This window comes from Dipodomys spectabilis, unplaced genomic scaffold, assembly GCF_019054845.1.
Source record: "Dipodomys spectabilis isolate Male_0828 unplaced genomic scaffold, ASM1905484v1 ptg000230l, whole genome shotgun sequence".
NCBI lineage: Eukaryota > Metazoa > Chordata > Mammalia > Rodentia > Heteromyidae > Dipodomys > Dipodomys spectabilis.
This window is the reverse complement of record NW_024870907.1, coordinates 4,425,032-4,495,958: the sequence shown is the minus strand read 5'-3', so window position 1 is coordinate 4,495,958 and position 70,927 is coordinate 4,425,032.

Below are 70,927 nucleotides of genomic sequence, written 5' to 3'. Positions count from 1 at the left end.
CCTAGAGCAGCCTAGAGCAGCTAGAGCAGCTAGAGCAGCAAGAGCAGCCTAGAGCAGCTAGAGCAGCTAGAGCAGCCTAGAGCAGCTAGAGCAGCTAGAGCAGCTAGAGCAGCTAGAGCAGCTAGAGCAGCTAGAGCAACTAGAGCAGCTAGAACAGCCTAGAGCAGCCTAGAGCAGCTAGAGCAGCTAGAGCAGCTAGAGCAGCTAGAGCAGCTAGAGCAGCCTAGAGCAGCTAGAGTAGCCTAGAGCAGCAAGAGCAGCCTAGAGCAGCTAGAGCAGCTAGAGCAGCTAGAGTAGCCTAGAGCAGCTAGAACAGCCTAGAGCAGCTAGAGCAACTAGAGCAGCTAGAACAGCCTAGAGCAGCCTAGAGCAGCTAGAGCAGCTAGAGCAGCTAGAGCAGCTAGAGCAGCAAGAGCAGCCTAGAGCAGCTAGAACAGCTAGAGTAGCCTAGAGCAGCCTAGAGCAGCAAGAGCAGCCTAGAGCAGCCTAGAGCAGCCTAGAACAGCTAGAGCAGCCTAGAGCAGCCTAGAGCGAGCAGGTTTGAGGTTCTGCCAGCCTTACAGGACTGTCAGGAGTCGCTCTGTCTCGCACTTTCCCAAAATCCTGAATTCCAAAGCTTCTCTTTATTTGACCTGACTCACTCTGTGCAAACAATCCAGTGCACAAAGGATTTTGGGGGGAAAACATCAGCAGCCATGATTAGGTTCTGGAGCTGGTGGGATCAGAGGCACCAGTTGGAGCTAAAGACAGATTTTCTGGAGCCATGGACATGGAGAGGTGGGGCTGAGGCGTCTACTCCGATAGCTGGAAATCCCCAGCTTACTCCTGGTGTGCGCAGTGCTGAGCTGGCTCCCAGAAGGACTTGACCACTCACCTCTGGCCAACCTTGAGGTGCTGTACAAGCTATAAACTAGCTGCTGAGGCCTTGAGGCTGAGCCAAACAGACTCACCACAAAGCATGCTCCAGGGTGGGCGGCTGTGGGCTCCAGGGCCCCAGGGAAGCTCTGGCCAGTCAGTAGCTGACCAGTAACCTGATAAAGCAGAGACTTCAGTGCTCTCCAGGGAAGGCAGAGAAAAAGTCCTAGAAAGCCAAATGGCAGCAGCAGCCATGGCCATTGATCTCAGTGATCAGTTTGATTGGATCAGGAGATTACTTAGGCAGGCCTGGTGGTTTCCAGACACACTTAGTTGTGAGGACTCGGCCTAACCAATGGACCAAGCCCTCAGTGGATTCACAGCGTGAGTGACTGGTGGCTCTGCCCTTCATCCTCGCTCTTTGGGAGACCGAGATTGAGAAAAACCACAGCTCCACACCAGCTCAGGCAGAAAAGTCCTTGGCACTCCATCTCAGCAGGAGAGGCTGGGCCTGGCGGTTCACACCTTCTGTCTCAGCTACCAGAGGAAGCTAAAAAGAGGATCATGCATCTAAACTAATATGTATCTAAATGATCTCCCAGAGATGAAAACGAGACTTCTTTTGTCCTTTGTTGGAATTTTTGTTTACTGTACTTTGTCTTGTTTGTAAGTTTATCTGTTTGGGGGAGGGCGAAGGAGGGACACAGAAATGGTGAACAAATGCAGCAGTGACACTCACTAGACGGACGTGAGGGAAAACGGAGAAATCGAGGGAAGGGGTGACACTGTTCAAAAGGAAACGTACTCAAACGTGTTCATTACCTGACTTACGCAGCTGTGACCCTCTGTACACCACCTTTACAATAACAATTTCTAAAAAGAGGATATAGAGTTCAGTTTGCTCACCTAGGTAGGATGTGAGGCTCTATCTCAAAATAACCAGTGCAAAAAAAAAAAAAGAGGACTAGAGTTATAGCTTAGCAGTTCAGCACCTGCCTAGCAAGCACCTGGCTTTGAGCTCAAACACTGGTACCACCAGAAAAGACCAAGAAAATGTGATCAATGTAGAGAGACCCATCACCACCAAAGTAGGTCTGCTGCTTCGGTGGTGACCGGTCTCTACGTTGAGGACCTGATCACGCGGCTCTGAAGTTTGAAGTGGCTCCGGGGGGACTAGAAACACTGGGAGAGGCAGGCTCGCAAAGCCCCAGAGTGTTCTAGGCAGGGAGAAAGGGTGGTAGGGAGAGTGGGGAAGACCGCAAGGCCAGCAGGAGTGCTGACAGAGAAAACCAGACCCACACCATGGGCAGGAGGCTGGCCTGCACAGTGCTGTGCCACAGCCTGGCAAACAACTCAGCCACATTCTGCCCATGTCCTGAGACTCTGAATGAGGCTAAGTTCAACAGTGATAGAATAATTTGGCAGAGGAAATTTTGAGGCAGAATAGCATTCAGGCTGCGCTGGTGCCACTGGCTGCTTTTAGCCAGGTTTAAAGTGAGAATTGGGAGCAAAAACTGGGAAAGAAAGACATGAGAGAGGAGCATGTTCACTTGCCTACAAGGTCTGCTCTCTGAAGAGGTCAGCAACTATCATTATAAAGACACAAGCTAGCCAGTGGCAGTGGCTCTGTCCGCAATCCTAGCTGGGACCAGAGGATGGCAGATCTAAGCCAGCAATGGCACTAAGTCTATGAGATTCCAACTTCAATCATCAAGCAAAATGGCAGACTGGAGGTGTGGCTCAAGCGGTAGAGCACCAGCCCTGAGCCAGAGAGCCAAGCAAGAGCATAAATCTCTGAGTTCAAGCTACAACACACACACACACACACACACACACACACACACACACACACACACACACAGAGCCATCTACCTTTCACTGAGACCATAGGAAATACATCTTGAAATACATCTTGAGAGCACGCAGTCATCGGTCAGACCCCACCTAGGGCCAGCTCGAGAATATAAGATTTTAACTCATTTAAGATTTCTCTTGGAACCAGCAGGCCCTGGGGACTCCCTCCCACGCCATTCTGCTGGGAACTGCTTCCCCAAGCTCAGCCACCAAGCGTGCGGTCCGCAGCCATCCTGGTCCAAGGCCTCTGCATTGTCCACGCGGTGCTGACCTTGCAGTCCTGCAAACAAGAACCTCATAGGCCGCTCGGGGTCCAAGGGAAGCCTGGGAAGCCAGGCACCACGGGCAGCAGCAGGATCCCAGCGGGCAGCACCTGAGGAGGAGTGAGGGAATGATGGTGCCCGAGAGGACATCTCGAGGGGGTGATGGTGGAGACTTCAGGATGTTGGAGATGCAAGAACGTGGGAGGCCTGCTGGGGAAAGCCCTGGGGAACAGAGAGGGACCGCGTGGGCTGCAAATGGACACAGTGGGACACAGGGACAGGAGGCCAGACGGCCGAGAGCCAGGAGCAAGGCTGCCCGAGCCTGTCAGAGCTCACATCCGTCACCGCACCTGGTACCCAAGACGCTGGACGCGGACCTGTGGAGCTCAGTGCTGCCCCTGGGCCTCTTTCCCCTCCTTTCTGCCCCCCCCCTTCAGGGTGGGGAATGAGTGCTCTGCACTACTGCATCTTGGGAATACGTGACTCACCAACCGCCAGCCAAGGGTGGCCTCCGGCACAATACAGAGTCTGGACTCGGCCATCTGAGTACTGTGGGCAGCGCTAAGGCCTGGGAGACGCTTGGAAATCCACTAAATGTATCTTCATGATGAGCCGTGGGTCTGAGAGAGGAACGCCACGGTTCATACACACAGTGTCCCCACGGGGTTCTGTGCTGCATGCTTGGCCCTCCTCAATGTTTGGTGATCTGTGAAGGCAGTTCTGAAGGGGGCGGGGGGTGGTGCTGCTCCCTGAGTCCTGCCTGCCACGCGGTGAGCACCTCTGCCACACGTCACCACCACCGCGAACCTGCCTCTCCGCAGGTCCAGAAACCACAGAGCCCCCACCATGGATGGAGCCCACACAAATCCTTCTCTTGCTGTGTTTATGTCAGGTGCTGTGTCACAGTGACCAGAAGGGCAATTATGTAAAAATACACGGGATCTTTTATATGACTGAGAAAAGTCTAGTTCTCCATGGGAAAGCACTATGAAATGAAAGAAAGCAAGTGAGGCAAAGAAGGAAAGCAGGGAACAGGGAGGGAGGGAGGGAGGGCAGGAGGGAAGGAAGGAGGGAGGAAGGGAGGGAGGGCAGGAGGGAGCAGGGGTCTGTACATATGGGAAATTGATGAACAAAAGCTGCCCCAGTGCCCAGCCATTGGCTTGCTAGACCGAGGCTTTAAATCAGCTCCAATAAAGAGGCTCAAAGCACTGAAGGAAATCATGTCTCAGAAAATTAAAGGACAGCCCAAGAATCATATCTCATCAAATAGAGAACATCAATCAGGAGAGGCAAGGAATAAAGAAACAGAAATAGAAATCCTGGGGTTGAAAACACTATAACCAAAATGAAAACATCACGTCTTACGAGTCTGACATCAAAATTAGAATACTTTATTCAATAATTCTCCAAATATCATATCTTCTTTGGCAGCTGATTACACACCAGCATTATCAAACATAACTCTAAACTCTGTGGGGCTGAGCTCTCCTCCTGCACCCTTCACAGCCCTGGGAAATTGGAAAAACATGACCCCCCCCCCAAAAAAAGGCACCCTATATTTTAAGAAAAGTAGTATTTTGACAGCGCATGATATTTGATGATCTGGCACCTGCTGTTTGAGACACCTTTATCTAAAGTGGTCGTAATTACAGGTGCCACAGAAATGGCTCTGATGGTAAACATGCAGACCCCAGCCTAATGCTGTCACAGATATTGGGGCTGAATAGCCTGGACTCCCCCTGAGCTGTGTGCTGTCTTCCTGTGAGTACTGGAGGAGCCATGTCCTCTGCTCACAGGCTGCTGTGACCCTCTCTGCCTGACAGCGGAGGCCAGGCAGTGTGCAGAGCTGTGGGAAGAACTGGGAGCCATGAAGACAGACCTGCCCACCGGAGCCACTGTCCCCAGGCACGTCCTTCTGTGTCCGCAGCCCCTCTCCACGCGTGAGCAGCGTGGCGGGGTTCCACAGCACAAAGCGAGGAGGATGTGTCCGTGTGACCCTCTGTACCTGCTCGTCACTGTCCACAGGTTCATGTGTGGCTGCAATGCCATCCCCGGGCCCCCGCGGAGAAAGGCTTCCTCCCGCACCCCAGTCTGCAGAGCCATGTGGGGCCATGGCTCCCAGGTTTCTGTCCCATGCTCCAGGCCAGCTCACCGCCGCCGCAGCCGCCGCCGGAGGCCTGCCCACAGCCATGAGCCACGGCTCACGGTGGTTCACCCACCACACTCACGGTTCCTACTCTTGGCTCCCTTCAGGGAATAAAAGCAAATGCTTGGACCAGCCCATGAGCTTGGAGGCGGCTGGGCACCGGCAGGAGCGCAGCCTTCTCTGGAAGGGTTCTTCTCTGTGCAATCGTCAAACAGACTCTGTCTTTCAAAGCTCAGGACAGAGTAGACTGTGGGCGGGACTAATGACAGCGCATGCATGCATGTGGCAGGATGTGGCCTCACGGGGCAGGGGGCAGAGGGCAGAGTAGCACCAGCCACGTTCTGTTCTGGAGCTGGCTGGTGTCACACCGAGGGGCTCTGGGAGCCGTGCTGCAGATGGCTTCTGCTTCCGTGATGCCTTCCGTCTGCCCATCTGCAGTGATGCCGCCACACACGCCCAGGCTCTGCCTCTGTGACCCTTTCCATCTGCAGTGATCCCGCCACACACGCCCTGGTTCTTCATGTCAGTGTGGCGCTGGGGACCCGGGTCCAGGTTCCGATCATCCGCGGCTCCCCACAGCAAAGCAGAGCTGTTCATAGCTTTCCATCCACGTTGGGAGCCTGTGGGGCCTCCACTCTCGGCCCCTGTGACTCAGCTGGGATGAGGCCGGCACCACCAGCAGGTTTCACCTGCTCCTGAGTGTAGGATGGATTGACTCGGCCCTCGGCACCTCAGGGAGATGCACCGGGAGATCTGCGTACGCCGTACATGGGTCCTGATCCCCAGGGACCGACCTGCTTCGCTCTGCAGTCCAGAGAACGGCTTGCTCCAAGGACAGCTGCGGTCAGCCCAACCTGCAAACGAGCTAGCCCTGCGTGAGCTGGGGAGGCCTCGTTCCCGCATCGCACGTAAGAGACATAACCTGGCTTCAGTGATTTGGCTTCTAGAAAGAGACCGGGCCATGACAAAAGTCTTGAATTTTCCTGGTACCTGAGCGCCGCTGAGCCCGGGAGGACAAGGGGCGGGGAGAATACAGCAGGGCCTGAGGCTGCTCCCACTCGGAGCTCAGGAACAACGTCGCGCGAGGAGGCTCTTCCCGTGAGCGTGTGAATGGGTGAGTCTGCGATTCTCATGGGACTCTCGCCTCCAGTGACCACAGGTGTCCTGCGCAAGGCCTTCCCCACCGCCCCGTGACAAATGTGGACAGATGTGGAGTGCTGGCCCCTCTCCCCCAAGCCGAGGCCAGCCAGCACTGCCCGCTTGGCTGAGGGTGTGCAGTCTGGAGAAAATACAAATTTACAAGCAGGTAAGAGGAGGGAGGTCATTCTTTCTTGGCAGAAAGCAAGAAAAAACATGATTTGGAAAGAAAACAATACATTCTGGAAATCTCTAGAAGCCGTTCCGTGTCAGAGAAGCCCCGCCGCACGGGCACCAGCCAGTGAGGTTCTGTGGACATCAAGGTGTGTCCTGAAACCAGGCAGTGCCGTGCCGATGGCACACAAACACCCCCACAGAACAGTGGATGTCCCAGCGCTCCAAGGCCATGAGGCCATACTGGACACTGCCGCTGCCTGTCGGCCTGAGCAGGCCCACCCACCCGCGGGACGGCCGCCACCTGGGATGCTGCTCGTAAATCTCAGCCCTTCACATAACGACATTTAGTATTGGAAGTCAGATTAGTAGAATATAATGAATTTGCCACTTTAATGTTGATTAATAATCAGTCCTATTAAGGCAATAGGGATGAGACTTTAGAGCAAAGAGGAAATTAATTGTTGAATTAATGGCATGAATCCTTGATGGAGGGCCTGCTTGCCGCCTTCTCCTCAGGCCTCTGGGAAGACTGGCAGTGTGTCCTGTGTGGGCTCACAGGGGCCTCAATCCTGGGGTGTTGGGGTGTGCTCCAGAGAGGCCTGAGTGCGAGCACCACACAGGCTCTGTCCCCAAGACTCTCACCTCAGTGACACAGTGTCCTGCAGTGGACCTGCCCGCAGGGGTCACGTGTGGTCACCGGGGATGTGTCCTGCAGTGGACCAGCCCACAGGGGTCACGTATGGTCATGGAGGGATGGTGTCCTGCAGTGGACCTGCCTGCAGGGGTCACGTGTGGTCAGGGGGACATGTCCTGCAGTGGACCAGCCCACAGGGGTCACGTGTGGTCACAGGGGACGTGTCCTGGAGTGGACCTGCCCACAGGGGTCACGTGTGGTCACCGGAGATGGTGTCCTGCAGTGGACCAGCCCACAGGGGTCACGTGTGGTCACAGGGGACGTGTCCTGCAGTGGACCTGCCCACAGGGGTCACGTGTAGTCATGAAGGATGGTGTCCTGCAGTGGACCTGCCCACAGAGGTCACATGTGGTCACGGGGGATGGTGTCCTGCAGTGGACCTGCCCACAGAGGTCACGTGTGGTCACAGGGGGACGTATCCTGCAGTGGACCTGCCCACAGGGGTCACGTGTGGTCAGGGTGGACGTGTCCTGCAGTGGACCTGCCCACAGGGGTCACGTGTGGTCACCGGGGATGTGTCCTGCAGTGGACCTGCCCACAGGGGTCATGTGTGGTCACAGGGGACGTGTCCTGCAGTGGACCAGCCCACAGGGGTCACATGTGGTCATGGGGGACATGTCCTGCAGTGGACCTGCCCACAGGAGTCACGTGTGATCACAGGGGACGTGTCCTAGAGTGGACCTGCCCTCAGGGGTCACGTGTGGTCACCGGGGATGTGTCCTGCAGTGGACCTGCCCGCAGGGGTCACGTGTGGTCACCGGGGATGTGTCCTGCAGTGGACCTGCCCGCAGGGGTCACGTGTGGTCACCGGGGATGTGTCCTGCAGTGGACCAGCCCACAGGGGTCACGTGTAGTCGTGAAGGATGGTGTCCTGCAGTGGACCTGCCCGCAGGGGTCACGTGTGGTCACCGGGGATGTGTCCTGCAGTGGACCAGCCCACAGGGGTCACGTATGGTCATGGAGGGATGGTGTCCTGCAGTGGACCTGCCTGCAGGGGTCACGTGTGGTCAGGGGGGACATGTCCTGCAGTGGACCAGCCCACAGGGGTCACGTGTGGTCACAGGGGACGTGTCCTGGAGTGGACCTGCCCACAGGGGTCACGTGTGGTCACCGGAGATGGTGTCCTGCAGTGGACCAGCCCACAGGGGTCACGTGTGGTCACAGGGGACGTGTCCTGCAGTGGACCTGCCCACAGGGGTCACGTGTAGTCATGAAGGATGGTGTCCTGCAGTGGACCTGCCCACAGAGGTCACATGTGGTCACGGGGGATGGTGTCCTGCAGTGGACCTGCCCACAGAGGTCACGTGTGGTCACAGGGGGACGTATCCTGCAGTGGACCTGCCCACAGGGGTCACGTGTGGTCAGGGTGGACGTGTCCTGCAGTGGACCAGCCCACAGGGGTCACGTGTGGCCATGGAGGGATGGTGTCCTGCAGTGGACCTGCCCGCAGGGGTCACGTGTGGTCAGGGGGGACATGTCCTGCAGTGGACCAGCCCACAGGGGTCACGTGTGGTCACAGGGGACGTGTCCTGGAGTGGACCTGCCCACAGGGGTCACGTGTGGTCACCGGAGATGGTGTCTTGCAGTGGACCTGCCCACAGGGGTCACATGTAGTCATGAAGGATGGTGTCCTGCAGTGGACCTGCCCACAGAGGTCACATGTGGTCACGGGGGATGGTGTCCTGCAGTGGACCTGCCCACAGAGGTCACGTGTGGTCACAGGGGGACGTGTCCTGCAGTGGACCTGCCCACAGGGGTCACGTGTGGTCACAGGGGACGTGTCCTAGAGTGGACCAGCTCACAGGGGTCACGTGTAGTCATGAAGGATGGTGTCCTGCAGTGGACCTGCCCACAGAGGTCACGTGTAGTCACAGGGGATGTGTCCTGCAGTGGACCAGCCCACAGGGGTCACATGTGGTCATGAAGGATGGTGTCCTGCAGTGGACCTGCCCGCAGGGGTCATGTGTGGTCACAGGGGATGGTGTCCTGCAGTGGACCTGCCCACAGGGGTCACGTGTGGTCACAGGGGACGTGTCCTAGAGTGGACCAGCCCACAGGGGTCACGTGTAGTCATGAAGGATGGTGTCCTGCAGTGGACCTGCCCACAGGGGTCACGTGTGGTACTGGGGGATGTGTCCTGCAGTGGACCTGCCCACAGGGGTCACATGTGGTCAGGGGGGATGTGTCCTGCAGTGGACCTGCCCACAGAGGTCACGTGTGGTCACAGGGGACGTGTCCTGCAGTGGACCTGCCCACAGAGGTCACGTGTGGTCACCAGGGATGGTGTCCTGCAGTGGACCTGCCCACAGGGGTCATGTGTGGTCACGGCAGACTCCACTGTATGAGGACGGGTGTGCTGGAAAGAGACTTGCCAGGGATCTGTCTGCCACCTGAAGACACAGTGCTAAAGATGAGTCATGGAGCCAGGCCGAGCCCTTACCTCGGCACCTGCTGTTCGCACCACCCAGGCGTTGGTTACACAGACTTAGCTGACCGTGACAATCGTCAAGACCCTGGGAAGCCTCTTGGTTCCAAACGCTCCGGGGTTGGGTTGCCTCTGCAGAGCTTCCTCCTCCCCAGCTCCCAAAGCAGAGCCAGCAGGGCCTGGGGGGAGGAGAGAGGCCCGTGGATGTTTGTTCCACAGGGAGGAGGGGAAGAAGCAGGCAGCTCTGAGCCCTTGATTACCTGGGTCTCCAAGGCCAGACCACCCCAAGCCAGCAAAGCCCCAAGCGGGGTAGGACGGGCCCTGGGTCTGGCTCTCTGGGGACGGTCAGGAGCTGGGGCAGGGAGCACTGTGGGACCAGCCTGGCCTGCCTCTAGTGCTGGACTCGGACACACATGATTGACAGGCTCTCCTCACACTGAGGAAAACAACCCGGGAAGGAGGTTAAGCATTTCAGAGCGGAAAGAACAAGGAACAGTGGCTGTGCCTACAAAGCCTGTGGATCAGGACACCTTCCTGTTTATTTCCACAGTGGAAGGTGCCCTGAAGAGACTCCGTGCCGGGTTTCTGCATGTGTGACCTTGGAGGTGTGAGCTCCCGTGGGGTGGCTCATGCGGGCTGGGGCCCGTGTGAAGTCCTGGGCACTCCAGCAGCCAGGCCTCGGGGGTCTGAGCTCCTGTGAGGTCACGTGCACCCCACAGGACCATCCGTGCATCCTGAGACGCGCAGACACAGCTCCTGCCGGCAGCCCGACGCAGACCCCAGCCATTGCCACTGCTGACGGGGATGAACGCTACCGCGTGCAATCAGAGTTGCCAGCTCTGCCAGCTCTGAAGCTGCCCTTCACATCCCACTGGTCACCTAACAGCCTCAGCGCTCGGGCCTCCGCGGGGCTTCGTGCTAATTACCCAGCTCAGCGTCCAGTATAAACAGCCAGTGGCGGGCAGCGGGGCGGGCAAGGGACTCCACGCGGGTGCCTGGGACTAATATATTGAAACACCAGTCTAATCAGAAAGCCAATTAGTCAGCCCGAGGAAGTGCAGCCACCAAAGTAAACACGTTCACCCTGATTTACTGGTGAAATGCCCCGACAGCCGCTCCAGTTGCTACTCTTGGGCCAACAGCTTCGGCTGCTGATTGCAGGGCCCCTGAAGAGACTCAGTCTGGCCCCAAGTCTCAGCACACACCCCGCCAGGGCCTGGCAACCTCAGCACTGCCTCGCCCCCCCTCACCAAGGCCTAGGGTCCAGGTATGGCTCAGTGGGCTGCTGGAGGCTGAGGTCAGCGCTCTTGTCTGATTGTTCCTCTGGGCAAGGACTGGCCTCACAGCTCCCTCAGGTTCTGGAGCGTTCCACGTCCTTGTGGCTGAAGGCCTAAGGCTGCTGGCACTATGGCGGCAGCACCCTGTGCATGGTGCTTGCCACTCAATCACAGTCTAAGCATGGAAAAGCAAGATGGCACCCAGCCAGCAGCGTGCAAAGACACACCTTCTCCACATCTGGGAAGCAGGAGGCCACAGATCCATTCACATCTGAGGGGAGGGGCAGAGGCAAGTCACAGGCTGTGAGGCCCTGAGAGTGTCTGTCATCTGTCACAGCACAGCCACAGGCAGCCACACACAGACAGTCACGGGCAGCCACACAGACAACCACGGGCAGCCACGGGCAGCCACGGACAGACAGCCACGGACGGCCACACATGGGCAGCCACGGACAGCCACACACAGACAGCCACACAGACAGCCACGGGCAGCCACACATGGGTAGCCATGGACAGACAGCCACAGACAGCCATGGACAGCCACACAGATAGCCACGGGCAGCCATGGGCAGCCACGGGCAGACAGCCACGGACAGCCACACATGGGCAGCCACGGACAGACAGTCACGGGCAGCCACGGGCAGCCACACAGGCAGCCACGGGCAGCCACGGGCAGGCACAGACAGACAGCCACAGACAGCCACACATGGGCGGCCACAGACAGACAGCCACAGACAGCTACACATGGACAGCCACACACGGACAGCCACAGATGGGCAGCCACACACAGACAGCCACGGACAGCCATATACAGACAGCCATGGACAGCCACACACAGACAGCCACGAGCAGCCATACACAGACATCCATGGACAGCCACACACAGACAGCCATAGGAAACCACACATGGGCAGCCACACACAGACAGCCACGGACATCCACACACAGACAGAGGGACACAGCTGTGTCCAGAAAAATGTTTATTTTTACAACCAGGCTGCAGATGGATCTGATCTCCGGCTGCGGCTTGGTGAGTCTTGATTTAAATCCTACTGTGAAGAATAAAAGTATAGATTCTGCAAACAAGCTCATCTTATTTTTAACAAAACGTGGTTCAACTATTGTGTGATCATCTGAGTAGATAAAGAAGGAGTCAAATGTAAGTTCTGTCCTTAACAAGTCACATGAAAAGCCGGCCCGACCTCGCCCGAAGGTCCGCAGAGGGCAGATGCACGCTCAGGCCACAGGGTCCCTGTGGGTGGATGCCCCGGCCTTGGTGCTCCACGCCGGCCCCCTGCCCACCAGGCCGCTGGGCGACTTGAGTTTCTCCCCCGGACCCATGGTGTCCCAGTCAGTTCCACAGAGGCCGGCCACTCATTCTAAGTCTGCTGCGCCCACGCGCAGTCCCCTGCCTGAGGGGCACACCAACCAAGGAAGGGCAAGGCCTGGAGGAGCCAGAATTTGGAGGGATAGGCCCTTCAGGATAAGCATTCATCTATGTAAGCTTTTGTTTTCCTGAGAAACCCAGCTGGAGGAGGCAGGATTCAGATGAAGGAGATTTGGTATCCTAGTCTGCTGGCTGGCGGAACAAATTAGCATAAACCTGGAGGCTGAGAGACTACAGGAGTGCGCCTGGGAGCTCTGAGGCCAGACCCAAAGCTGCCAGCACCGCCCATGGCAAGTGTGAAGCTCCCAGGCTCCCGGCTTGGAGGTGGAAGGCGCCTCCGCTGAATCCACGGGGGGGGGGGGGGGGGGGGGGGAGGAGGGAGGGGTTGGGGGTTTAGGGAGGGGGGCAGGGGCTCCTCTTTCCCCGGCTCCTCCCTCTGCCTTTCTTCCTTTTTTTGAGGTCTATTTATTTGAAGAGTGAAAAAATACCTCCCCCACACTCTCTCAAATGCTGTGTGAGACCCTCTGTCTACCCTCGAGAGGACAGACAGCTCCAGCGTTTCCATCCGTGCGTCCCTGCCGCTCCAAGCTCCCGGCCAGCTCTCCGAGCGCATCCTCACTCTCCCCTGCTCCAGTTCCTCTCCGCCTTCTCCGCACCGTGTCAACAGGTTCCGCTGGTGTCTGCGGAGGTGTTTTATAAGGCCCTCTCCCGTGCCCCTCCCTCCTGCCGGCCTTCCATTCCTCTCATTTATGTCTTTAACTGTGGCACACATCCCATTGGCGGTGGTTCCGGGATGGCCCTGCCACCCCCCACGGCCCCCCAGGGGTGAGGGCCACCGAGGCTGCACGGAGGCTGCAAACAGCCCCGGCGCAGGGCGGGCACCGCAGGAAATGCTGTTTGTTGACGCAGCCAGAGAAAACTGGTACACAGAAAAAGCAGCCTCAAAAACAGGACAAGTCACACCGTGTCAGGCTCCGCGTTGAATCAAGACCAGGGATGGCCCCCAGAGCGGGCCTGCCACGTCAGGAACTCTCCACTCCCGCTCTGGTGCAGCCGCAGAGCCCTGGTGTTGTTGGCTGGAGCCACATTGGCAAGGCCCAAGAATTCCACCGCGGGGCAGATGGAGCTCCGGGGGCCTCCATGCGCTCGGGACATCTGGGTGAAAGAACGGACCTCCCGCTGGCACACCGGGCGCCCTGGTGCCGGCCGGCGTGGGCCGCTGGGGGAGGGCTGAGGCCTGCTGAGACGGAAGCCAGCCGCCATCACCAGGGGATGAGGCCAGGCCCAGCCGCCCGGCCAGGCACCTCCGTCCCCGCCCGCCTTCACACGGAGCCCCCAAAAAGGCTGGCGCTTGTTCACGTCCTCCCAGCGCCGCGCCCCTATTCATCTCTGACTTGTCAAAACGTTCACGCAGCTAGCAAAGCCTTTCACCGCCTGTCAAATATGTAACCGCGCGCGCATCCCACTGTGTAGTTAATGGCTCCTCAACCTCTTTCCTTCCCTGAGGACTTTTTTTATTTAACTTCTGAAATAATAGGTGGAATTTGAATCCTTTCAAGTGACACAATTTATTTTTTCCTCTAATTATGCCGGGAAAAGTGAAACAGCTTGTAAAAACACGGGGGAGGAGAAGGTGGTCCGGGATCCCAGCGGGGACACACCCCACCGGAGTCCCACGCGGGGCTCTGGGAAACAGGCCAGCGACGGGCCATGGCGGGTCCCGGTGAACGGCCAGGGCAGAGCGATGTCTCCACATGACCGCGGAGTGAGGAGAGGGGGGAGGGGGAGGAGGGGAGGAAGATGGGGAGGAGGGAGAAGAGGAGGGGGAGGGGGGAGAAGAGGAGGGGGAAGGGGGAGAAGAGGAGGGGGAGGGGGGAGAAGAGGAGGGGGAGGAGGGAGAAGAGGAGGGGGAGGAGGGGGAAGAGGGAGAAAGGAGGGGGAGGAGGGAGAAGAGGAGGAGGAGGGGGGAGAAAAGGAGGGGGAGGAAGGGGAGAGGGAGGGGGAGGAGGGGGAGGGGGAAGGGGAGGAGGGGGAGAAGGGGGAGGAGGGAGAAAAGAGGGGGAGGAGGGAGAAGAGGAGGGGGAGGAGGAGAAGAGGAGGGGGAGGAGGGAGAAGAGGAGGAGGGGAGAAAGGAGGGGGAGGAAGGGGAGGGGGAGGGGGAGGAGGGGGAGGGAGGAGAAGGGGGAGGAGGGGGAGGAGGAGGGGGAGAAGGGGGAGGAGGGGGAGGAGGAGGGAGAGGAAGGAGAGGAGGAGGAGGCGGGGGAGGAGGAGGAGGGGGAGGGGGAGAAGGAGGGGGGAGGGGGAAGATGGCCGCAGCAACGACAGCGATGTCACCCCCCCAGCCATGGGTGCTCAGAACCACAGGACTCCAGGAAGGTGTGAGCTAACCACATCATGGCAGAACACTTTCGGCTGGCTTGGCGTGTTCTCCTTGGGTCAAGCCTCCCCCCACCGTGCCCGGGCTTGGTGCCCGCCCCCGCGCTCACACGCCTGGAGGAACTGTGGGCAGGGAACCCCGTGTCCGCCTGTCCTGCTAAGGCAGGGTTGCCATGGAAACCCACCAGCGCCACGGAGAACTCCCCAGGGCTCAATGTTAAGCTGGGAATCACAGCGGCGAATGCCCAAGAAGAAACACCTGCTGTTTAAAAAGAGCTTCGGGATCTGCGATGCAATCTGTCAGCCGCTGCACAGACTCGGGAAGAGCCCAGACAGGGAGCGGGGGGGGGGGGGGGGGCAAGGTAGCCCAGCACCCCACCCCACCCCCACCCCGAGGAGCAAGTGCCGTCGCTCCCCGCTTCCCCCCACCCCACAGAGAACGGCGGCGCTGTCCACACCAGAGCTGAGCAGGTGGCGCGGGGCTTTCCCAGGCCTGCGGCTGCACCCCCACAGCCCCCTCGGCAGATGCTGGGGCATTCTGGGGAAACGGGGCCTGCGTCCCTGCTGCTCACTCCAGAAAAACACGTGGCAAGGCCAGGGCCTGGCTCCTCACGCACAGCCCCCACACACTGTTGCCACACTGTGTGTTTATTCGTCCTCCAAACGCAGTCCCCACCCCCGCGCCCCACGGCCATGGCTGCAGATCGGATTGACCCCTCAAATTCCACGTGTGCCCGGAAGCCAGGCGCATGACTGTGTACTTCAGCATGGACATACAGCTTGCACACAGCTTGCGTGTGAAAATGCTGAGTGAGTTGTGGTTACACCCTTGTGCAGAAGGTGATGACAAGAAAAAGAAGACTTAGGTACCAGAGGATTGGAACCTTCCGTCTCTCTGCACCAGCTTCCTGGGTGCTGGGATCACAGGTGTGGGCCACCAAGCGGGTTTAAATGCGTTAGTGACCTAGTACAGGGTTAAAGGGATGCAAATTGGGAGCAGTCATGTATGCAAATAGCTCATTGTTTGAGGGGGATGAAGCTCCCAGCAATTAGATCTCCAGGACTCTCCCATCTGTGCCTGAGGCAGATACTGCCTCTTCTTGAGTGGACTTTCACTGTATACGACTGCAGGCGTGTGGTGGGGCACCTGACCGTGACAAAGCTGGGCCTGGATCGGGCTCCTTCCACCTGCACGTGACACGGCGCCCAGGGTCAGCCTTTACCACCCACCCCTCCCCCCAGGCCTCCTCGGATTGCCCCGCCAGGATCCCAAGCCTTCCTGATTTGTGGTCAGAACTGGGCCCCCTGCTCCCACTCCATGCCATTGCCGGCCGGGCGCTGGCGCCCGCGGCTGGCAGAGACCTGCTGAGTGAAGACGCTGCTGGACAAACACAGTCACGCTTCACCCTGGGGGCTCTGTATCCATGCATTCAACAAGCTGAGGATCAAAAGCATACTTAGGTTCCGTGTGGTGGTACTACCTGTAATCTCAGCATTCAGGAGGGCCAGCTTGGGCTACCACATGAGACCCTGTCTCAAAGCATCTTTTTTCTGAAATGTATGTAATACACCTCAAGTGCCACACACCAGGCTCGTGAGAAGCACAGCGCCAGCACGGTGACTGAGGGATGTCGTGGTCTCCCCTCCGGAGCAGGGGGCTGCCTGGGAACGGGGCCACCCAGCCTCGAGACACGTGTAAACTTCATACTCTCTATCCGTAGCTCCAAAACTGATCACACAAACTCAAACTCCAAGGTGCCGTTTCCACCAAGTGCGTGTGGCTGTCTCAACATCATAACGTAAAAAAGAAAATGTTAAGTTGTGCCGCCAGACGTCGGGAACCATCTGTAATCATTGAACAATTTAAAACTTGGTCTTTTTAACCTAAATATTGGCTACAGCCCGATTGTGGAGTTCTGAATCTCAAGCCAGTCTTAATCGCCTGCTAGCATTCAGGTTTCATTTTTAAGCTAGCTTTACGGAGGTTATGCAGACACCCTGTGCTTGCAGGAATCTAAGTTGTCACGCTGTGTGCCCGGCTGCACGCACTCTCCATCACAAGAACACGCGTGTGCGTCTCCCTGCTGTCTTCCCCACACTTTGCGGGCCCTCCCCCTGGCTTGCTCGGCACCCTCACATCCTGTCTGCCTCCTGTGCCTGTGAGTCTGCTGACCCTTGCTAGAATTTAAGGCCGATGGAGTCCCGCAGGGGCCACTGTCTCCAGCAGGCCTGCCTTCACTCTGTTCCTTATCTGAGGAACCTCCAAGGCTTTTCTGGGATCAGCACCCCACTCACATCTGTGCTGAGTTTTCTTTTCTATTATACAGACTTTCTGAAGCTTGCTGATAGATGTCCACTGACGTTTGCATTGTTTATAGTCCGGATTACTGCAGGTGAAGCCATTGTGAATTTTCACATCCAGTCAGCTTGTGGAAAGGAGTCGTCATTTCTTCTGGATGGAGAGCTAGGGGTGGGACATCTGGGTCTTCCTGCAGCACACATGAACACTCAGTAACAGCCAGTCCATCTTCCCATTCCCACCAGACCCCTCCCATTTCCATCAAGCACAGCACAGACAAGGGTCCTGGGTCCTGCGCCCTTGTGCACGCTCACCGGTTTCCTCGATGGCTTTAGGAGCTTTTAGAGTCAATCAGCTTTTCTAACACATGATTCTTCAATCTGTGAATTAAGACATCTTACTTTCTTTGGGAGAGACTAGATGCTTTATATGCCTTTTTCTTGTCTTATTACATGGGCCAAAACAGAATTCCTTCTTCTGTTTGTAATCTTGGCGGGGAATTGCTCTTGAGGCTCTCTGTGAGCTGTGGCCCACAGCGCTTCAGGCTCCTGGGGACAGCAAACTCCTCTCCATCGCGCTTTGAGTCATACAGAAATGTGAGTTTCTAAATTCAGGGATATTTTCTAAAGATCTTTCTGTTACTAATTTCTGATTTAACTCCACTGTGATAAGAACACACTGTGTTCTTTGACGTGACTCCTGTTTTCAACTTATAAAGATCTGTCTTGCTGGAACATGGACTCTCATAGCAACTGTCCCAGGATTTGACCCAAATATGCATCCTGCTGCTGTGTGGTGGAGTATTCCACCAAGGAATACTCGAATTCATTGATAGAATCATTTAAATTTTCTACATTTCCACTGACTTTTCTATCTGTGTGTTCTCTCACTCTCTTTGTATGTATGTATTTATATATATACATGTGTGTATATATGTATGCACACATATATATGATTATCAGCACAGATACACACACAGATATGTTTAAACCCCTGGTTATAACTGCAGGCTTTGCCCTTTCCCTTACCATTTGGTCCATCTTGGCTTCTGCATGTGGAAGGTGAGTCATATTGCTGGATGCACCAAGGCAGCAAAGGTTAATTCCCATGGACATACCATTCCTTGCTTCAGACCAAATGACCTTCCACGTCCTCTTCCAGGTGAGGGAAAGTTTAAGTTGGTTGACTTGGTTCCTCACACTCCTGGCGAATTGTCCGGGACACGAATGCTTTTGTTTTCCTATGAGTTTCTATGGAGTCACAGCCTGGAGCGTTGCTACATTGCTTGGAGACAAGTTCATCTTTCTGGATCTTTTACGGTTTGCTCAGCAGAACCAAGACTGTGTTCAGCCAGCCAGCATCTCCGTTCCCACAGCAGGCCTTTCTGTGCTCTCTCCAGGTCGCGTGAGGGGCTTGTCTGACTCGAGGCATGGCTGGTGGGAGCACCAGCCTGTTACTCCACTAGGGCTTGTATCCCCCGGCTTTAAACATGTCCTCAAATGTGTGTGCTTATCAATATCCACGAATGGTGGAGGCTGACCCTCTGCGATCTAGGTGGTCCCCCACTCCAAACAACTCTCCTCCCTGCCCGCTGTCCTGTCCTACGGACTGCATACATGCTTACTGACATCTGGCCTCAGGACCCACTGGGCTCCGCCCGGGGTCCCTGTGGGCAGTGGGCAGGGAATGGAATGCACCTCATTTGTTTCCTGTCCCTCGGGAAACGCCTGCTGACTCACAGGCACTGTCACAAGACCACTGCATATTTGGTTTCTTCACCTGGAAAGTCCTTCCATCCCATCTTTTCAGAAGTCTGGCGCAAAGCTGCTAAGGGCTCTTTCCAGGTCCCTCGGAGCACTCTCCTTCTTCATCTTCCTCTTCCTCTCTGGGCCTTGGAAGAGGACCAGCTTTGGAGTACCCCGCCCCCCACCAGTCCCACACACTACCCATCTGCCCCTGCTCCACAGTCATGCCGAGAGCCACTCATTCTCCCTCTCTCCTGAGCTTTTCCGGGTTGGTGACCTTCACGCCTTGTCCTCTGTTGGGCTGAAAACCGCAGCGCACACAGAAGCGTTCCCCATCCAGTTGACTGGTTTTAAAACAAAATCAAGAATGTATTTAACTAATTATGTGTTAATGTCAGACCGGAGAAGCATGCAGTGGCGGGCTAGGGTGGTCAGGAGTGGGGAGTGAAGGAATTATGAGACACCGCTGACGGGGAGGGACTCGCGGCCTGCCCTGGGAATCCAGTGCTCCACACACAGCCGTCAGCACTAAGCACGAGGCAAGTGACCTCAACTCAGTGCTTCGGCTAACCTGCCATGTGGGGGACCCATTAGTGCCCAAACGTTGGAGTCTCTCGCTTCTTCCTTTGGAAGCATTCCAACGTGCCAGTTTCAGATTTTGATCTGAGTATATTTCTGAAGTAAGCGTGCAGCTGCTGGGGCTGGGGCTGGGCTGTCCGGGGGGGGGGGGAGGGGGCCCTCCGGCCCGTTTCCTTCCTCCCCACGCTGCCCACTGTGCCTCCTCCCTCTGCTTTTGCTCACAAGCGAAGACTCCAGCAAGAGCAAGAGCACCGAGCACAGAACGCACAGCCTCTGGCTGGAGGTGCTTCTTCTTTTCCCCCTTTCTGTTCTCCACTAAGGGCTAACTTTACAACTTTTATTATAATACACTTTATGTTCAACAGTGAAACTTTACTGCAACATATGCCCGTTTTACACTTTCATGCATAAAGCATATTTTAAAAACCCTTAGTCAGAGCTCATAATGCAATATTAAACCCGCACCATATTTTTTCCGCACATTCATAAAAAAGCATTCAGTTCTTTGGAAAATGTTATTAAGAACTTTGGCTCTAGGGTGTTGGATGTTTCCAGTGTGAGCGTTTTGCTGGTGCGGAGCTGGGGGGGCGGGGCTCCCTCGGTCTGCAGAGCCAGCGGTCCCAGGGCCCTGGGGGAGGAGGGGACAGGCCTTGAAATGAGACCACACAGCAGCCCTGTGGACAATTCCCACACACACATCAGTGAGGGCTGCAAGACTAGGATGGAGCAGGGCGCGCTCGGCTTCTGTTTGGGAAATGAGGTGTCACGTCAGAAATTGCATGTGGTTATTTATCATCAACAGGAGATCTCCAGCCCGACTGGAAGAAATTGAAACATTGCCGCCAAGTAATCCCAGCCCGACTGGATTAGCACGTGGTCTCAGGAAATCCTGGTAAACTGGGCAACTCTGACTATTATAGATGGCGAGTTTTGTGTCTCGGTTGAAGCCCAGAAGATGTATCTCGACATCTCGACATCGCATTTGACATCCTGAGCTGTGCGGTCACCAAATGACCCAGGGGACATGTGGCCGCTGCCGTCTGCCTCTGAGGAGGCCTGCCCCACCCCCACCCCAGGCTGGCAGCCAGCTAGCCCCGGGGCCTTCCAAGTTCTTTCTGTTAAATGTCCACAGTCTTCCCCATCATGACCAAAGCACGTACTCGTTAACACGCAGATGGTGGCTCCCACAGCTGGACTGAGACCCCTCACGGCCGTCCTGTTCCGTGGCCACACGAAGCCTGATGGCTGTGCGGTGTACTTCCTGCTCAGACTGCACCTGGAAGCCGGGGAGGGCAAGCTGGGCTGTGGCCCACCGACAGACAGAAGTCAGGACAGACCCACGTCACCACGAAGTCTCCAGTGTCATTCCCCTCGGCAAGAGGGCCCAGGGAAGAGCCTCGGCTGGCGTGGGGGATGGACGTGGAAATCCCTGAGGCGACACAGTGTCTAGGAGGTCTAGTAGGAGGTCTACCCAGGGGCTCATCCACTGAGCCACAGGCCATCCCGGGGGAGGACACAGGGCCTCCTCTAGAAATGCAAAAATGTGGGACAGCAGGTGGAAAAGAGTGGCAGCCACAGAGGCCCCGGCATCCCGGCTGAAGCCTGAGCTTCACTCAGCCCACAGGACTCTCCACACCTAGAGCCCCCTTTCAGGAATTGCCACGGGATACGAAACACCAAGATGGCACATTGCATAGGATTGCTCAATGAGCAGAAGGCTGGGGTGCAGCTCCGATGCCTGCCTGTAGGAGGAGCTCCGGAGCCTGCCTGCAGGAGGGGCTGGAGGGCCAGTCCTGTGGCAGAGGACCGCCACGTCCACGTGTGGAAGGCAGCGGGGCTGGAGCAGGGGCAGGCCGGATGCACACACACACACAGGGCGTCCTGTGGGGACGGAGGGGACACCCGGGTCGCCCCTGACCTGAGGAGGAAAAGCACTGACATTCAGAAGTTCTCCAGCTCCCAGGCCCCGCCCTGAGGAGCAGGGCGTGAGTGCAGAGGGTGGATGAAGAAAGATTGGCACTAGGTGGGCAGTCTCTCACCAGTCCAGGTAAACCGAGGTCCCGTCTCCTCTGCTTTCTGCCTCCCCAGGAGAGACCAGTGTTTACCCTCCTGACACCAGAGCAGGACCACATGCAAACCCCAAGGCCCAGGCCCCAGTGGTGGAGGACCCCCACGCTACGGGAGCAGCCAGGACAAGAAAGGATAGGACAGGTGACGGGAGACGTCTGCTCTGCACAAGCCCCGGTCTGGGTTTGTTTCCAAATCTGTTTTAATTCCAGAACTTTGTGCGGCTATTAGCATTGTATCTCAATTCAATTAGCAAAGAATTTGTTCAGGACAGGTGGCCGCTGGACTGCAGCCAGCTTGAAGCAGAAAGCAAAGGATCACCACTGACAAGTGTGTCTATCGAATGACCACTGATGAGTGTGTCTACCTAATCAGGAGGAAGGGGAGGGGAGGGGATGTGGTACAGGAAGTAGGGGATGGGAGGGTGTGGGATGGGATGGGAGGGTGTGGGTTGGGATGGGAGGGTGTGGGATGGGATGGGGAGGGTGTAGGATGGGATGGGATGGGAGGGTTTGGGATGGGATGGGATGGGAGGGTGTGGGATGGGATGGGAGGGTGTGGGATGGGATGGGATGGGATGGGATGGGATGGGAGGGTGTGGGGTGGGATAGGATGGGGGATGGGAGGGTGTGGGATGGGATGGGATGGGAGGGTTGGGATGGGATGGGATGGAAGGGTTTGGGATGGGATGGGAGGGTGTGGAATGGGATGTGAGGGTGTGGGATGGGATGGGATGGTAGGGTGTGGGGTGGGATGGGATGGGAGTGTGTGGGATGGGATGGGATGGGTTGGGAGGGTGTGGGATGGGATGGGATGTGAGGGTGTGGGATGGGATGGGATGGTAGGGTGTGGGGTGGGATGGGATGGGAGTGTGTGGGATGGGATGGGATGGGATGGGAGGGTGTGGGATGGGATGGGATGGGAGGGTGTGGGATGGGATGGGATGGGAGGGTGTGGGATGGGATGGGATGGGAAGGTGTGGGATGGGATGGGAGGGTGTGGGATGGGATGGGATGGGAGGGTGTGGGATGGGATGGGATGGGAGGGTGTGGGATGGGATGGGATGGGAGGGTGTGGGATGGGATGGGATGGGAGGGTGTGGGGTGGGGGATGGGAGGGTGTGGGATAGGATGGGAGGGTGTGGGGTGGGATGGGAGGGTGTGGGGTGGGATGGGAGGGTGTGGGATGGGATGGGATGGGATGGGAGGGTGTGGGGTGGGATGGGAGGGTGTGGGGTGGGATGGGAGGGTGTGGGGTGGGGAAGGGAGGTGAAATCGGGGGGCCTGGCACGGGGTGAGGAGTGTCCTGGCCCTTGCGGGCTGGGACAAGGACAATGGCCTGGCTTTCTGGGGGTCCAAGAGACAGGGCAGGGCTGATGGGGCGGGGGGATGACGGAGATGGGTGGGTGGTGGCCAGGTGCAGGGGTGCGCCTCTGCCCCATCTTCCTCCAGCGGCTTTGACCTGAACCATGGGCCCTCCGTCCTGTGCGGGGCCAGGCCTCCCCTTCCTCGCTGTGTGACTAACGCTGTGTTTGCACACATGGTGGAGCAGACGCAGCACGCTGTCATCGGCACATGAGCCGTGTAATTATTTACCAAAACACAGTTTTTAGAGGCTATGATTAAGGAACAGGGAGAGGAAAGAGTCATTTGTGGGAAATTGACACAAATCGTTGAGCACTGAATTTCCCCCAGTTTTCAGATTTCTGATGATGTGACTGTGTGTGTGTGTGTGTGTGTGTGTGTGTGTGTGTGTGTGTGTGTGTGTGTGTGTGAAGCGTGAAGGCTCTTGGTAGAAGCAGAGGGATTCCCACCCAGGTGACACCCATGGGGCTGCGTCCAGACAGAAGTGTGAGGGGCGGGCAGGTGAAGGGAAGGAGAGAGCGGGGACACATGGGGCTCAGGGAGTGGCTCCGGGCGCAGGTCTGCTGTGGGCGTGGAATGAACACACGGTCCCCAGAGTTGATGAGCAAGTTGTCCGCTTCAGACCCTCCATCTGCAGAAGGTCTGTGGTTAAAGTTGAAACTCAAAAGCGGGGGGCTTCCCTGCCCCTTGTAGAACATGACAGGCCCAGGAAGGCAGTGTGGCCGAGGATGGACGGGATGGTGGGAAGATGGTTGTTTAGGTCCTCAGCGGCCACTGTATCTGGAGGGGTCGTGTTCAATGAAGCGTCAGGCGGACCCTCAGCCCCGTGACTGGCTACGTATGTGGAGGAGCTGGGACAGACGCACAGGGAAGACCGCCCGGCGGGAGGACTCAGGAGGAGAGGACACCGGCACAGCCGTGCCCCGACCTCGCCCTGCAGCCCGGGACGGTGAGGTCGGTGGGACCAGGCACAGGGCAGGCTAGCCAACACAGCAGCGCCGTGCTCCCCATGGGGACCGTCCACGGGACACTGGGCTAGGGAAACGAGGAGCCGGGACAGGAGTGGGAAGCGGCTGCCACCCTGGCTAGGGTCAGGGACCCGGGGAGGAGATGGGGGCGTGCCCGCATCCCGGTGGCATTCCCTTGCCCTCCACTCCCACGGTCATGGCTGCAGGCCCCTGGCACCTCTGGGAGGCAGAGGCAGAAAGACCTCGGTGCCAGGAGACGCATGGCCATCGGGGGTCTCACACTCCAGGGACAGGAGTCACACCGGGGACCCGGTCTCTTCTGAAGTTGGGACAGAGGCAGGGAGAGATCTGAGGAACCCCAAGGTGTGGGCGGCCGCTCTCCCTTCCCTCCCAGCACCCTGCCTTGCTCTGTGTGGGCTCCCTGCTCCCGACCTCTCACCCGACAGGGCCGGCAGCCTTCCTGGGGAACCGAGGTGGCCCAGCTCCTTCAATGGCCCTGGAGCAGGCTGGTCTGGGTGGCCGTGCCCGCAGAGGTGCCTGTGCTCAGAGCCCTGGGCCGGGAGGCAGAGGCCAGCCCAGCCCTCACACTTGAGGGGCCAGGCAGGAAGGAGGCTGGAGAAGGGCTGGAGGGGGAGGGCGGTCGGGGCTGGACTGAGGCGGCCACGCAGGAAGGCGCTGCTGGTATGTGGCACAGAGCAGCAGCCGGGCACGGGCCCCCACACCCAGGCACAACAATCTCCACGCCAAGCTTCTAATCTGGAATCCCAGAAAGGGTCAAGGCTGAGCAAAGGAGCGGCCAGGGGGAAGCAAGCCCAGGAAAGGATGGCAGAGGCGGCCGGGAGCTGCGAATTTAGTCCCTAATCCCTTCCTCTCCCCTCTGGTCTGAGGGAACTCCACCCCTCCTTTACTGGGTAGGAAACCGGCGCTGCCGCTGGCCCCCACCACCCAGTCCCCAGACACAGGGCGGTGGGCTCCAACGGCCATCTCCCTCCCAGCGTCTCTGACACCAGCTCTGCCCACCACTCAGCCGACGTGTGGGAATCCTGCCGGGTTCCTCACCACCGGGGAACAGTGCAACTGTCAGGGCGCACCCCACCTGTAACAGTGAGCACCCCACTTGTACTCTTTCTGCAACAGTGAGCGCCCCATCTGTGCCCCTTCGGCGTATGCATCTGAGCCGCTGCATAGAAGACAACTCCGCTGAGATTTTGGTCTGCTTCCTCAGGAGGCTGGCGTGATTTCCTCCCAGAACTTTGTGCTGTCCGTTCTGACCTCTGACCCGCCGTGCCTCCATCACCCGCAGAAGCCCCACCCCTTCCTCCCTCACGTGTCCCAGCCCACGTGGGTCCCAGGTGTGCACAGAGCCACGGCTGAGTCAGCGCAGAGCCGGGCCGGACACCCCTCAGGAAGCGCATTTCCTGCCCCCGCAGCACATGAGTTTTAAGAGCCTGTTCAAATTTGCCAGTTTGACAGAAATCTCATTGGTTTTAATTAGGATTTTTTATTCCTACTGGAGTTGATTGTATTTTATGTTTATTTGTCATTTAATGCATAGTTATTTAAGTTGTCCTTATTTCTTGTTCATCCGTTAATTGTGTTAGCTGAGGTTTTTTTTTCTTGTCGATTTGTAGGACATACACATCTATCATCTTAATCCAAGAGAGCTTTAAGAGTCTAGCAATTCGATTCAATACCAGTTGAGTCAATCAACTTTTTCCGAGTAAAATAAAATGAAAATGGATTCATAAGCTATAAATTATGTTGTATTTTGTGTCAGTATTGTATTAATATCTTTACATTTTCTCTTAGATTTTCCCTATGGGATAATAGAAATACACAAAAACTGAGCATTAATGGTTATAAAGCTATTTAAATATCCCAGAGTCAATTAGAAGACCTCTATTGTGTTAGGAGACAATGAAAAACATTTAAAGCATTTTTAAAATGACTTTGAAAACTTATTCCCTCGTGGGTAGTATGCAGCATGCATAAATCCCAGGCAGAAAGGCCGTGGTTTCAACTGACCCGTGCTGTGAAACCCAAGCTCATGTTCAGAAACACGGAGTCCAGTGAACGTTTGTGCATCGATGGCTTCATGGCTTCACAGCAACTGCCACTGAGGAGAGGACTGGGCTGGCACCGGTGGGGGACTGAGCTGGCGGGGCAGGTGGGACAGCCCTAAGGGGAGAAGCCTGTGCCCTCTGCTTCCCAGGCCAAGGGCCAGCGGACAGCAGGCACACCGGGGTTCCACTGTGGATAATTCCATCTGTAGACACTGGGGTTTTGTTTACTATTCAGATTTGAAGAAGCCTCATTCACATACCCAGGAGGCACACCATCGGCCATCTCGTGGATGGCTGGCACAAGGTTGGGAAGGGCTGGCATGGCACCTTTCAGGCCTTGGAGAAGGAGAGAGAAGGTGCTGAGAATCCCTGATGTCTACAAATAGAGTCGGGACAGTGAACTTGTTGAGGTTGGGTGGGGAAGTGGAGAAGGGAGTGTCTGATCAGTATACACTCTGTACATATAGACACACCAGAATGAAACCCTTGGACAGCCCAATCCATGCTGAAAATTCTCCATGAAAAGCCATGTTCAACCCAGCCGTTGGCAGATGCTTGGGTTTCACTGAGTTGGAAGGGATGTGTGAGTCTGCGTGTGTGTTAGTGTGAATGTGTGTGAATGTATATGCATCATGGCCATATGGGTGCATATATTTGTGTAAGGTCTGCTCCTGGATGGCTAGTAGGTAGACTCCACCCTCCTCACAGCAAAGTCTCCACCCAATACCTGTGTTACCTAGGCAACTGGCACACCTGGAAGGCCACATCTGCATCCGCTGAGATCACATCTGAATTTGATGTGGCCACACCTTTCTCCACCCATACCCTAGATAAGGCCTAGCCCAGGCCCAGACTCTCTCTCTGTGCTCTCTGCTCTTTTCTAGCTCTCTCTGCTCTCTTTCTGTTCTTTTCTAGCTCTTCTCTCTCTCTTTCCCAGCATTCTCTCTTTCCCAGCTCTCCCAGCTCTCTTTCCCAGGCCTTTCCCCACCGCGTGGAGGACCAAGATAGCCTGGTGCCAGCCGGAACGATGAATAAATCTACCCCTTACCTGAATACCACGTGCGTGCTGCTCTTACTCGGCTACCTCTTTTTAAAAACCTAACAATTTGTATGTAAACATTTGGGCACATCTGTGATTTGGCATGTGTCTATGTGCCTGTTTAATTTTTTTTCTTTTTCCTTTTTTCTTTTTTTTTTTTTTTGTCAGTCCTGGGGCTTAAACTCAGGGCCTGGGCACAGTCCCTGAGCTTCTTTTGCGCAAGGCTGGCACTCTACCACTTGATCCACAGCGCCACTTCCCGCTTTTTCTGCATATGTGTTACTGAGGAATCGAACCCAGGGCTTCATGCATGTGAGGCAAGCACTCTACCACCGAGCCAACTTCCCAGCCCCGTATGTTCAATCTTAATCACAGAAAACAACAACAAAGGTGTGTGAAGACAACTTACATACTCCCAAAAATTTACCTCCTCTGTACCACCCTCTTATTTCAAATTTAGCAACAATTGGTGAGGATTTAAGGATATTGTAGCCATATCTTTTTTTGTGCCAGTCCTGAGGCTTGAACTCAGGATCTAGGTGCTCTCCCCTAGCTTTTGTGGTCAAGACTGGCATTCTACCACTTTGAGCTATAGCTCCATAAGATTTTAGAAATCTCATATCTATAATTTTTCTTTTTTTGATGCATGTGCCAATACTGGGGCTTAAACTCAAGGCTTAGACATTGTCTCTTAGCTTCTTTTGCTCAAGGCTCATACTCTACCACTTGAGTCACAGCTCCACATCTGGTTTTTTAGTGGTTAGAGATAAGAGTGTCACAGACTATACTGCCCAGGCTAGGTTTGAACCCCAGTCCTCGGATCTCAGCCTCCTCAGTAGCCATGATTACAGGCATGAGCCACCAGTGCCCAGCAGTGTAACAATTATTTGATATTTGTCCATCCTGCTAAATCACAACCTCCAGGGATGACAAGACATGGGTGACTGTGTTAGTGCAGGGCCTGGGAGGTTGTGTTAGTGCTGGGCCTGAGTGACTGTGTTAGTGCTGAACTTGGATGATAGTGTTGGTGTTGGACCTAGATGATTGTGTGGTGTTGGATCTGAGTGATTGTGTTGGTGCTGGACCTGGGTGTTTGTGTTGGTGCTGGGCCTTGGTGTTTGTGTTGGTGCTGGGCCTGGGTGATTGTGTTGGTGCTGGGCCTGGGTGATTGTGTTGGTACTGGGCCTGGGTGTTTGTGTTGGTGCTGGGTCTGGGTGATTGTATTGGTGCTGGGTCTGGGTGTTTGTGTTGGTGCTGGGCCTGGGTGATTGTGTTGGTGCTGGGCCTGGGTGATTGTGTTGGTGCTGGGCCTGGGTGATTGTGTTGGTGCTGGGTCTGGGTGATTGTGTTGGTGCTGGGCCTGGATGTTTGTGTTGGTGCTGGGTCTGGGTGATTGTGTTGGTGCTGGGCCTGGGTGATTGTGTTGGTGCTGGGTCTGGGTGTTTGTGTTGGTGCTGGGTCTGGGTGATTGTGTTGGTGCTGGGCCTGGGTGTTTGTGTTGGTGCTGGGCTTGGGTGATTGTGTTGGTGCTGGGCCTGGGTGTTTGTGTTGGTGCTGGGCTTGGGTGATTGTGTTGGTGCTGGGCCTGGGTGATTGTGATTGTGTTGGTGCTGGGCCTGGGTGTTTGTGTTGGTGCTGGGCCTGGGAGGTTGTGTTGGTGCTGGGCCTGGGAGGTTGTGTTGGTGCTGGGCCTGGGTGATTGTGTTGGTGCTGGGCCTGGGTGATTGTGTTGGTGCTGGGCCTGGGTGATTGTGTTGGTGCTGGGCCTGGGTGTTTGTGTTGGTGCTGGGCCTGGGTGATTGTGTTGGTGCTGGGTCTGGGTGTTTGTGTTGGTGCTGGGTCTGGGTGATTGTGTTGGTGCTGGGCCTGGGTGTTTGTGTTGGTGCTGGGCCTGGGTGATTGTGTTGGTGCTGGGCCTGGGTGTTTGTGTTGGTGCTGGGCCTGGGTGATTGTGTTGGTGCTGGGCCTGGGTGTTTGTGTTGGTGCTGGGCCTGGGTGATTGTGTTGGTGCTGGGCCTGGGAGGTTGTGTTGGTGCTGGGCCTGGGTGTTTGTGTTGGTGCTGGGCCTGGGTGATTGTGTTGGTGCTGGGCCTGGGTGTTTGTGTTGGTGCTGGACTTGGGTGATTGTACTTGTGCCAGACCTTGGATTTAATCCTCAAAGTCACTGCTGAGAAACCCCAGACTGGAAGCCTGCAGAGAGAGCGGGGAAGTAGCGCAGACCCGCCTGCCCCGCCATGGAAACGGCAGTGCAGCAAACATCCGGGACACACAGGATGGAGGTGCAGGTCCTCGGGACGCGGAGGCTGTCTGTAATTTACCCCCTCCTAGCGCGTTGGAACCCCTTCCCGTGCTAATTAGCAGCTTGCCTGTCATCCTCTCGCACAGCGTCGTCGTCTCTGGTCCGAGGGGAAATGCACTCGACTGCGCACGTTCTGGATGATCAGGAACCGCACGGAGCATTTACTGCGAGAAGGTAGAAGACAATCAGATGGCTCACCCTTGCACAACAGAGACTCACACGCGACGTACACACGAGCAAGCGGCAGTGAACACACACCCACGCACAGGGGACACGCCACCACCTTCCAGGGCGACAAAGTAACCGCGTAAAAACGCTGAAGGACGGGCGGATTGGCTCGTGTGGATTGCTCTGCGCATGTGCACATGCTCCCTACGAAGAGCCTGGGCGCGCAGGTGCAGTGCGGCGCGGCCCGGCATGGCGCGGCATGGCACAGCGCGCAGGCGCGCAGGCACGGCACGCAGGCGCAGTGCAGCACGCAGGCATGGCATGGCATGGCATGGCACAGCGCGCAGGCACGGCACGCAGGCGCGGTGCAGCACGCAAGCATGGCATGGCGCGGCGCGGCGCCCAGGCACGCAGGCATGGCACGCAGGCGCGGTGCAGCACGCAGGCATGACGTGGCATGGCATGGCACGGCGCGCAGGCGCGGTGTGGCGCACAAGCATGGCGCGCAGGCGCGGTGCAGCGCGCAGGCACGGCGACGCATGGTGCGCAGGCGCAGTGAGGCATGTAGAGCGAGCGCATCATTCTCTCCCGCACCTGCTTCTCTGGGAGGCGGCACCCGGCTGAAGGGACCCCAGTAGACGCGCCGGCCATCACCCGAGGCCTGGGTCAGGGCTGTCCACAGTGCCGTGCACCAGCCCCCGGACCTGAGCTTGCTCACGGCGTGGCTGTGTCCTGCGGATCGCAGTCGGACCCCGGCCCACGCGGGGCACGGGTCAGTCGGACCCCCCCACCCACGCGGGGCACAGGTCAGTCCGACCCTCCCCCGCCCACGCAGGGCACAGGTCACAGTCAGACCCCCTGCCCATGCGGGGCACAGGTCAGTCCGACCCCCCCACCCACGCGGGGCACAGGTCAGTCCGACCCCCCCCCCCCGCCCACGCAGGGCACAGGTCAGTCCGACCCCCCCCCCCCCCCGCCATGCAGGGAACAGGTCAGTTGGACCCCCCCCCCACGCCCACGCGGGGCACAGGTCAGTCGGACCCCCCCGCCCACGCGGGGCACGGGTCAGTCGGACCTTCCCCCCCCCCCCCCCCCCCCCCCCCGCCCATGCAGGAAACAGGTCAGTCGGACCCCCCCCACGCAGGGCACGGGTCAGTTGCCCCCCCACCCACGCGGGGCACGGGTCAGTCGCCCCCCCCACCCACATGGGGCACGGGTCAGTCCGACCCCCCCCCGCCCACGCAGGGCACGGGTCAGTCGGACCCCCCCACGCAGGCATGGGTCACAGTCGGACCCTCCCCCACGCAGGGCACGGGCCAGTCGGACCCCAGCCCACACAGGGCATGGGTCAGTTGGAGCCCCTCCCCCGCCCACGCAGGCACGGGTTGCGGTCGGACCCCCCCCACGCAGGGCACGGGCTAGTTGGACCCCCCCCCCCCCCCGCCCACACAGGGCAAAGGTCAGTCCGACCCCCCCCCACCCACACAGGGCACGGGTCAGTTGGATCCCCAGCCCACGCAGGGCACAGGTCAGTTGGACCCCAGCCCACACAGGGCACGGGTCAGTTGGATCCCCGGCCCACTCAGGTAACGGGTCGGTCGGATCCCCGGCCCACTCAGGTAACGGGTCCCCGGCCCACGCAGGGCACGGGTCAGTCGGATCCCCGGGCCACGCTGGGCATAGGTCAGTCGGACCCCGCCTTTCCATCCTGTGTGGAGTTCCGGGCCCAGCCCACAGTGAAGGCAGACAGCTTTCCGTGGACAGGAGACAGGAGGAGCAATTCCACCCACCTTCATTCCGCCTCTCCCTTGCTCTGAGACAGAGCCCATTTCCTGCGTGGGGTTTGCAATGCCCGCACTCCACTGGCCTGGGGCCCCAGGCAAATCCCTGTTCTGCTCCTGGGCTCCCCGTGTGGGCCAGGGGGTGGGGGCAGGGGAGAATGCATAACCTGATGCTATGCATACGTGTAACATGTATGTATACATATGTGCCTATGCTTAAGATTGTACACAGACACCAGCCTAGAGTCCAGGCACCTTTCCGAGCAGGAACTTCGTGTCATCTGGACACTAGTGGGACACTACCTCTCTAAGAAAGGGTGGTCACCGACCAATCCCACCCATCCACACAGGATAAATGCATAAATAAAACATTCCGCTAAATGAGTAGCCAGCATACAGGAGGCATCGTGACCAGGCTGGCTTTCCCGCAGGACCCACAGCCGGCTTTGTGTTTACAAGGAATCTGCACCGTTGACCGTTAATAAAGATAGCTCTACTGTACCTCAACAGATGCAGAAAGTTGTTTGGGAAATTCAGCATGTATTCCTGACAACTAAAACCAAATGGGCGTTTTCTCTACCAGGACAAGAGGGCAGAAGGCGGCCACAGGCACACAGCATGGTGCGAGGGGGCGGTGCCATGTCATCCTACAGTCTGGGCCATGCAGCCAGGTATCCTCAGCCTTCAGTCCACAGCACAGAGAGGACACCAGAGCCACTTGGAAAGAGCAAGGAGAAAAGGGGGGTGGGATGGCGGGAAGGACAGAAAATGGGTGGGAGGCACACTTGGTCACTTGCTGGGTTTATATCAGCAACAATGTCAAGGAGGAATAAACGCCAGGGCACCAACGCAGAAGACTTCATGTCCATGCAAAATCATTCTGCCACTTCCTCCAAGCCCTGCGGTGTGAGCTGCAGTGCACGGCCAGACCTGCCACCCCTCCCGCAGGGACATCCCAGGCCGCCAGGAGGCAACTGCAGAGACTGGATGTGATTAAAGAATAATTCAGACATGCAACAGGTGGGTTTAAAATTTATAATTAAATCCCTACCACATAAATGACCCCCGATGAGGGGTTGCAGGGCGCTGTGTGAATGGGCCAATGTGGGGCTCTGTTGAAGGACACAAAACCATCCATCTGGACAACCAGACAGCCTGACTTTAATGTTCTGACGTTTGAAACTGCGAGAATAAATTTTTACTGTTTTAAGCTTATGATGATTTGTCAAAGCAAAAAGAAACTGATGTATTAAACATAATTATGCTAAAACACAGTAATTCCAGTTTTAGGAAAATGGCTTAGAAAAGTTCTTGTAGTCTGGCACCAGAAGCTCATGCCTGCAATCCTTGCCATTCTGGAGCCTAAGATCTGGACTGCCCTAGGCAGAAAAGTCTGCGAGCCTCCAGCTCCCGTGACTAGCCAAAAGCTGGGCTGGAAGTATAACTCAAGTAGCAAAGCATCATCCACGACCAGGAAGCCAAGCAAGCCCGACACCCTGAGTTCAAGACCCAGTACTGGAAAAAAGAAGAAGGGGAGGGACAGGGAGAAAATAAGAAAAGAACAAAGGTTCCTGTGATAGAGAGAAGACCCAGCTAATAACACACAGGCCAGATTTGTTGAACAGAAATGCAATAATGTGTGCTCACCCAAGAAAATAATTGGAAAGTCTCACGCTTGTGTGCACCTGAGAAATAAACCTTCAACATCGTCAAAGCCTGCACAAGTCCAAGACTCCAGGAGATTACAGGGCTCCTCGTAGCCTCTTTCTTTGTCCCTCCTTCTCCCAAGCCAATGCTGATCTTTTTCATGGATTTGCTTTGCCTTCCCGACAATTGAATACGAAGTGAGTCCTGCAGCGTGTCCTCACTCTTGCCTGCCTTTCACTCCTAGTTACCTTCAGACCCATGCAAGCCATGGATATCAATGGCTGCATCCCTGTAAAGCTGAGACACGTTCGACAGAACGCCCACTACCCTTGTTACTGACCTGCCTCTGGTTCACTCCTGATTTCAGCCGTTCTAACAGGCGTAACCTGATGTCTTGTGGTGCTTCTGACTTTCATCTCCCAGGTGACTAGTGACATTGAACGTCTTCTCATGAGCTCACTTGCTATTGATAAGTATTCTTTGGTGAAATGTGCACTCTAACTTAGCGCCTTTTTTCAGTGGGTTGCTTATCTCACTGTCATTGATGTCTGTCTATTCTGAATGCAGATTCTATGGGGAATAAGTGACCTGAAAATGCTTTCTCCAGCCCATGGCTGTGCTTGAATTCTGCTCATGGTACAGGATCATGAGTGCACAACATTTCAACAAATACCATCCACACACGCAGCAGGGGTGGCCTGAGAGGACCTGGCCTCGCAGGGTCACAGGAGCCCTGGCCCGCATGAGGCTGCTCTGGTGTCTTTCAGAATGGTGAAATACCTCTATGGTGCATTTCTCAAAATGTATGCCTGTGGCTAAGTGAAAATGAGACTGTGTTATAAAAAGGTGCTTAATGACGAATATTGTGCATCAACTGTACTGAGAAGCACCTGGGAGCTTGGGGAAGTACACGGCTGGGTGTTTTTGACAAATCAGCCCATAGGGGCAGTCCCTCCCTGACTGTGGGTGGCACAGCCCATGGGATGCGGGCCTGGGTGAACAAAGGGGTCAAGGAGAAAGTTCACCAGTGCAGACCTTCTCTCATGCTGCTCTGCCTCCCACAGCCACAGAGCCAGCAGCAGCAGACTGAAACCTCAGAAACCACGGGCCCAGGTGAGCCTTCTTCCTTTCTCTTAGGCAATGTCCCAACGATGAGAAACATACTAACACCAAGTTGTCACTGCCATTGTTTTTAACTTACTCTGGGGACCTCACGCTCACTTGGCTGGCCCTCTACCACATGAGCATGCCGCCAGTGCTCAGAGAATTTTGCTGGTTATTTTGGAGATGGAGCATAGTGGACTTTCCTGCATGGGCTGGCCTCAGACCACCATGGCTCAGATCTCAGCCTCCTGAGTGCTAGGATTACAGGAGTGATACACCCAGGCCCAGCCTGTTCTCTATTTTCCTATGTTTGATGAGTATGAGAACCCATGCTCAGCTGGAGCACACGTCTTGCACACGTCTTCTTTTGCAGGGTCTCAGCTGTGCTCTCCATTGCCTGGGGACCGGGTTGACACGTGGTGCTAACCGTGAAGTTTGTGCTCTTGCCCTGGGACATGCACTTAGCTGCTGCAGTGCCATCGTTAAAACTAGAGCCCAGATCGTCCCCACAATTTGGGGGGGGGGGGCAGTGGCCAGCCTGGTGTGTCTTCCCAGTCCCTCTGGTCTCTCTAGCTGGCTCTGCACCAGCACTGTGCTCAGCCCTGCTCACTGTGCCCAGCCGTGCCCGTTCATGCAGAGTCACACCACCTCAATTACTCCAGCCTCTTTACCCTATAGGCTGGCTCTTTTCTAAATTATTTGGGTTACAGGTTCATTTTTCTGCCTAATATGTGTCGTTTTCCCCATGTTTTTCTATATACATAGGTTCAGATTTCAGATACCATGGGCTTATCTAGCTGGGAGCTGGGTATTCTTGCATTTCTGGAGTGTTTCTTGAGCTTTGATCTCAGGTGGAGCTAAGTTGTGTGCAAACAGCTTCATCCTGGGCAGCACTGCGGTGGCAGAGTCGGGGACCAGTGTTCCCTGAAGTGGCTGCATGGGACCAGGCTCCCCTTGCCAAGCGCTGGACCCAGGCTCACCAGGCAACTGGCGAGAAGGCTCAGCAGGCCTCCCGCTCCGTGTGGTGAGCACCAGCACTGTTCCCTCATCTTCCATGCCTTCTTCTCCCCAGCTTTGGGGATTCTTCAGCACCAGACAGGGAGAACCAGCACTCCAGTGAGCAGGCTTTTCTCTGTGAGTTTCACCCTTGCAAACTCCATCTTGTGAGAGCTCTTGCTGCCGAGGCCTCCTGGGGACATGTTCCCTGCTGCTCCAGCCTAGGGGCAGCCTGGCCCCTGCCATTTCCAACCCAGCCACTCCGCAGCCTGCAGACTGCCCACCTTCACGCCTGGGTGTGTCAGACTCGCATCCCTGTGACACAAAACTCGTGGAACAACTTTACAAAGGAACTGTTTGGGCTCGGGGGGTCTCAGGCCAGTGTCGGCGGGAGCCACTGCTGTTAGGCCTGTGGTAAGGCAGAGTCACAGCATGAAGATGGCACTGGGCAGAACTGCTGACTAAAGCAGCGGAGGCAGAGGGCAAAGCAGGGGCCAGGAACAAGACCCCCTTCACACACCTACCTCCTCTAAACAGGCTCCACATGACGCCATCAGACTGTGACTCCGTGGATGCACTCATCCACTGATGGCGGCAGAGTCCTCGAGACTCGACTTCTATTCTGTGGAGTCCTCGAGACTCGACTTCTATTCTGTGGAGCACTAGCTGGGGACACACCTCAACTCAAGCGGGTGCCGGGGTCACTTCGGAACCAAAACACAGTACTGGGCTTTCTTAGAACTCAGCCTGGTCCCTTTCTCTCTCGAGGGATTATTACCCTTTGTTGACTTATTCCATTGTCTTATATAGTGTGTGTGTGTGACTGTGTGTTGGCATCTTTGTTTGTTTGTTTGATTTTCAGTTGGGAGGATAAATCTGGTTCTTATTATTACATCCTGACTGAGAACAACCTAAAACAAATGTCTATGAATAACAGAATACATCAATATAGTACATCTGCACAATGAAATACAACAGTGAAAACACATATTCCACTTCTACATGAATGAATCTCAAAAAAAGACATACTGAACAAAAGGATCAAGTCAAAGAATTACATCCAGCATGGTTCCACTTGAAGTTCACAGTAGGCAAAATAAAGAAGTATGTTGTTCAAAGTGTATTTGTAGGATGAAGCCGTGGCGACTCAGAAGCAGTTAGCACAATCCAAGAACAAAAGAGCCCCCAGGGAGGGAGGGCATGCAGTAAAGAGGAACATGGGGCTCTGCATCCGGTGCCCATGTCTATTCAGCTGAGTTCCACGTGGGAACCGCCAACACAGGTAGTGGGATTATTTAGTCTGTATCAAATCTTTTAGCTGCATACCTATGTAAGTGCAACCTTTAAATTACCTAGACTCAAAAGTAGACTCTGCTCAAGCTGGAAGAAGAAAACATTCACCTATTTGCTACTGATAAGAGACACAAACAGACTTCTGGCATTTCTGACTACTGAAATAGAAAATGACAGAACAGTGTGTGTGTGTGTGTGTGTGTGTGTGTGTGTGTGTGTGCATGTGCGTGAGCGGGGAGGCCGCTCACGGGGGGCAGGGGGGGAGGGAATGAGGGAGGGAGGGGTGGGGGAGGATGGCAGAGCCACAGAGCCAGCATCAGCCCTTTACCACCACTCTCCTCCCCTACCTCAGCACCCGCTGGCCATGGTCCTAGGGAAAGAGTGAATGTTGCTCCTCTTTGCATTTTCAGGCCCAGTGAAAGAAATTGCAGGTTGAAGTTTCTCATCAGGGGCATTTTTATTTAATTAGTCTTTAATTATTGGGTCAAAACTTGCAAAAGACGGTCTCTAGCAGGAAAATCGCTTGCAGTGGTCATCAGTTTGCTTGCTTGATGGCCATCTACCCAAGAAATCAAATGTTTTCACCTTGGCAGTGCACAGAACAAATAATTAACCTGTCGGTAGGCTCCAGAGCTCCTCACAGAACTTAACTGTGTGTGAATTAGCAGCCAGGTAAGTCTGTAGGGCCAGAGGGAGTTCTGACATTTCCAGCCAGCTCCCCTCCGGGGCAGTCCCTCCAGGGGTGGCTTTGCCCTCAAGATGCAGCTCCCGCAGACACAACCAGAGAAAAGTGACATGCGGAGGGCTGTGTGCACATGCCTGATTCACATCTGGAGGGCTGTGGATGTGTCCCCTTGCAGGGGACCAAGACCCACATACCTTGAGCATTTTCCACAGCCTCCTCTTCAAGGGCAGGGTTCTGGTGCCTTAAGAAAGAGAGGTTTGCTGGGTGCCGGTGGCTCACGCCTATAATCCTGGCTACTCAGGAGACAGATCTGAGGATCATGGTTAAAAGCCAGCCCAGGCAAGAAAGTCTGTGGAACTCTTCAATAAACCACCAGAAAACTGGAAGTGGCACTGAAGCTCAAGTGGTAGAGCGCTAGCCTTGAGCTGAAGAACTGAGGGACAGCATTCAGGCCCAGAGTTCAAGCCCCATGACCGACAAAAAAAAAGATGTTTTAAGAGTGAGGAGTGGTGTTTTGCACTTGTAGGCCCAGCTCTGCAGAAGGCAGAGGTAAGAGAATCATGGTCAAACTGATGCCAAAAAGGTCTGGAGTGGCCTCAAATGGTAGAGCTGCATGCTTAGCAAACATGGTGCTTTGAATTCAATCCCCATATTGCCAAAAAGTGAGGGAGAAAGGATCCTAGCATGCCATCAGTTTCTTGATTTATTCATGGATACATCATATGTTTACTGACAACTGCATACAATGCTACAGGCAAAGTAGGGGTCAAGACACCTCTGTCCTTGCCTTGCTCGGTGGAGACGGTGACGGAAGGGTTGAACGATGCCCGGGCGTCCTGTGCGTGGCCACACAGTTGATGCACTGATCGGTGTAAGCCCATCCTCCCAGTGGTTTGATCCCAACACAAGCCCAGCTGCCTCTGGGAGTGGCCACATCCCTATGCCTCGGGGCCAGCCTGCCATCGGCCAACGCCAGGGCTCACATCGGCGGTCACTGGCTGACGTGGATCCAAAGCCATGGGAGGAGCCGCACTGCCCCCGCCACCACTGCATGGGCAGGTTTTCCTGGCAGTGTGGCATAGTTAAGAGCAACACCTGGTGTGCCCAGACAGACACAGTCCCAGAAAAGCAGCAGGGTCCACGTCCTGGCCACCTCTCTGTTAGGAGCAGAGGAAAGCTGACATCACAAATTCAGAGGAATTCAGAAGGAAAACATTTCCAGCATGGCTACCCCACACCCTGGAACTGGAATCATTCACGAGTCTGTGTGTTCACTGGAGTACAGAACACATTCTGCCAGCATCTCCACTGTCCACCTGTGATGCCTGGCAGAGCTGTGGACTCCACTAGCACCCAGAGAACCTTCATCCCCACAGGAAGGCGCTGAGCACCCCCCAACTGCCCTCCCCACCGCCCCCTGCTGCCCTTCCTACTGTCCCCCCAGAGTAGCCTCCACACCATCCACCTCACTGCCCTCCCCACTGCCCTCCTCAGTGCATTCCCCTTTGCCCTCCCCACCACCAACACCACTTCCCTCCCACCATCCTCCTCACTGCCCCACCAGAGCAGCCTCCCCACTGCCCATCCCTCCAGATGTGAAGTCAGGAGTGTGCACACAGCCCTCCAGATGTGAAGTCGGGTGTGTGCACAGCCCTCCAGATGTGAAGTCGGGTGTGTGCACAGCCCTCCAGATGTGAAGTCGGGTGTGTGCACACAGCCCTCCACATGTGAAGTCAGGAGTGTGCACACAGTCCTCCAGATGTGAAGTCAGGAATGTGCACACAACCCTCCAGATATGAAGTCAGGAGTGTGCACAGCCCTCCAGATGTGAAGTCAGGTATGTGCACAGCCCTCCAGATGTGAAGTCAGGAGAGTGCACACAGCCCTCCACATGTGAAGTCAGGAGTGTGCACATAGCCCTCCAGATGTGAAGTCAGGAGTGTGTGCACAGCCCTCCAGATGTGAAGTCAGGTGTGTGCACACAGCCCTCCAGATGTGAAGTCAGGTGTGTGCACAGCCCTCCAGATGTGAAGTCAGGTGTGTGCACAGCCCTCCAGATGTGAAGTCAGGTGTGTGCACAGCCCTCCATATGTGAAGTCAGGTGTGTGCACAGCCCTCCAGATGTGAAGTCAGGTGTGTGCACAGCCCTCCAGATGTGAAATTGGGTGTGTGCACAGCCCTCCAGATGTGAAGTCAGGTATGTGCACAGCCCTCCAGATGTGAAGTCAGGTGTGTGCACAGCCCTCCAGCTGTGAAGTCAGGTGTGTGCACACAGCCCTCCAGATGTGAAGTCGGGTGTGTGCACAGCCCTCCAGATGTGAAGTCAGGTGTGTGCATACAACCCTCCAGATGTGAAGTCAGGAATGTTCACACAGCCCTCCAGATGTGAAGTCAGGAATGTGCACACAGCCCTCCAGATGTGAAGTCAGGAGTGTGCACAGACCCTCTGTTCTGGTTCTGATGTGCAGGCCTGGCCCCAGATGCCTCGTGAGCCTGGTTGTAAACTTGTAAACCTTGCACACTTGCTCCTCCTTTGCCACGCCCCCACATCTGGACAGATGCTAGAGAAGACAGAAGCAGCTACTGGCCCCTAGCAGAGATCCTGAGTGGAAGCCATAGAAGAAAACAAGGCTGCCATCAAGGGCTTCTGAACCAAGCAGAGGAAAGAGAAGGGACCAGAGCCGGGCTCCATGTGTCCTCTGCCCCACAGAGGCCAACACTGAGAGGACGCCTTGGCTCCTCTGAGCTGTGCCTTGAAGGCCTGGTCCAACATGGACAAAAGGCCGGGACTGCCTGGCAGGCCCGGGAGCGGGCAAGGTCAGTCTGTGCCCTGTGGCTCCTGAGCTGCCCCAGGTTGGCCGACTTTGGACACGAGTCATGGCTTTTTCCCAGGGCCCTACTTCAGTTCAACTGGATGCTGTCTCTCCAAACTCAAGCACAGTGCTGTGTTCATGGTAGAAGAACTTCCTTTGGTGTTGGAAGCTTATTTCAGCCTAAATTATTAAGCAGCTTGTTCAATAATGCACATCTTCACATTGTAGGTGGAAAAGCAGATGCCGCGTTCTGAAGCATATTGTTTCCTGAAGCAGCGGGCACCGCGGCTCCCTTCTCTCGGATCTTGTGGTGTGAGTTCATCTGCTCATCCAGACAAAAGTCATTTTCCTTGGTTAATAAATGAGGCTCGTTCCAGAGCATGCCGCCCGGATGGGCGCCTCTTCCTATTTGAGGCCAGGCCTCCTCGCGTGTGCATTTGCACATGGCGTGGTCCCTGGGGCAAACACTGACATTTCCGTAGTCTCCAGACAAAGACAGGCATCGTCTATGCATGAGAGCTTGTTCACACCTCTGTTGTGTGGGGCACCCTCCGGGCCGTGCCGACAGGTACGGGCAGTGCGTCCTTCTACACCAGGGAGAGGACGGATTTCCTGGACTGAGCTTCCCTGGTGCACACACCATATCAGGAACAGCTCAGGACACTGTCTGCCAGGCACTGAGGTGGTCTGCAGGCCTCACAGAGCAAGTAGAGGTGCCACACCTGGACCTGCCCTGCCCGTGACTCTCGAGATGCCTCAACACCCACGTGCATCGGGTGAATTCCACCCAGAGCTCAACCAAAGCCGTGTGCATGAGCCTCCTCCTGCCCACAGCCCCCCACTCTACCCCACACGTCCCCCATCTGCCTCCTCAGCAAGGAGAGGGGCCAAGGGGACGGAGAGACGGGTGTTTGCAAACCCTGTCCAGCAGGACAGGGAGTTTACAGGCGTGCTTGTGTTTTCCTCAACAGTATATGAAACCCTAAGGCCCTAAGGTCACCGGGAGCCTCTGCCGCCGGCCTGGGAGGCGGGGGAGGGAGCAGGGCCGCTGGCCGCCTGTGCTCCCTGGGGAAGCTGCCAGGATGAAAGCGAGGAGGAAAAGAGAATGCTAGAAGATGAACAACGGGGAGACAGGAAGATGCAAACCATGAAAGCTCTTGGGCTGTAGGTCAGTGGGGGAGGGAGGAGAGCTTGGGACAGGGGCGGGCAGGGGGAGGGAGGAAAGCGGGGGAAGGGGTGAGCAAGAGGGAAGGAGGGACAGGGGTGGGTAGGGGGAGGGAGGAGAGCCGGGGACAGGGATGGGCAGGGGGGAAGGGAGGGACAGGGGTGGGTGGGGGGAGGGACAGGGGTGAGCAGGGGGAAAGGAGGAGAGTGTGGGACGGGGTGGGCAGGGGGAGGGAGGAGAGCTCGGGACAGGGGTGGGCACCAAGGGCATACAGTGTGCGCAGAGTTAGACAGTGCGCTGACCATGTGTGGAAGGAGTGGGTGTTGTCCTTAGGGAGACAAAGGTGCACATTCTTGTTGTGGCTGCTGGGAGCCGGGAGGGGGTGGAGTGGCTGGGTGACAGCTGGAGGAGGTTGGTAACATCAGTGCAAAGTTCCCACTCGAGGTGGGGGGGGAGGTCCTACCCTTTAATTCCGTTGGTAAGGACTCTATCCCTTCACACGGCTGGCTGGTTACAAACAACACAGACAATAGCACAACTCAAGTCAAGAAGCAAGAAGCAAATAATTCCAGAAATACCATCACAGAATGGTGCCTGGGTCCAAGGAGACATTTTAGTTTGACAGAAAAGATTGCTTTCCCTCTCAAAGTACGAGTGAGTCACTGAGCTGCGCATGTGGGGGCCTTCTTCACTGATAAATCCCAGCACAGGTCCAGGCCGGAGACGCCCGCCCGTCTCTGACACCTGAAGCCACGAACGGAGAATACCTCAGCAGACATCTCCCGCCCAGAAACACGGGCTCTCCGCTTCCCTCCTGACTTTGCACTCCATCTGCAAAAGTCCGAGATGCAATGAAGACAATGTTGAGCTCAACCTTCCAGGCTCCCTCACCGCCTTCCCTGGGTTTGTTTCCTAAGCAGGGAGACTTCAGGATGGAATGGAAAACTTGGACGGCCTAAAGTAGGCACACTAAAGAAAATGCAAATGAAGCAAGTTCAGTAAAGCCTTGCAGCACAGGAAGGTCAGATCATTGAAAGAACCAGGGAGTCAGCTCAGTCCCGAGGGGAGCATTAGCCTCTAAGAGCAGTGGCGTCCAAAGGGGGACTGCCCCACTGGACCACCGGACGTGCTGACACACAGCTCTGTGCAGCTTTCCAGTGCGGATTTGGCCACATGGACCCTGGCAGAGGAGGACAAAGACAGGGTCTGCCATGATGCAGTCAGCCTTGGGGAGAGAGAAGAAACGAAGCTCTGATGGAGACGGGGCGCTGAGGAGTAACAACGCAAGGGAACGTTCAAGAAAACCCGGCTAGAGAAAGCTCTCACACTGCAAAGGGCACAACGCATTAGCACCATTTTGCTTTGACAGGAAGTGAAGTGAAATGCATGCGTGTGAGCTCAGTGAAGGTCTCTGAGGGGCTACAGGCCGGCGTTGGGCAGAGGGGATGACGTCTGGTCTCCACGCTGCCCTCGGTGCTCCCTCTTGCTCTGGGTGGTTTCCCTGCCCACCACAGCCTGGAAGGATTCAGCTATGCTCAGGAGTGGGCCTCTCTGAGAGATTTCCAGCCCAACCTGTTTACCAGTTAGGGTCCCCATCATCTGACTTCACCAACTCCACACTTTGCCTTTTTTGTTGTTTACCCATCTCAGAAGGAAAGTCCTTGAAATATTTAGAAGCAGCTATTATGCATTCTCCCAACATTATTAACAGGGAACAAAGAGTTATTCCATACCCTCGTTTTGTCAGTTGCAAAAAGGACTCGAGGGAGGTTGAGAATTTCATGGTAGGCACTTACAATATAACAGATTGCAAATCCTTTCAGCTAAACAGTGTGCTAAATAATTGAGTGCATGGTACAACAACCCACTTAAAAGTTCCTCTCCTGAGCCAGAGATGCTCCATGTCAACTTATTCCCACCAAGGTGGGAATGCGGACCAGCTCCTTGATGTAGCCCTGGAGTGGTTACTGTGTGGCTCCAAAGTGCAGAGGATGGCTGGGGAGGAAAGGGCCAGGCGAAAGGTCTTGAAGGGAGAAGATATTACTTAGCTTCTCTCAGCTCAGAGCCTGTGGGATTAGGAGTCTACACTGTGAACTAAAACAATAGGATGCAGCACAGACCTACAATCATCAAGTCCCAGGATCCAACCATCCGTCCACCCGTCATCTCCACAAACTCATGAACTTCCAGTCCTCCATCCACCCACCCATCATCTCCACAAACACATGAACTTCCAGTCCTCCATCTGACCCCATCCCTGACATCCCAGCCTATGCCTCCAAAGCGGCATGTGCAAACAGAATGTGGCATTGTCCTCTCCTTGCTGGCCTTCTCTGTCCAGCAGGCTGGGCAGCACCTGTGAGTCACCCCGACCACTCCCATCCAGTTATCCCACCTGCATTCAAACCAAGATGCTCTGACACGTTTTGGATGCTAAGCATTTTCGGATTGGCAAATTGAGTGTTTGTACCGCTTTGCCTAGGATTTCTTCATGCCACAGTCCTCCAGGTTTCATTCTCCTGAATAACATGAATTACAGGTGGGAGCACTGGCACTTGGGTTGGACTTGGATTCTTGTTGCCCACTTAGACCCTCTGGAGATGCCTCACCTTACCTTCATGCCTACTCTTCCAGCCCTCGACGCATCCTGCCCTCGATGCATCCCTCAGGGAAAGCCCACCAACCACCTTGGTGTGCATTGCTCCATGCATGTGGGACTACTTTCAATTTCTCTCAACAATGCAATCTGTTTAGCAATCATGCATACTCTTCATTTAGTTTATTTACTTCTGATAGTATTTATATAACTTCCTTCAAATTCCATTTTTAATTGTTGGACTTTATGTAGAAACAATCTTGATATTTGTCTTGTCCCAGTAATTATGGTAAATGTAACTTACTAATTCTAATCATTATTCTATGACCTTTTTGAAGCTTTACCTAATCAAATAAGTTTCATCCAAATAACATGTTTTTTCTGTTCCAATCCTCAAACTTTCTTCTTTACTGAATGCATGTTGGGACTCCAGGTCGAGGCCATGCACAAGGGTTCCATGAGAGTCCTTGCCTGGGCAGTGAAGGTTCTTATTTGACTAAGGAAGACACTGTCAGACTTTGTAGAGCCTATCCTACCATAGCTTGCTAAATTTTTTTGTTTGTTTGTTTGTTTTGCCGGTCATGGGGCCTGAACTCTGGGTCTGGGGGCTGTCCCTCAGCTCTTCAGCTCAAGGCTAGTGCTCTACCACTGGAGCCACAGCGCCACTTCCGGCTTTTTCTGTTTATGTGGTGCTGAGGAATCGAACCCAGGGCCTCATGCTTGCAAGGCATGCACTCTACCGCTGAGCTACCTTCCCAGCCCGCTTGCTAAATTTTTTATCATGAGTGACCACTGGTGTTTGTCAAAAGATTGCTTTGATGCCTCTCAGGAATAGCGGTTCTCATAGTTCACCTAGTATGGCGAGTGCTTTACCATAGGGACTCTTTGCTTTAAATCGATATAATCAATTAACAAAATACAAGGTCTTCCATTTCACAAGTTTTGATACTGGGCCCCGTTGTGAGGCCAGCACCTGAACCAGTGCACAGAGCGGCCCCTCCTGCCAGCCGCCCCTGCCCTTTCCCGATTCTCCCATATCCCCAGTCAGTGAGTGCCTTCTAGCACCGTAGGATGCCTTTGTTTCTATAGAGAGTTCCGAGGAGTGAAAGTACAGCATGGATTTTCTGCACAGTAGGTCTTTGAGATTTAACCATGCTGTTGCAGGTGTTAAGGATGCACCTTTCTTATCCTGAGTTATAGGGCACAGTGAAGTCCAGTGCACTAGATGTCTGCTTGTGTACGAATGTTGTTGATTATGAATAATAAGGGCCATAAACATTATAGCAGCCTTTGTGATGACACTCAGCTCCCTCGTCCCCAGGTAAATTCCCACAGGTGAATGTTGTAAATTCTGTTCTAGACTTGGACCCCGTGATGTAGCTTAGTTAATTTATTATTTCATTATGTTCACTTGTAGATAGTGTATGTACACACTCAAATTACTTGCTGCTAAAGACATTTTGACTTTATCCATCTTTCATGTTTTAATTTCCTTTATTTTTCTCTGAATGTACTGATAGGCATCTCTGGCATACTTTTGATGGAAGTGGAAAAGAGGACATTTTGGCACTATTCCCACTCTATGAGGAAGATGTTCAATGTTTAACCAGTTAAATGTTACCTGGAGGACATTTCTTCCCTTTTCTTGAAACAAGATCTTTTTATGTAGCCTCGATTGGCCTTGGATTTGAGGTCCTCCTGACTCAGCCTCCTGTCACTGGGTTTACAGGTATTTGCCACCATACCCAATCACTGTGGGTTTTTCTATAAAAGTCTCCTATCAGATTTTGCAAATCTATTTCTGTTTCTATTATGTTGAAGATTTTTATCATGATAGGTTGTAGAATTGGGTCATCTGCTGTAAATACATCCATTAAGATAATCATGCCTTTTCCTCCCCTTTTTTGCCAATGCAATGGAATGCATTGAGATTTGAATGTCAAACCAACCTTGCATTCCTGGGTTAAAACCCACTTGGTCACAGTGCTTAATTTGAGCAGTACTGTGCAATAAATATTCTCAGAGGCCCACATGTGAAGTGATCAGCCCTAGGATGGTACTGTTGGGAGATACAAGGGCTTGTGGGAGGTATGAGCTGGAGGAGGTATGAGCTGAGGGAGGTGTGAGCTGGGGGGAGGTGTGAGCTGGGGAGAGGTGTTAGCTGGGGAGGTGTGAACTGGGGGATGTGTGATCTGAGGGAGGTGTGATCTGGGAGGGGTGGTATAAGCTGGGGGAGGTATGAGCTGGGAGGGGTAGTGTAAGCTGGGGGAGATATGAGCTGGGATGGATGGTGTGAGCTGGGAAGGTGTGAGCTGCAGGAGGTGTGATATGCTGAGAGGAATGAGCTGGGAGAGATGTGAGCTGGGAGAGGTGCAAGCTGGGTGAGGTGCAAGCGGGAGGTACGAGCTGGGGAAGTGTAGCTGGAGGAGGTGTGTCTGGGGGAGGTGTGATCTGCTGGGAGGTATGAGCTAGAATTGGTGTGAGCAGGGGGAAGTATGAGCTGGGGAGAACTTGGCTCAGGTTATTGGGGGTATCATCTCCAGAGACTGCTCTCCAGGGATTTTTTAGTAGTTCTTGCTGCAGGTTATTGTGAATGCTTTACTCCCCCCACCCCTGCATGGTTCTGGGTAGGATTGCTCACTTGTCCTACACACACAGCCAGGGCTCTCCACACAAACAGATGACTCACTCAGGGACAGCCCTTGTTGAGCATGTCCTATGCCACTAGACTTTCGAATCTAAAAGAAGTAGAAAAAGAAAGAAACTATGATTAAGCACAACTTTTCTTTTTATAGAGGTAGCTGCCTCATCATAGTGCTGTAAACTTGAGTAATACAAAGTACTGAGACATTGCGTGTTCAACTTTGGGCAGAAAGACACTGGTTGACCATATTCCTTTTACTAACCTTACTTAGTGTTTGATTCTCTCTAATCTACTATGAGAGTTTGAGATGGGGGTGTTAATTTGTCCATAAATATTTAGCATAACCTTCAAAAAATCCATCTCAGCTCAGAATATTCTACTTAGAAATGTCATTATTATAAATTCAATTTATATAATGGAGATAAGTTCACTTAGATTTTCTATTTTTCCTTTTGTTTCAAATTTTCAAGGGTTTGCAATTTAATTTGTCTCATCAAAGTTGTGAGATGATTTTCACTAAGAAATTGATCATCAGTATCCTTACTAGACTTTGAATGTATATAATGTGCATAACTCTTGATACTGATCATTTTTATATTTTCTTCTCTTCTTTTTTTGACAGCATAGGAGTTTGAATGCAAGGCTTTGTACTCATAGATCTAATTTTTTCTTGGTCAGAGTTGCTGATAGTTTGTTGAACAATCATTTCAAAGAACTCGTTTTTGCTTTGGTTTTGTTCTGTTTCTATTTTATGGATTTCTGGGTTTTTTCTTAATTATCTTTTCTACTAACTTTTGGTTAAGTTTGTTTTAAAATGAGCATAGTTTATGAATGTACATCAGGGGTTTTTACATATTAATGTATAAAGCCATAAGTGTTCCCCTAAATGTTATTGCAGCTGCATCATTATACTACCCTAACATCTGAGCAATCCAGTTTGTCTACAGCCTCATCAACACTTGGCTATGTTTCTTTTGGGTGGTCATTATTACTAGTCTATATTTAACGCTATCTCATTATGATGTGGCTCTACATGTTATAATCATTAGTGATGTCAAGCACTCCTACTTGCACTTAATGACCATTTATATATCTTCTTTAAAGACATGTCTGTTGAGTCTTTTGATCACCTTGGGTTGTATGGTCTTTTTTTAATCACTGAATTGCAAAGTGGTCCTTTTGTTTGTTTGTTTGTTTGTTTTACTGGATTTGCAAAGTTTTTCTCAGAGTGAAGGCTAACTTTTCACATTCCTAATTGTATCATTTGTAGCTCAAAAGCTTTTTATTTGTATATTTATTTTGCATTTTAAATTTTTATGCCTTGTGTCCTTTAGTGCCATGTCTAGGATGTTTTGCCTAATCAAAGTCAGGAGTACTTAGTCTATCATTTCTCCTCACAGTTTTATACATTTAGTTCTGACATTGAAAATTCATGTTTCTTCTGAGTTACTATTTAGGCATGGTAAGACGAATGGGTGCAACTTTATTTGCTGTGTGTGGATAGCTAGTGAACTTGGCACCTTTTATAAAAATCACTACTTCCCCCCACTAATTTTTCTTTTTAAAAAAGAGTTGAAAATCAATTGACAGCATGTTTAAATGCTTCCCTCTGAGTTCTCAGTTGCATTCCAGAGGAAGGCATGAATCCTCCAAATGTGTTAGATTGTTTTGGCTCCAAGGGCCTGTGGTCAGGGCCCCTGCATCCGCAAATCCCTTGAGAAAGGCAAACGGTTTCCACATCCAGCCCAGCGTCCATCTTACATGTCACCCCACACACAGGCACCTGCTCACACCTCCTCCACCTTACTCATCCTCTAAGCCCTGAGGATCCTGTAGACCCTGCACCCAGTCCCCACCTCTCTTCTCATGCCTGTAGACCCTGTACCCCAGTCTCCACCTCTCTTCTCATGCCCCAGCCTATTGCCACTTCAGCAACGCCCCCTGAGGGGCCTCCTCCAGCATGGACCCTGCCTGGACTGCCATCCGCAGCATCCTGCCAACATTTCTCCCTGCGCTCCAGACACCAAACGCGGCGCTTCTCACTCCCCCGCATAGGCCCATGCCTGTGGCACCTGAACTGACCCAATCGGTCAATACTTGTCAGAGGGATAAATCTAAAAGAACAGCGCTGACAGCATCCAGACTGGTGGCAGCCACACTCCTCCATGTCCCTTGATGCCGGCCTATGGAAACAGACACACCCACAGTGCAGTGTCATCCGCCCCGGCCTGGTGGGCACGAACTGACGGTGTGAACATGTGAAACGCAAGACTTTGATTACAGGATTGGCCCTGAAAAGCTAGGAGGCTGAGGCCGATGCACAGTCTGGAGTCATTTCTGAGAAGCCTGCAGCTGGTCTCCTCGGGGCAGTTGGAAACCAGAGCTGGCAACTGAGATTTGCGGGTTGGTTCCTGTCGGGGTCCGCTCACTTCACGTTCACCAGCAGCTCTCTCCAGCACTGGGCTATTCAGGGCTCCTAATTGCTCTTCTACAAAAGCAAACCTCCCCGAACTCCAACAAACCAGGCCACTGCAGCTCTGCGGGAGGCAGGCGCCAAGCCAGGTGCTTGGCATGGGAGCATTTCCTGGCTCTCAGTTCTCTGAGGGAGGCTATAGGAACTGCCCCACACTAGCAGAGGATCCCATACAAGCCATGCCTCCAACAGCCGTCGACAGAGGAGTCCCAGTCCACAGCTCCAGAACCACACGGTGGTTGCCTGCCCAGAACGTAGCCAATCTGCAGATCAGATGTGGGCCCAGGGAGATCTGCAGGGGCAGGAGGAAGATGGTGGCTGTCCCAGTGGGACCCAGGAGGCACAGAGGAAGCAATATCCACCTGCCTCATCCTACCCACAGGCCCACAGGTTATGAATTTGGGAGGGAGGTGATATTTCCACAAACAAAACTGATTGCTGTTTTTTCTTTGCTTTTTTTTGTTTGTTTTTCCTGCTGAGGTCTTACCCTTAAATTTAAGTTTATTGTAGAGGTGATGTACATAAGGGTTACAGTTACTTGGGTAATGAGTACATTTCTTGTCGAACATTACCCCCTCCCTCGTTTTTCTCTCTTTCCCTCCCCCTGACTCCCTCCCCAATGTTGTAAAGTTCATTTCCAATGTATTGTGAGTATTGCTGTTGCATTGGTTCACTCTTTATCCTTTGTCTCACTACTTTGTTATTCTCCTTCCCTTCCCCAAATCAGATAAACATATATGCAAGACACAGGGTACCAAAATCAAAACATTGACAACAGGGGATAAACCAAGGAAAAGGAAAAAGAAAAAAGTAATCACTTCACACAGTACATTAAACAACAACAACAACAAAATCCTCTTATTTCCATATCTTGGAGTTCATTTTGATTACCATCATTTTATACGGTCATGTGTACATAGTTATTGAGCTATGGTGATACTCTGCCAGAACTATCCTACACATATATTAATTATTACAAACAAGGGAAACCGTGGAGCCTATGTTTCTTTGGGTCTGGCCTACTTCACATAATATAATTTTTTACCAAGTCTTTCCATTTCCCTACAAATGGGGCAATGTCATTCTTTCTGATGGAAGCACAGATTCCATTGTGTATATATACCTCATTTTCTTGTTCCATTCATCTACTGAGGGGCATCTGGGTTGGTTCCATATCTTAGCTATGATAAATAATGCTGCAGTGAACATGGTTGTGCTGGTAGCTTTAGTGTGGCCTTGTTTGTGCTCATTTGGGTAAGTGCCCAGGAGTGGGACTAATGTTGGGTAGTTCTATGTTTAGTCTTTTGAAGAACCTCCATACTGTTTTCCAGAGTGTTGGACCAGTTTGCATTGTTACCAACAATATATTAGCATTCCCTTTTGGCCACATCCCCACCAGCATCTACTATTATTTGTTTTCTTCATAATGGCCATTCTAACTGGGGTGACGTGAAAACAGCGTTTCCCCCCATCCTCTCAATGGGGCCCTATACAACCTGGCTTCCGCTCCCAGTTGATGTTGGCCAAATATGATAAAATGAGGATGAAAGGAAGCATTTTAGTGGGTGAGATTAAGTGAGCCTGTGCTGGTGACTTCGTTTGAAACTAGGCCCATTGCAGGTGCAGTTATTTAAGCACTCAAGGTGAAGTCATCCTCAGCTTCTGAATTTAGTAATGAGTTTCCTTGTAAGATAAAGATATTGAGAGACACATGTAGGAGAAGGCTGTTCAAACACAAAGAGACTGGAGTGGTAAGGCCACAAACCAAAGAGGCTTGGGGCTCTTGAGCACGGAGAAGGCAGGAAGATCCTCCTCTAGAAATTTGAAGGTAAGTATTGTGCTGCAGACACCTTAACTCTGGACTTGAGGACTTTAAAACTGTAAGAGAATCCATTCCTCCTGTCTAGAGCCACCTGGCTTTCAGTCACAGTGACCCAAGGGAATCGATTGTCATAGCATCTTCATTGAAGATATTTTTTAGTTATTTTTATAGGATTGTTTTTTATTGTTAGCTTGAAATGGTTGAACAAAGGGAAAACAATTTAACTCATTCACTGAGGGGTCAGATGCATCCTGGAATGTCTCCTCTTTCGTGACTTTTAATCCCCCTTAGGATTCTCAAAGTGCTTAAATGTCTTTGACAATTTGGTGCATTTCCTCTGCTTTATCTGAACCCTCTAGGCTTTCAGTTGAACTCTTTATTTGACTCTGCATTTCTGGGATGTTGGTTTGGTTTGGTTTTTTTACTTTCCATCTCCTTACTGACTTCCTCTCCAAGAGCCAGCAGTGTCTTCTTTAGTTCATTTAGCTATTGTTTGTATTCATCTGATTTGTCTTGTTTTTGTCAGCTTCCTCTCATTTTTAAATATCTTTATTTCACTGAGAATTCTTGTCATTGTTGATGTGAGCTCCTTGCCCGGAATCCTTTGCCATGCAGATACTGGGTTTTGAGGGCTACATTTTGTCCTGTTTTATTCATGAATTCCTTAGTTACCAGGTAAGGATTCAGGAACTGGAAGAGATTAAAAGTGGGTGGTGGGGACGGAGGGACTGTGGGCAAGCAAGGCTTGCACTTGTGTCCGTGGGCAGGGTACAGAAGGGAGAGACCTTGCAAAGGAAGTGAGACTAGGATTTGGAGCAGAAGACAAAATGGAGTTCAGGTGTGGTGGCGTCAGATACAAAGGGAGGCAAAGCAAACTCTTAGGATTGAATGGGAGTGGGTAAGAAGGCCAGGCTAGAACGCCAAGAGCTCAAGGTAACTGAGTCTCCCTGATGTATAGGGGAGAGAAACCAGGGCATTAAGCAAGTGTAACACTTAAAACAGTTGAACCATCACAGGCAAAGAGACTTAAATACAACCGCTGCATTTTTGGTTGTTCTCGCATCTGTACGTGTGTGTCTATAGAGACTTTCCTGTGGGTGGTGACCGTTTTAGGCCACATGTGGCTGGTCTGCTTCCATCTTGCCTTACCTGGGGAAGGACTTCAGACGTCAGCTCATGTGGGGCCGATGTTGCCCCAGCCACACAGCCAGGAGCCCTGGGCTTCTTAGCTGGCAGGTGTACTCGCACACCTCTAGCAAATGGCGGGCTGTGCCAGGCTTCTGGGAGCTCCCATGACTTGGCAGTGTGTCTCACAAGTGTGTCACCTTTCTCGGGGCCCCCAGCACTTCCCCCAATGGGGCCCTCAGCCGCTGCCCTGGGCCACCACCCCCTGACTCTGTCGCTGTCCCCAAGCTACCTCCTCCTGGTACAGCGCCCCGGTTGCCTGGCTTCTGAGATGCAGCGTGGCTTTCCACAGCCAGAAGTTTTCAGGCTGGCTGCTAGCGGTTTGCGCTTCCTTCCCAAGCCCCTTAGGACTGCGGCAGGTTGTCCAATGCATCACCAAACCACAATCCCCATCGTCCCCAGGCTCTCGGAGTAGCCGTCCCCAGATGGTGAGCCTGACAAGATTCAGCATCCTGCTATGCTTTTCGCATGGAAGGGGCACAAGGGACCCAGAGCCTCCCAGCTCCCATCTGCGCCCCGGGCCTCAGGGTCCAGCCTTGCCGCGGGTGGGTCTCCACCTCCAGTCCCTGGGCCTGTCCACAGGACTCTCCGGCGGTTTGGAGCCCCATTGAATGTGGCAAGCGCCCAACAGGACTGTTGATCTATCCGCTACTTCTCAGTCTCACCACATGGAGCAGATGACCGCTCCAAACTCCCCATGGCTACTTCTGCTCTGATTGCCTTCCTGCACTTTCCTGGGATGCCAGGAACTGCTTAGACTTTCTCCTGATTTTCACTCGTCCCCGTCTCAGAATCTGTCACGTCCGTGGATTTTCTCATTCATGGAGCAGAAGTGTTCAGTGCCTGCACTTTGTCCTCTTTTCAATCCAGTGACTACATTCTTTGCTGTTCAGAGGCTCATTGCTGAACTCCTGGAATTCTACTCAAGTAATTATTTCCTACGATGGTAAGATTAGCTTCCACAGTTTATGTCTACAGTAAGATCTTTGATTCAACTTGACTTGACATTGGTGTCAGATGGGAGATAAAGGTCTGTCCACTCAGCACCATGTAGTGAAGAGGCTTTTTTCCCAACGTGTGTTTTTGGTATCTTTGTCAATATTAGTTGGCTGTAGATGCTATGTATTTATTTCTGGACCTTCTAGTTCATGTCACAATCATGTTTCTGGATCTTTTCGGTCTGTTCTGTGTCACTATCAAGCTGCTTTTGCTATGATTGCTCTATAGTACAGTCTGAAGTCTGAAACTCTGATGCCTCTGCATTGTTTTGTTGTTGTTGTTTGGGATTGTTTTAGCTGTTCAAGGCCTTTTATGTTTCCATGTATTTTTTTTAAGTTGCCCATTCTATTTCTGTGAATAATGTCATTGGGATTTTGATGGGCATTGTAGTAAACTTGTAGATTAGCTTTGGTAGTATGGATGTTTTTAACCAGGTTGATTATGCTGGTCCTTTCATCTTCTTTGATTCTTCTTTCTTCAAGGTTTTATAATATTCATTGTAGAGGTCCCTCACCTCCGTGCTTAGGTTATTGCTAGATGCTTTAGCTTTTTTGCAGCTACTATGAATGAAATTGTTTCCATGATTTTCCTCCCATCCCTGTTCCTACTTAAATCCTTTTATTTATTTGTCTTATCTTATTTTGATGGCTAGAAATTCCAGTACTATACTGAACAAAAGTGGACAGAGTGAACACCCTTGTTTTGTTCCTGTATTTAATGAAAGCTGTTTGAATTCATTGGCCATAGGTTTGTCCTGTGTAGCTGTTATATCTTCACATAATTGCTTAGAGTCCTAGTCTCTTCAGAGCTGTTTGCAAGGATGTTGAATTTTGTCAAGGACCATTTCTTCATCAGTTGAGATGGCTATTTGTTCTTATTCTTGATTCTGTTCATGTGGGTCTTACATTTGTTTATATATGTTGAAGCAGCTTCATGCACCTCTAATGAAACCAACTTGTTCGTGTTGTATGGTGGTTTTGATTAGTTGTTCAATTCTTTTGGTAAGTATATTATTGGGGATTTTTGCATCTATGTTCATCAAAATGATTGGTTCATAGTTCCACGTTTTATTATATTCCCAATCTGATTTTTGAGTGTAATATTGGCTTCATAGAATGAGTTCAGGAGTGTCAGTAGTTTCCTTCCCTCTACAATTCATGGGAAAGTTTGAGGAGCATTGCTGCTAGCTCTTCTTTAAAGGTATCATAGAATTAGCTGTGAAGCTAATTGGGTCCAAGGCTCTTCTGCATTCAAAGCTTGTTTGTGTTGGTCTCATTGTTTGTTACAGATTTATTTAGATAATTGATGTTGTCTTGGTTCAGCTTGTTGGACTGAGGTTATCTAGGACTATGTCCACTTCCACTAGATCCTTTGACAAAGTCCACTCGTGGTTGCTGTGAGATCCCCATTTTCATCTGTACACTTATTTGAGTCATTTTTCCTTCTTCTTTCAGTCAGGTTGGCCAAGAGTTCATCAATTTCTTTCTCAAAGAACCAACTTTTTGTTTCATTGATTTTTTTTGTATAGATTTTTTCAGTCTCTATTTCATTGATTTTGGCCCTAATCTTTATTTCATTCTGCCTGCTGGTTTTGCATTAAGCTAGTTCTTGTTTTTCAAGGAGTTTGCATCATTAGCGTATTAATTTGAAATCTCTCCATTAATTGATGTGTGAGGTCATAGCTATAAACTTTCCTCTTACATTTGCCTTTGCTGTACCTCTGAGGTCCGGAAAAGGTCATGTTTTTACTTCATCGCACGTTAGGTGCCTTCTGATTTTCTCTCATCAACAGAAATGTTTTCTGGGTTGAGGTTTACGGAGATGAGGAGACTAAGCATTGGACCTCCCGTGGTATAGGGCCTCTCTTTGGGTTTGTCTCTATTCTTGCTGGATCGAGTGTCAGCTGATTCAGTGTGCTCTCTATCATCGCTCAAAGTCAGATCACTAATTACGAATCTGCAACCCAGCCAGATTTTTACAACAGTGAGATAAGATTATCCGCAGTGTTTATGCAGCCAGTCCTAGTCTATTGGAGGGGTGTCCTATAGTACTGTTGGGAAAGAACACTGGACAGAGGTGCTAGAACTTAGCTGTGGAGAGAAAGGGCCATGGAAGAAAAGATAGAGAGTATGGAAGATGGAGAGGGGAAGGAAATGTGAGGGGAGCAAGTCTCTGCCAGCTTCACGTGTTTGCATAGGTAGAGGTGCATAAACATCAGAAAATTGTGGAGACAGCAGAGTTACTTACAGTACAGGGATAAACTCAGACTGCACTGCATTACCACTGGAAGAAGGGAAAAAACAGACAAGGGGTCATTTTTTCTATTACAAAGTTGGCTATGTCCACCCCATGCGGCTCAGCTCTTCCCGAACCGGTTCTGGCCAGACTCTAGGAGGAAGCAGTTCTGCACAGAACTGGGTGTGCGGCGCTGGGCACGCACGCGTCTGCTGGGGATCCGGGCCGGGGACCTGGCTCTGAGGCTCTGCAGCCGAGTAGGGTCTCAGCACGCTCACGGCGTCCCCAGTGAGGAAATGCTCACACTCCTGTGGGTTTGCCCAGAAGACGGCACACCCAGGGCGGTACAGCAGTGAAACCCATTGCTCCTTCAGGGAGGTGTGGAGAGGAGGGAGGGACGGAGTGAATACTGTTTAGGAAACGTAAACATCGTCACCATGGATACCTTTCCTAAGGAAGTGCTCTCAGAGGGAGGAGATAAAGGTTGAGACAGAAATGCAAGACACACCTGCAGAGCAAAAGGACTGAGGGCCCCACTCCATGCCAGAGGCCCGGCCCAGCCAGCACCTGTGTCGGGTCTAGGCTTGAACTCAGGGTTTGGGGCAAAGCCCTAAATTCAATGTGAAGTACCACTGAGGTACGGGGGTTGCAGGCCGGGGGCTGGTCCACAAAGAAGAGCAGTGGCCAGGCTCAAACTATTGTTGGATGCACACGGCCCCAGGTGGCCCACGTGGAGGCCGCCGTCCCAGCCTGTTCGTGCGTAGAACGTATTCTCCACCAGTGGGAAAACGAATTCAAAGCCAATACACTTATCATAAATGGTTCTTAAGACAAAATTCAGATACCACAAGTCTAGGCCTGAAAGAGTGGCGTGGTGTGCAGTGGCCTCCCTTTGGGGATGAGGGGGGAGTGGGCGAGGGACGGTGCCCAGCCCCAGTCTCCTCCCGGGAGGACGGTGAGGCTGACAGCAGCGTGCGTTACCATCACTAATTAGGTGGACGGCACTGTGCGTTTGTAAAGTAAGGGTGACCTGGACGAGAATAGGAATAGGGTTTTAGCTTTCTGGACAAATAGGAAATGTAAATCACATATACCAAAAAAAAAAAAAAAGGAAAATCCATGAAACATAAAGGAAGGAACAAAACAGAACAAGCACCTTGTATTTTTTAAAATGCAACAGACAACACTGGGACATCAGAACAAGAGCACGCACATCTATACCCACCGGCTCACTGGGTGTGGGATGAAGGATGCCGGCGGAGGACCGCGGTGCTGGCCTCCCTCTTCCTGAACAGTTATGGCAATTTGGGTTTAAAATGGCATGGGCGTGGCACGCAAGCAGGGGGGGGGGGGGGGGGGGTCAGAGGGCCAGTTCACAGCAAGCCCTGAGTCTAGACGGGCACCGAGCCCTCTCAGCTCCTCACTGGGAAGGAGAATGGTGTAGGTGCTTGTGTATTGCTGCACACCAGTTCCTGAGAAATAGAAATTTACAAAGGGCCAGGAAACTTCTCCTCCAGGCTCTACGAACTGAAGTCCATCTGAGGCCCAGGGGGCTGCAGGTGGGGGCTGTGCTCTGACTCCAAGATGGCGCCCCGCTGCTGCATACTCTGGGGAGGACGCTGTGGCCCCACATGGTGGAGGTGGCAGGCAACACCCAGGGCCACACTGGCCTCTTCCAGTGCACACGGAGGCCGGAGGGGCCTCCGCGGCCTCGTTCATAGCCTCACTCCCCTGCACAACAGAGGGGCCGCCTTGGCCTGCTAGTGTGTGTCTCCTTTGTCATTAATTAGCTGAACAAAGGGGTTCCCAGTAAACAAGTCAGATTCCAAGTGCAATGCCCCTTAATACCACCCCTTGAATCGTGAGTCCCCATCTCTCCCCAGCTCATTCACCCCCTCAGGGTACAGTGTGCATCTTCTGTGACCCCCCTGCCCACCCCCATTCCTGTGTTGAAGGCCTGCTTCCCAGCTTGGCCTTTTGAGGAGCGACAGAACCATCTCCTGGTGGGGATGCTGGGGCACTGGGCCAGGCCCTGGGGCGAGTGGGGGGGGGTGGTAGGCTGCTTCACCCCGGGATGGTGCGTTCATACCCCACACAGCTAAGAAAACTGACTGACGCACTGCCCGGCTGCCGCCTCGGGGGACCCAGCCTTCAAAACGCCACGTGAAGTTTCAGCCCCGGAGTGTGGAGGGGACACGTTCAAGCCACAGCGGGAGCAGCCTCCTTCACCAGGCACTATGCCCAGCGCCACACAGGAGAGTCTAGACAGACCCTCGGGTCACCGGCTGAATTTGCTTTTTCAAAGAAAGGGTAATAAAGAACTTTATTCACCTCACATTAAGAGTGATCTTATTATGGAATGTAAAAACCATAAAAGCCCATGAGCACAGAAGGTAAGGCTTTGTGTAAAATGTTAACTTGCAGACTGCGCCTGAAATGACTGAGTCAAGTTCTTTTCTTGAAGTGCTTTCATGTGAGGAGAGAGAGGAGGGGAGAGGTCCTGCGGTGCCCCTCAATGTACCCCCAGCTCACTCCCCGCCCTGGCTCGAGAGGAGACGTTCACAGGATCAACCCGCGCCCAGTGCTGAGGGCCTGGAATCAGGGCTTTCATGAGCTCACCTGGGCCCCAGCACAAGACTCATTTCCACGAGGCACCCGAGCAGCTCCCCGAGATTCCAGCCGGGGACACAGGTGGCAGCTTTGTCCTGCCAGTGCTCAGAAAGCAAACGCTTACCACGTCACGCCCACCCAGCAATGGGTAGCTGGACCTCATGCTATTAAACGTCCCCATCGCCAAATACTGCCCGTGTATTTTTAAAAACCCATGCGATTAACGCACAACCCAGCTTGGAAAGGCCGTAATGACAGCGTCCACGGCCAGTGTCCGCACCTGTGTGGCACCGCGCTGAGCAACCACAGTCTGCAGAGCTGAGAGGTGCGGGTGACCCCGTCTACCCCCTCCCCCCTTCACAGCCTTATCTCGTTAGCAACGTTCACTTGCACGTGCTGATGATCAAGGAGACCATTCCTTCCTGGGCCTATTATTTTGGCGTCTACAAGCTTATTTTGGCTTCATCTTCATGACTCACACAGGGTACCAGGGGGCTCCCATCTCCCGAGAGAATCAGCAGGTGGTCCCACCTTTCCCTCCCAGGCCTTCCCAAGGTGGATTTCACCCCGAATGACTTTCCCTGCTCAGAGGCTGCGATGGGAAGAAGAAGCTGCAGCATCCTAGGTCACAGCTTTCTGCCACTGGACACATGCTTAATGGAACCTAGGAATACATCCGTAAACTGGTTTCTGCCCTGGATCTGAATGAAGCACGTAGGACCCCGGTCTGCGTGCATGAGAGTACCCTCCCCTCCGACGCCCGCATCGCGCGGCCCCTCCTGTCCTCGGGCCCGGCTGCGTGGGCTGAAGCGGTGATGGCGGAAATTGCTCGTGTCATGCAATCTCGGGCATGTATTTTGACATTTATCAAATTCAAGAGTGCATTTTTTGGTAATTCTTTGGGCAAAGCAGAAAATTGACTGATTTATGTATGCGTTTATAGCTGAGGAGACAGGAAACATGCACTCAGAATATCCAATATGGAGGTTCAGAAACGACTTTGGACAGAGGCTGTCTTCACGAGGCTCACTTCCCATGATTTTGCATAACCTGCAGTCTGCGGGAGGTGGGGGGGGAATTGATTGTAAAGAACAAAGAAACCCACCTGCTCGATTATCCTTGAAACAAACCCAGGGCCATATCCACAGCCAAACAAACCCAGCTCCTTGGGAGAGGGCGGGGGAGGGACTCCTTGCCGGGGCGGTGAGCGGTGATGAGTCCTTGGTGCTGAAGGCGTAACCTCGGAGATGAGAGGCGCTGCTCAGCCCTGAACCCATCCCAAGCAACAAAAGCAAAACAGGCGTGCAGGATGGCGGCAGGAAGACCGTTCCCAGGCAGACCACCACTCACCAAATGACCTTGACTGACGCCATGGCTGGCTCCTCTCCCGGGGGCCCCTGGACTGTGGTTCACCCCCAAACCAAGGCTTAGACCAGCCCTAGAGGCCGCCCTTCCCCAAACAGCTCACTCCACGCCAGGCCAGGGGGCCCTCGTGGAGGACACTGGCTGGTGCAGGGTCTCAGTGATCGATCTCCGCACAACCGCTCACATGTCCTGGGCACACGTGGTGTCTTCCCGTGCAGACAGCGCTCCGGAGGGCTCAAGGCCAGAGTCCGAGTCCCGCTGGTCATCCCGCCTCGGCACCCATGGCTGGCGAGGGTCCGGCGGGCAGGTGTCCACGGTGTCCCTCGGGAAAACCACCGGTGACTGAAAGGAGTGTGCGCCTGGCCGGGCTCCATGCACACGCAGCAGAGCAGCGTCTATGGCCAGCCATCTGCAGATGCCTTCAGGAGCTTAGAAGTTGCAACACCAAATAGCATGGTCCATGGGCGATGTGCCACAGCTCTGCTCTGACAAGAAGGGTGGTCCATGAGGCAGGGGAGGCGCAAGCCGCTGGGACAGGGTGACGCCGCGTGTCCTCCGGGCTCCGCCTGGAGCTGGCGCTGCTCCTCATCCCAAGCCTCCCACCCTCAGGGGATGGCCTGGCCTCTGCTGCATGCTGGGCCTCCAGAACCCCCACACCAACCCACGCTCACCACAGCACGGCCTCCACTGCTGGGCACCAGCCAGCAGTAAATAATGCAGAGAGACGAAGGGACGGTGAAGGCTGATTTCCTCCACCTGCCTCGGACGGGATCCGCTTCCTCTGTCATGAATTAAGGCTCAAAGTCACCAGTTGGCACTTTATGTGGCCGAGTCGGCAGCCTGAGAACTAAATTTTTGATGAATTCAACGGTAAAATATTCACAACCTGAACTCTGTATTAATGGGATTCATACTTTTGTCCTTTTTTCTATTTGATCCTCTAACTGCAATAGAAATATTAGTCCCCAGGGTAATTGGGGGACGAGCCCCTCCCTGGGGGTTCCCTCTGCCCCCCCAAGCTCCCAAGGGGAGCTGCGTGTGTGGATTCTAAGCCATTCTAAGACAAACTGGGCGTCATGGTTGGGGGCTGGTGGTGGGGATCGCCCCACCCCTGCCCCAGGAGCCTGCTTCACATCACGGGTGCCCTGAGATGAACTTGTGCCCCAGCCTGAAGTTTGGAATAGAGCTCGTAACTCACGGCGTCTGGCCGATGAGGAATGCCCTTTCTAATGGAAACAGAAATGGATGATTACTTTTTTGATTAATGGGCTGCATGATAAGGCTCAGATAGGAAGGTGGATAAATAAATGGGAATGGGGGTCAGCACACGGTGGCACTGGTCTATTTCGGTGGCCCTAATTGGGGTGACGGAGTCCACGCTGGATCACCACATCCAGGACTCCGCTCCAGAGCACCTCTCCTTGAGTGGCCACCAGAGGGCCTCCGTGCGCTCAGCAGTGTGAGCAGCGTGGGTGGTGGGGAAACTGAGACCCTGCAGCCTGGGTCTCTGGAGCCCTGCTGGTGCTGAGCGGTCAGGGGGGAGCAGAGTTGCAAACCCAGGTGTCCGTGGGGTCCGTAACCCTCCGCCTACTTTGCCATTTCCTAGAGGTTCCTAGCAGTTAAAGTGGGCTCCTCTGGATTTTTGGTAGAAGCAGATGGACCTCGCCCGGGCTTCCTCTGCCACCCCTCAGTGTGTGTGCACAGTAGCGTACGGTTTCAGAACAATCTGAGCAAGAAGCCCGGTGTCAGTTCTTAGCCTTGGCTTCCATAAGTCCACATCACACACGCAGGTCTCCCTTCCCAGCCTGGGACGGCCACACACTGCCTTGGCTCCCCCGGAGCACGTGCCTCGTGCCGGCCAGTTCTTCCAGGTCAGACGCAAACAGAGCGGGGCTGTGGTATCCACACAAAAGAGACCCACATGGCTGCCCGAGTTGGGACCAGCTCTGGCAGGGCCGGCGGGGGCCACCGGAGGTCATGTACAGGGTGGGCTGAGCGGGAGAGGAGGGGGAGGCAGAGCACAGCCAGCAGAGTCCCGTGAGTGAGACAGCCCAGGCCTGGCTGTCGGGACCCGGGGGTCCGGAGGAGGCACAGCGCAGCAGCGGCTGGAGCAGCCCTGGGCAGACAGGTCAGGGAGGTACAAGTGCGGGGAAGAGACTCCCAGCTCCTGGGGGGCAGAGAGGCAGACTGTGCTGTGTGCAGACGCGACTGGGGGGAACGGGGCCTCAGGGCGCCCGGCAATGGGCTGTGCGGGGGTCACCATCTGAGGGGAGACCAGTCAGCAGCCCAGGACAGGGCCCAGCACCGAGGTGACCTCAGGACTGGGTCATGCCCTGCACGTCCACACTGAGCACCCAGACACAGGGGTCGGGGAGAGTCTACAGGTGGAGGAAAGGGCTACAGGGCGCGGCAGGGCGCAGGGTGGACCTTCCCCCGCAGGTGGGAGGCCCTGGGGTGGGCAGCAAGGGCGGGCGCCTGCCCGCTCAGAGGGTCCTGTGGGTAATGAGTCAGTCACCCACGTCCACAGGACCCCAGGGGACGCGCTGCTCATGCTCTGGGGGCGCCCAGGACCGCAGCAGCTGAATGCAGCTGTGCTCCAGGCACCACATGGCCTGTGCTGGAAGCGAGGTGGGGGAGGGGGGGAGAGGAGTTGCATTTGGTTCAACAGAGGTAGGGGTAGTTTGTTCCTTCATTAGAGATGATTCTAGAACACATTTCTAAATTGTTTGAAGTTCTATGCTGAGAACAAGAAAAGACTGGAGATGTGCTTGTGGGAAATCCCGAGGGGCAGGGCTGAGGTGGCCTCTGGGGAGGGGCCTCTCTGTTAAGATGGAGGCTGGCGGATTTGCAGCAAAAGCTTGAGGAGCTCGTGGTGAGGCGGAGGCCCCTGGGTCTCCAGGTAGGGGACAGAGACGGAGGAGACTGGCAGGTGCGTGGCAGGGTGCGTGTGGGGAGCAGAGCAGAGTCCACATGCAGGGCCATGGCTGTGCATGCCAAGGCCAGCCAGGGACTGGCATCACGTCTGCTGCACAGCCCAGCCCTGTGTCAACGGCTGGAGGAGCGTGTGCCAGCGCAGGTGGCGGGTGCTCCCCACGCCAGAATTTTCTAGGTCAATGGATATGATATGTTTGGGATGGATCCTGCGTCGGGCCAGAGCGCACTGACTGGAAGGGTGCAGCGTCCCTCATGCCACTCACAGACTGAACCCCGTAACAGCGCTGCGGGTAAAGCACACGGTGCTCCCCCGTTCCAGGTGAGAAATGGGGACGCGGGTCCCCTGGCTTGGTGAGGCACAGAGCGTCCGTCAGGAATTCCTGCAGGCTGTGCAGGCTGGGCAGCCGTTCTTCTTCCGGCTGGCAGGTCATGGGCTTCCTGTGTGGTCTCAGCTCCTTGTCCTGTGTGGTCTCAGATCCGTGCTCTGGGTCTCAGTTCGGTGCCCTGTGTGATCTCAACTCTGTGCCCTGTGTATTCTCAGCTCCGTGGTCTGTGTGGTCTCAGCTCCGTGGCCTGAGTGTTCTCAGCTCCATGGTCTGTGTGGTCTCAGCTCCGTGGCCTGAGTGTTCTCAGCTCCATGGTCTGTGTGTTCTCAGCTCCATGGTCTGTGTGGTCTCAGCTCCGTGGCCTGTGTGGTCTCAGCTCCGTGGCCTGAGTGTTCTCAGCTCTGTGGCCTGTGTGTTCTCAGCTCCATGGTCTGTGTGGTCTCAGCTCCGTGGCCTGTGTGGTCTCAGCTCCGTGGCCTGTGTGGTCTCAGCTCCGTGGTCTGTGTGTTCTCAGCTCCATGCCCTGTGTGGTCTCAGCTCCGTGGCCTGTGTGGTCTCAGCTCCATGGTCTGTGTGATCTCAGCTCCATGGCCTGAGTGTTCTCAGCTCTGTGGCCTGTGTGTTCTCAGCTCCATGCCCTGTGTGGTCTCAGCTCCGTGGCCTGTGTGTTCTCAGCTCCGTGGCCTGTGTGGTCTCAGCTCCGTGGCCTGTGTGGTCTCAGCTCCATGGCCTGTGTGGTCTCAGCTCCATGGTCTGTGTGGTCTCAGCTCCGTGCCCTGTGTGGTCTCAGCTCCGTGGCCTGTGTGGTCTCAGCTCTGTGCCCTGTGTGTTCTCAGCTCCATGGTCTGTGTGGTCTCAGCTCCATGGTCTGTGTGGTCTCAGCTCCGTGGCCTGTGTGGTCTCAGATCCGTGCTCTGGGTCTCAGTTCGGTGCCCTGTGTGTTCTCAACTCTGTACCCCATGTGGTCTCAGCTCCGTGGCCTGTGTGGTCTAAGCTCCGTGGCCTCTGTGTTCTCAGCTCTGTGCCCTGTGTGGTCTCAGCTCCGTGGCCTGTGTGGTCTCAGCTCCATGGTCTGTGTGGTCTCAGCTCCGTGGCCTGTGTGGTCTCAGCTCCGTGCCCTGTGTGGTCTAAGCTCCGTGGCCTGTGTGTTCTCAGCTCTGTGCCCTGTGTGGTCTCAGCTCCATGACCTGTGTGTTCTCAGCTCCGTGGTCTGTGTGGTCTCAGCTCCGTGGCCTGTGTGGTCTCAGCTCCATGACCTGTGTGGTCTCAGCTCCGTGCCCTGTGTGGTCTCAGCTCCATGACCTGTGTGTTCTCAGCTCCGTGCCCTGTGTGGTCTCAGCTCCATGACCTGTGTGGTCTCAGCTCCGTGGTCTGTGTAGTCTCAGCTCCGTGCCCTGTGTGGTCTCAGCTCCATGACCTTTGTGTTCTAACTTCTGTGGCCCGCGTGGTCTCAGTTCCATGACCCGTGTGGTCCCAGCTCCGTGGCCTGAGTGTTCTCAGCTCCATGACCTGTGTGGTCTCAGCTCCATGGCCCGTGTGGTCTCAGCTCCATGGCCCGTGTGGTCCCAGCTCCGTGGCCTGAGTGTTCTCAGCTCCGTGGCCCGTGTGGTCCCAGCTCCATGACCCGTGTGGTCCCAGCTCCGTGGCCTGAGTGTTCTCAGCTCTGTGGCCCGTGTGGTCCCAGCTCCATGACCCGTGTGGTCCCAGCTCGATGACCTGTGTGTTCTCAGCTCCGTGCCCTGTGTGGTCTCAGCTCCATGACCTGTGTGGTCTCAGCTCCGTGGCCTGTGTGGTCCCAGATCCATGGTCTGTGTGGTCTCAGCTCCGTGGCCTGTGTGGTCTCAGCTCCATGGCCCGTGTGGTCCCAGCTCGATGACCTGTGTGTTCTCAGCTCCGTGCCCTGTGTGGTCTCAGCTCCATGACCTGTGTGGTCTCAGCTCCGTGGCCTGTGTGGTCCCAGATCCATGGTCTGTGTGGTCTCAGCTCCGTGGCCTGTGTGGTCTCAGCTCCATGGCCCGTGTGGTCCCAGCTCCATGACCTGTGTGGTCCCAGCTCCATGACCTGTGTGGTCTCAGCTCCATGACCTGTGTGGTCTCAGCTCCGTGCCCTGTGTGGTCTCAGCTCCGTGCCCTGTGTGGTCCCAACTCCATGGTCTGTGTGTTCTCAGCTCCGTGGCCTGTGTGGTCTCAGCTCCGTGGTCTGTGTGTTCTCAGCTCCATGCCCTGTGTGGTCTCAGCTCCATGGCCTGTGTGGTCTCAGCTCCATGGTCTGTGTGATCTCAGCTCTGTGGCCTGAGTGTTCTCAGCTCTGTGGCCTGTGTGTTCTCAGCTCCATGCCCTGTGTGGTCTCAGCTCTGTGGCCTGTGTGTTCTCAGCTCCGTGGCCTGTGTGGTCTCAGCTCCGTGGCCTGTGTGGTCTCAGCTCCATGGCCTGTGTGGTCTCAGCTCCATGGTCTGTGTGGTCTCAGCTCCGTGCCCTGTGTGGTCTCAGCTCCGTGGCCTGTGTGGTCTCAGCTCTGTGCCCTGTGTGTTCTCAGCTCCATGGTCTGTGTGGTCTCAGCTCCGTGGTCTGTGTGGTCTCAGCTCCGTGGCCTGTGTGGTCTCAGATCCGTGCTCTGGGTCTCAGTTCGGTGCCCTGTGTGTTCTCAACTCTGTACCTCATGTGGTCTCAGCTCCGTGGCCTGTGTGGTCTAAGCTCCGTGGCCTGTGTGTTCTCAGCTCTGTGCCCTGTGTGGTCTCAGCTCCGTGGCCTGTGTGGTCTCAGTTCCATGGTCTGTGTGGTCTCAGCTCCGTGGTCTGTGTGGTCTCAGCTCCATGACCTGTGTGGTCTCAGCTCCGTGGCCTGTGTGGTCCCAGATCCATGGTCTGTGTGGTCTCAGCTCCGTGGCCTGTGTGGTCTCAGCTCCATGGCCTGTGTGGTCCCAGCTCCATGACCTGTGTGGTCCCAGCTCCATGACCTGTGTGGTCTCAGCTCCATGACCTGTGTGGTCTCAGCTCCGTGCCCTGTGTGGTCTCAGCTCCGTGCCCTGTGTGGTCCCAGCTCCATGGTCTGTGTGTTCTCAGCTCCGTGGCCTGTGTGGTCTCAGCTCCGTGGTCTGTGTGTTCTCAGCTCCATGCCCTGTGTGGTCTCAGCTCCGTGGCCTGTGTGGTCTCAGCTCCATGGTCTGTGTGATCTCAGCTCTGTGGCCTGAGTGTTCTCAGCTCTGTGGCCTGTGTGTTCTCAGCTCCATGCCCTGTGTGTTCTCAGCTCCGTGGCCTGTGTGTTCTCAGCTCCGTGGCCTGTGTGGTCTCAGCTCCGTGGCCTGTGTGGTCTCAGCTCCATGGCCTGTGTGGTCTCAGCTCCATGGTCTGTGTGGTCTCAGCTCCGTGCCCTGTGTGGTCTCAGCTCCGTGGCCTGTGTGGTCTCAGCTCTGTGCCCTGTGTGTTCTCAGCTCCATGGCCTGTGTGGTCTCAGCTCCATGGTCTGTGTGGTCTCAGCTCCGTGGTCTCTGTGGTCTCAGCTCTGTGGCCTGTGTGGTCTCAGATCCGTGCTCTGGGTCTCAGTTCATTGCCCTGTGTGTTCTCAACTCTGTACCCCATGTGGTCTCAGCTCCGTGGCCTGTGTGGTCTAAGCTCCGTGGCCTGTGTGTTCTCAGCTCTGTGCCCTGTGTGGTCTCAACTCCGTGGCCTGTGTGGTCTCAGCTCCATGGTCTGTGTGGTCTCAGCTCCGTGGCCTGTGTGGTCTCAGCTCTGTGCCCTGTGTGTTCTCAGCACCGTGGCCTGTGTGTTCTCAGCTCCGTGGCCTGTGTGGTCTCAGCTCCGTGCCCTGTGTGGTCTAAGCTCCGTGGCCTGTGTGTTCTCAGCTCTGTGCCCTGTGTGGTCTCAGCTCCGTGCCCTGTGTGGTCTCAGCTCCGTGGTCTGTGTGGTCTCAGCTCCGTGGCCTGTGTGGTCTCAGCTCCATGACCTGTGTGGTCTCAGCTCCGTGCCCTGTGTGGTCTCAGCTCCATGACCTGTGTGTTCTCAGCTCCGTGCCCTGTGTGGTCTCAGCTCCATGACCTGTGTGGTGTCAGCTCTGTGGCCTGTGTGGTCTCAGCTCCGTGGCCCGTGTGGTCCCAGCTCCATGGTCTGTGTGTTCTCAGCTCCGTGCCCTGTGTGGTGTCAGCTCCGTGGTCTGTGTGTTCTCAGCTCCGTGTCCTGTGTGTTCTCAGCTCCGTGGCCTGTGTGGTCTCAGCTCCGTGGCCCGTGTGGTCTCAGCTCCATGCCCTGTGTGTTCTCAGCTCTGTGGCCCTGTTTGTTCTCAGCTCCATGGCCTGTGTGGTCTCAGCTCCGTGGCCTGTGTGGTCTCAGCTCCGTGGCCTGTGTGGTCTCAGCTCTGTGCCCTGTGTGTTCTCAGCTCTGTGGCCTGTGTGGTCTCAGCTCCGTGCCCTGTGTGGTCTCAGCTCCGTGCCCTGTGTGTTCTCAGCTCCGTGGCCTGTGTGTTCTCAGCTCCGTGGCCTGAGGGTTCTCAGCTCCGTGGCCTGTGTGTTCTCAGCTCCGTGGCCTGTGTGGTCTCAGCTCTGTGCCCTGTGTGGTCTCAGCTCCATGCCCTGAGTGTTCTCAGATCCGTGGCCTGTGTGTTCTCAGCTCCGTGGCCTGTGTGGTCTCAGCTCTGTGCCCTGTGTGTTCTCAGCTCCGTGGCCTGAGTGTTCTCAGCTCCGTGGCCTGTGTGGTCTCAGCTCCGTGGCCTGTGTGTTCTCAGCCCTGTGCCCTGTGTGTTCTCAGCTCCGTGGCCTGTGTGGTCTCAGCTCCGTGGCCTGTGTGGTCTCAGCTCCGTGGCCTGTGTGGTCTCAGCTCCATGGCCTGTGTGGTCTCAGCTCCATGGTCTGTGTGGTCTCAGCTCCGTGCCCTGTGTGGTCTCAGCTCCGTGGCCTGTGTGGTCTCAGCTCTGTGCCCTGTGTGTTCTCAGCTCCATGGCCTGTGTGGTCTCAGCTCCATGGTCTGTGTGGTCTCAGCTCCGTGGTCTCTGTGGTCTCAGCTCCGTGGCCTGTGTGGTCTCAGATCCGTGCTCTGGGTCTCAGTTCATTGCCCTGTGTGTTCTCAACTCTGTACCCCATGTGGTCTCAGCTCCGTGGCCTGTGTGGTCTAAGCTCCGTGGCCTGTGTGTTCTCAGCTCTGTGCCCTGTGTGGTCTCAACTCCGTGGCCTGTGTGGTCTCAGCTCCATGGTCTGTGTGGTCTCAGCTCCGTGGCCTGTGTGGTCTCAGCTCTGTGCCCTGTGTGTTCTCAGCTCCGTGGCCTGTGTGTTCTCAGCTCCGTGGCCTGTGTGGTCTCAGCTCCGTGCCCTGTGTGGTCTAAGCTCCGTGGCCTGTGTGTTCTCAGCTCTGTGCCCTGTGTGGTCTCAGCTCCGTGCCCTGTGTGGTCTCAGCACCGTGGTCTGTGTGGTCTCAGCTCCGTGGCCTGTGTAGTCTCAGCTCCGTGGCCTGTGTGGTCTCAGCTCCGTGGCCTGTGTGGTCTCAGCTCCGTGGCCTGTGTGGTCTCAGCTCCATGGCCCTTTGTGTTCTAAGCTCCGTGACCTGAGTGTTCTCAGCTCCGTGACCTGTGTGGTCTCAGCTCCGTGGCCTGTGTGGTCTCAGCTCCATGGCCCTGTGTGTTCTAAGCTCCGTGACCTGAGTGTTCTCAGCTCCGTGGCCTGTGTGTTCTCAGCTCCGTGGCCTGTGTGGTCTCAGCTCCGTGGCCTGTGTGGTCTCAGCTCCGTGGCCTGTGTGTTCTCAGCTCCGTGGCCTGTGTGTTCTCAACTCCGTGGCCTATGTGGTCTCAGCTCCGTGGCCTGTGTGGTCTCAGCTCCGTGGCCTGTGTGTTCTAAGCTCTGTGGCCTGTGTGGTCTCAGCTCCGTGCCCTGTGTGTTCTCAGCTCTGTGGCCTGTGTGGTCTCAGCTCCGTGCCCTGTGTGGTCTCAGCTCCGTGGCCTGTGTGGTCTCAGCTCCGTGGCCTGAGTGTTCTCTGCTCCGTGGCCTGTGTGTTCTCAGCTCTGTGCCCTGTGTGTTCTCAGCTCCGTGGCCTGTGTGTTCTAAGCTCCGTGCCCTGTGTGGTCTCAGCTCCGTGGCCTGAGTGTTCTCAGCTCCGTGGCCTGTGTGTTCTCAGCTCCGTGGCCCCACATCCTCCAGCTTGTCCTCTGTGGTGCTGAGCCTGCACCAGTAAGACCAACCTGCAGACACAGAAGGCTGGTTGCCCTGGCTCCACACACCATGCTAGCCATGGCAGCCCCAAAAGGGGACCCAGGGCCCCTGCAGAGGGCTGGACCACAGAGGTCAGCAGCAGCATCCCTCCCCATCCACAGAGCCCCACAGACACCAGACACCACTCCTGCATCCTGCCTGTATAAAAGTAAAAGCAGGTGGAAATTTTATGTATTGTTTGCCCTCGAAAATGCAGAATCTACAAACAATAAAGTGATTGAAACAACCAGTCTGCCACTTATGGAGGGGCAGTCCCCAGGGATGGCACCATGAGCAGTGGAAGTACGCCTCTCCCCAAGTGTGCTTTACACAACCATGTGCAGCGGGCACACACTGATTTCGAGTGACAGAAAGGTCAGGTGAGGAGAATCTGCTGTTTGCGGTCTGTGTGAGGGTTTGTGTTGTGTGTAAAAGCTGTCCAATTGACAGTCTCTGAGGGATCCCAGCTTCTAAGTCAGCACAGCCCTGCTCCTTTACCTCTCATCCTTGGCTAGTGGCCACAGCCTCCAAGCTCCTCCTTGGGCTGCAAATCCCATGTGAGCCTCACATCACATGAGGTATGGTCACAGATCCTGTGTGAGCCTCCCAGCACACCAAGCGTGCAATCACGGGTATGAAGCCACACTGTGGGGTGGGCTCAGGCAGGAAATCGCACCCACCTTGGAAAGACCAACTAAGGGGTCACATGTACCTGTGGAATAAACTCAGGTTTGAAAGCCTTCTGAGAGAGAGGCCGGGCATGAGTCTCGGGCTGTATGGAGGTGTGAGGGCCACAGTTCCAACCTGGGCCGGATTGGTCAGAGTGCTCGCCGCACCTGTGGCTGGACGTCCTGTGGGCTCACAGCCCAGACCCTGGGCTGCCTCTGGGGCATCCTAACCCAGCTCTTATAAGAGATGATTTCACATTACAAAACAGCAGCCGACCGTGCGATTTAATTCACGCTGCTGAGCTCTTCCTGTGCCTCAGATGAGGCTCCACGCGGTACCCTGTGTCCTGGGCCAGGCCACGGCAGGCGCTCTCAGCAGCAGCAGCTCACGCCGGTGACGATTGCCTGCCAGGGGCTTCCAGCGCCTTCCGTGTGACCGGCCTGCAATCTGCAGCCGCACCTGCCCCCTCCCCCCTCCCCGCACTGCACTGATGCGAAAATGAGCGCAGGGGCTGAGCGGCTTGCCCTGGGGCGCCGCTAATGAGATTTCCAGATGAATTCCAGACTCCTAATTTATGCCTGCCCCCTTCACTATCGATGGCCTGTTCAGGGATGGCAAGTGCCACATCTACCCGGGTGTGCCGTGCAAGTGGCGTGGTCAGGGTTCTGGTCACAGCGGAGCCCAGAGCAGCAGGGCCCCGTGGTAGATGGAAACCCTGAGGCAGCGATGGTAACTCCAGCTGGCGACGAGGCTCAGTGTTTCCCCGCCATCTTGTGTTCTTTGCACTTGATGATACTTGTGTATTAAATCCCACAACAGCCCCTGCCCGTGAAAGCAAAGCCGGGAAGATGTGCTCGAAACAGAGAAAACACGTCCCAGGCCCACACAGAGCGCAGGGCTGTGAGCACACCAGGGTGTGAACGGAGTCTTCGCAGGGCGGGCAGAATTCACGGCTGAGGAAAGCCTGTGCTGCCGTGGACGTGAGAGCCCCCATGACGGCCCAGAGGCTTCACCCCAGGCAGTGGCCGGGCGGAGGAGTCCCCTCTCGGGAGGTGGCCTCTGATCCTGCGGAGGGACGCACCCTGGGGACGGCATCAAGGCAATGGTCCCACAGTGGCTGCGGAAGAGCAGGGCTGGTCCCCGGGCTGGACAGAGATGGGCGGCTCCACTGGGGACAAGGCAGAGGGCTGGCTATACCGCATGGCCTTCAAGGCCAAGGCCAACTAATGCAGGCCGTTTTATTCAGAGCCCTGCTGAGGGCCGTGGAGCACCGCCCTGAGCCCCAGTGAGGGCCCTGGAGCACCGCCCTGAGCTCCAGTGAGGACCCTGGAGCACCGCCCTGAGCTCCAGTGAGGACCCTGGAGCACCGCCCTGAGCTCCAGTGAGGACCCTGGAGCACCGCCCTGAGCTGCAGTGAGGACCCTGGAGCACCACCCTGAGCCCCAGTGAGGGCCGTGGAGCACCACCCTGAGCCCCAGTGAGGACCCTGGAGCACCGCCCTGAGCTCCAGTGAGGGCCGTGGAGCACCGCCCTGAGCTCCAGTGAGGGCCGTGGAGCACCACCCTGAGCCCCAGTGAGGGCCCTGGAGCACCGTCCTGAGCTCCAGTGAGGACCCTGGAGCACCGTCCTGAGCTCCAGTGAGGGCCGTGGAACACCACCCTGAGCTCCAGTGAGGGCCGTGGAGCACCGTCCTGAGCTCCAGTGAGGACCGTGGAGCACCGCCCTGAGCTCCAGTGAGGACCGTGGAGCACCGTCCTGAGCTCCAGTGAGGACCCTGGAGCACCGTCCTGAGCTCTAGTGAGGACCCTGGAGCACCGCCCTGAGCTCCAGTGAGGACCGTGGAGCACCACCCTGAGCTCCAGTGAGGACCCTGGAGCACCGTCCTGAGCTCCAGTGAGGACCCTGGAGCACCACCCTGAGCTCCAGTGAGGGCCGTGGTGCACCGCCCTGAGCTCCAGTGAGGACCCTGGAGCACCGCCCTGAGCTCCAGTGAGGACCCTGGAGCACCACACTAAGCTCCAGTGAGGACCCTGGAGCACCACCCTGAGCTCCAGTGAGGACCCTGGAGCACCGTCCTGAGCTCCAGTGAGGACCGTGGAGCACCGCCCTGAGCTCCAGTGAGGACCCTGGAGCACCACCCTGAGCTCCAGTGAGGACCCTGGAGCACCGTCCTGAGCTCCAGTGAGGACCCTGGAGCACCGCCCTGAGCTCCAGTGAGGACCGTGGAGCACCGCC